This window comes from Ascaphus truei, chromosome 5 (genome assembly GCF_040206685.1).
Source record: "Ascaphus truei isolate aAscTru1 chromosome 5, aAscTru1.hap1, whole genome shotgun sequence".
In the NCBI taxonomy this organism is placed as follows: domain Eukaryota; kingdom Metazoa; phylum Chordata; class Amphibia; order Anura; family Ascaphidae; genus Ascaphus; species Ascaphus truei.
The window spans coordinates 85,495,063-85,567,151 of record NC_134487.1 but is presented as its reverse complement, the minus strand read 5'-3'; positions in this window follow the sequence as shown (position 1 = coordinate 85,567,151).

Here is a 72,089-nt window from a genome sequence, read left to right as displayed (position 1 = left end):
AAAAAATAAAGATGTATTGTAATTTGTTCCTAAATATATTTACTTTGCTTTGTTATTTTTGTTTTATTTCCTTCAATGATACATTACCTTTTAGAACTGTATTTGTTATTCTTTTTAAAGCAAACAGATATTTTGACCTCTCTAACAATCGAGTATTATGAAATATTATAAATGTAAACTAGTCACATAAATGTATATAATTAGTCCTACTGTATCATTCACTAGGAAACAGTAATGGCCATTCCCGCCTTCTTTAAACATGCAAAAATTCATATATACCTACATCAATTTACACAAATGTATACTTAGTTTCGTAAAACATATTTTGCATTATGAAAAATGCATCATTGTTATTTCTCAACATTTGTAATATCTATAGCACTCTTTTGATGTTCTCAACTGCATATATGTCAGTCAAGTCTTCTGTCATATTTGTTACTTGGGTAACCCTTCTTTCTTTAAGCCCCAGACTAGTACCTGTTGCTGAGGTGGGGGCCCAAGTACTTTATGTCTATGTGATAAGCCACACGTGGACTGCAGACAGACAACAGGAATCAAACACAATGCAAGTGTCACTTAAGCAACTTTAAGATAGATACTAAAGAACCTTGTGATCCTTACCAAAGGCACCCCACAGTCATATCAGCACATCAGCATAACACTACACTTAAAAACTGTGCCGGTGTATATCAGTGTCAGTGATGATACAGGTCACCCAATACTTTGAATCTAGGTCTATGTGTTAGTGCCAAAACACTGTTGGAGCTCTTTAATGCCACAAAGGGAAGTAGGCCTATACTTCACAAATTACTTTAGTACCACTTTATCTGCAACCATTGAGGTTCCCCTCTGAAGGCGTTTGTGCAGTTTCCCAGCAATGGTCTGTTTGGCCTTTCTGCACGCGTACTTCTCACTCTTCTGTCAATGTTAGTTCTCTCTTAGCGGGACACAGAATGGCCCTGGGTCACTCTCAATCAAGCCTGAATTCATTCTGGCTCATGTAGATCTGCTATAGCAGCTATCCCCTTTCAGCTCCTGCCAGCCACTCCTCAAGGCCTCATTCTTAGCCCCACCTCTCCAGAGTCAAATATCATTGGCTGAGGCCCTGTCCATCAAAAGTCACATCCTCCTTCCTCAGAAATGGCTCCCTGTTGTAGTACAGCAAGCTGGAGTTTCGTATTGCAGACAAGGGGCAGTGTACAGTACAGTATGTGTGTGGGATACCTGCACTTACAAGGGGGTACACTTTTAAATAGTAATATACTGGAAAAAAATACCTCCACATGAAAATGTATGGCAAGATCTAAGTTTCAGAGGATGTTTGAACTGGGGCGCTCCCTAAAATGGTATGGCTGAAAAGTGCTACAACGCCTTAAATATATTAAGAATAATAAAAATATGAATGTGAGGTTGTGTTCGTGGTGTAAAAGCGTATATAAAAATATATACTGGCCCTTTTGTTGAATTTGTGGTTGCTGCTTGACCTTGAAGAAGGGAACCCCGTGTCCTTCTTAACGTGGCAGTGGTAATGTAAAGATGGTCAGCGCAAATCTCGTGGACCTCAGGATATTGATGGAACCGGATGCCACTGCCGGACGCGCCAGTGAGAGCAACAACGGAGGAGGAGATCGTATAGGATTGTACCAAGCGGCTGATGCTGGGCAACAGAAGTTGCAGTAGAGTGTGAGTGTTCTTTTTGTTTTTGTTTATTCAAATTTGTGTAGTTCATTGTGTCATAAATTGTTTTATATCTTTTATGTTGCACAACATGTATGCAAGTTTTATGCTCATGTCTTCACTGTTTACCTAAATAAAGACCTGTTATATTGTTAACCCTGGTTTGCACACATTCTTTTTGGTCTTCTGGGAAACGGGGAGAGGAGACACTCACACACCACACCTATTGGGGGATATTTGGCTGAGACGACCAGACACCATCCATACAGGACACCACCCTCTGAGGGCAAGAACTCACATTAGGCCGTGTGAGTTTTATGTGTATTGAGACTCCACCATATGAGTCTGCATTAACCCACTTCAGTCTGCGTTGAGGGAGAAATACCACACAAGCCCGTGTGAGTCACTGAATCCATATATTTATGTATTCTTTGATTAGATAGTGGAAAATCACCATCAACCCTTCCAGCGTACCCTCCTTCCACACCCATCCCCCCCCCCCATCCCCCACACATGTGGATGTGATACACTAATACTCTTTTTATTCCTTTTTTATTCCTTTTTATTCATTCGACTGCATCCGGTTCCATCAATATCCTGAGGTCCACGAGGTTTGCGCTGACCATCTTTACACTACCAAGATCTAAGTTTCATAAAGTATATCTGTAGAAGTGAAGTAATAGCACTGGTGAATGTAAAGACAGCAGAAGAGAGAGAGCATAATTAGGAGAAAACTATTTTTCATAAACAGCTAATATTAAATGGGACCTGGTGAACTGTGCACTACATATATATGTATATATAAAGGTGCAGTTCAAGCTGCCGTTTAAAAAAAATCCATTCATTATGAGTATTATAGCAGTTAATGCGATAATTTGTTACAGGATTTTGTTTATGCTTTTCATAATAGTTGTTGACAATGCAAGGTTTTGCGTGCCTGGATCAAATGTATAATTCCAAGAGAAAAATCTAATGGGATTTTTTGTGTGTTTGGATTATTTAAATCATTATAGACCAGTAAAAAGATAAACATTTTAAATTAGTAATGGAAAAGACTGTTATTTTCTGTTTCAATCAATGTGGGGGACAAAATCACTCTTATTCCTATAGATATGTAGCACTTGTTTCCCCCTCCCACAGGAGATCTGGCCACTATGTGGGTGTTTCTCTGGTGCTGTAGCTCACCTGCTTGTTACAGGAAGTCTGAGTTGCTCTCTGGATGTTGTCTGGGAGCAGCAACAAGGCAGACTTTTCCTCCTAGGGTGCTGCGCCTCCATCCCATGAGGATCCTGCTAGAAGCAGGCAATTCTCCTTTCCAATGACCACACATTATTGCTGGTACAATGGCATGTTTATTTGGCATACAGCATGGCATCCTCCAATTCTCCCTGGAGCAAACCCCAGGAGCTTGAGGCCCCAAGAGTCCCTCCTCAGCTCTTTTACCCTCTTGCAGGGAAAAGGGTATGACATCATAACACACCTAACACACAGTTAGCTAGCTCAATTTGGTGGAGTGTCAGCTTTTATACCTGTGGGAAGGGCTGGTAACCCCACCTAATAACAGGGCAGGTACAGGTACTGACAGGCATCACCCCATATACATGTGACCCAGTCAGTGCCTTCCACAGGAATGACACTCCAACTGCCAGTTTAGGCCTGCCCCTGCATATGGCAACATAGTACCCATCCAGGCTGCAACTGCAGGCTAGGCTCTGCACAGGAGATTAACCCCAGCACTGCATGTTCCTATCAGGACTTATAGTGTTGAGGCCAGGGGAAGGCTACAGCCAGGGGCACTAGCATACAGATATATAACTTAAAACAAAAAATACAGATTCTGCAGACTTTTTTCAGTAGATCTAAAACAGCAGTGCGCAAACTGGGGAGCGGGAGAATTTCTAGGGGGGCACGGGTTGTTACAGAGGCCCTGCACTCTGCCCCACAGCATATACATTAAATTCCAAGGGAGACTTGGGCCTCTCTAACTCACTTACCTGCTCTCTGCCGGGTCTTCGGTGACACGTCGCCATGGCAACGCAGTGTCAAATGACGTGACGTCACATGACCGTGACGTCATTCGATGCTGAGTCATTGAAGGGGGGGAGGGGAGGGGCATGAACGCTGTGGCTCCCGGGCAGGGGGGCACAGCTCAAGACGTTTGTGCACCCCTGATCTAACATATTGTAAATGAACATACATAAACAAATAAGCAATATGTCACATATTTTCAAATAAAAAATTATTTTATTTTTATTTTGTAAAACATCATCTATAGATATGTGCATTAACAAATGCCACCTACTGTGCCAAACACCACCATATTAAAGAAAATAATGAGACTGTTAAATAGTCAGTCTAGTGAAAAATTTTCCAGCAATATTGAAGTCTTACGCAATCCAAATGATGTTCCTTTTTACAGTCATCCTACAAGCACTGTTATAGTAATTTTCTACAAGGTGGAGAAAGTTTCCAGATGTTTTATCTACAGCAAACACGTCTTAAAAGAAACATAGTATTATGCTATACCTTGTGCTACCCTTTAAGCCCCTTTCTATTTCATATTATTTACAACTTTGGGTGCTATATTCTGATGAAGAAAATGTTGGGGTAAAAAAAGACATTTGTGGTCATATATACCAAGTTGTGCTAAACCAAAAAACACCCATACACTTGAGGATAAGGTATATTACTGCGCTGGAAAGAGTCTTAGGGCTTTACATTTGTTAATATATCATGCCCAACATTCTATTACATGAACATTTACTCCATTTGAATCTGGTACCTGATATTTTAAAGAACAAGAAGAAATATAAAGAAGTTAGAGTGGGACTAAGTTAAGCACTGCTCTGAGTATATGGTCCTCTATGCTATTTCTAATACTCTTGAGCTGTCCAACCATTTTCCCCACGTGTATGTTTATTTTTAACAGTGAACTGTACAACAATATATATGTAATAGGTACTGGAAAATTTAATTGTACTAAAATCCAATTCATTTTTATCAAAAGGTTTCTGATACATCAGAAGAAAAAAAATCTGCTTACAAATTAAGTTAAAAATAAGAATACATTTAAGATGATACAAACACCTCCTTCAAAGAAAACCTATTGTGCTGTAAATTCCAATACACACATTTATTATTTCAAATAATATTGACTTACATTAAATGTAATTTACTTATTTAGGTGACGTCCTATTATTCTTACCACAGTGTGTCAATAAAATCTATTAACCAAAACATTTTAGCAGGAAATTATTATAATTGCCAATTTTAAAGAATGCACAATAAAGAACAATTGGAATAGATTCAAATGATCATATACATATTTATGATGTACACATTGTTACAATAATTTAAAAAACTTATATATATATATATATATACAGTGTTCGACAATTGTATACATTTACTCGCCCGGGGCGGGTGGATTTAACCCCCGGGCGAGTAACTATTGGCCCAAGCAGCACACGTGTTTTTTTTTTAAATTCCCCCGTTCGCGCTGAAATTTCCCTGCTCGCGCTGAAAAAAAAAAAAAACTCCCCTACCTGACTCCTGATTGGCGCGCGCTCCAGGCTTTGTGGGCGCGCGGCCAGGCTCTATATGAGCCCGCCCCCAACGAGCGGCCATTCTGCCTGGAGCTCTGTTGGAGGGTAAGTACTCTCCATGCTGCGGCCCCTCTGCTCCTTCCCTGCGATCCCCCTGGTCCCCACATGGCTCCCTACTCCCCACCGCGGAAGCTCTCCTGTCCCCTGCTCCTGTCCCCTCCTCCTGCTCCTGTCCCCTCCTCCTGCTCCCTTCCCCTCTTCCTGCTCCTGTACCCTTCCCCTCCTCCTGTCCCCTTCCCCTCCTCCTGTCCCCTTCCCCTCGATCCACCGATCGATGTCAGGGGCGGGAGGTCCCCGCTGCTGCAGCCCGGTTGGCTTGCGGGGGGGGGGGAGGGGCTCGGCCCTCACCACGTGCCTCCCATGCGTCCCCTACCTTCATGATGGCGCAGCCGCCGCATGAGGTGGGGGGATGTCGGCCTGGCCCCCCCCCGCCACGAGCATCATGCCGCCGCGGGCTGGGGGGGAAGAAGCAGCCTGCAGCTTGGCCAGGCACTGTGACATGCCGGCGAGGGGAGCAGGGCAGTGGCGGCCACGGTGGGGCTGACTGTCACCTGGGGCGCCCAGTGGGGGATACCTCGCCACGTGCCTCCCACCCACCCTGCTGATTGGGGGGGGGGATGTCAGCCTGCCCCCCACACGAGCGGGAGATGGGCGCGGGTGGGTGGGGGATTTGCGTGGTGCTGGTCGTGGCCTTTCCTCCCCTGTGTGTGTGGGAGAATGTGTGTGTGTGTGTGTGTGGGAGAATGTGTGTGTGTGTGTGAATGAATGTATGTGTGTATGGGAGTATGTATATGTGTGTGACACCAGAAGTCCCCCCCAGTCAGTAACCCCCCCCAGTCAGTAACCCCCCCAGTCAGTAACCCCCCCCCCCCAGTCAGTCACCCCCCCAGTTAGTAACCCCCCCAGTCAGTAACCTTCCCCCCAGTCAGTCAGTCACCCCCCCCTGTCAGTCACCCCCCAGTCAGTGTCAGTCACCCCCCACCCCCAGTCAGTGTCAGTCACCCCCCCACCCCCAGTCAGTGTCAGTCACCCCCCACCCCCAGTCAGTGTCAGTCACCCCCCACCCCCAGTCAGTGTCAGTCACCCCCCCACCCCCAGTCAGTGTCAGTCACCCCCCCACCCCCAGTCAGTGTCAGTCACCCCCCCACCCCCAGTCAGTGTCAGTCACCCCCCCACCCCCAGTCAGTGTCAGTCACCCCCCCCACCCCGTCAGTGTCAGTCACCCCCCCACCCCCAGTCAGTGTCAGTCACCCCCCCACCCCGTCAGTGTCAGTCACCCCCCCACCCCCAGTCAGTGTCAGTCACCCCCCCAACCCCAGTCAGTGTCAGTCACCCCCCCACCCCCAGTCAGTGTCAGTCACCCCCCCCCACCCCCAGTCAGTGTCAGTCACCCCCAGTCAGTGTCAGTCACCCCCCCACCCCCAGTCAGTGTCAGTCACCCCCCCACCCCCAGTCAGTGTCAGTCACCCCCCCAACCCCAGTCAGTGTCAGTCACCCCCCCACCCCCAGTCAGTGTCAGTCACCCCCCCACCCCCAGTCAGTGTCAGTCACCCCCCCACCCCCAGTCAGTGTCAGTCACTCACCCACCCAGTCACCCCTGCCCCACCCAGCCACTCACCCAGCAAACCACTCAACCAGCCAGTCACTCACCCAGCCTCTCTCTCTGTGTATCACCCACCCTCTGTGTGTGTCACCCACCGTTTCTCTCCTCTGTCTCCCCCACACTCTCTCTCCCCCCCCCCACACTCTCTCTCCCCCCACACTCTCTCTCTCCCCCCCCACACTCTCTCTCTCCCCCCCACACTCTCTCTCTCCCCCCCACACGCTCTCTCTCCCCCCCACATGCTCTCTCCCCCCCCACATGCTCTCTCTCCCCCCCACACTCTCTCTCTCTCTCCCCCACACTCTCTCTCTCTCTCTCCCCCACACTCTCTCTCTCTCTCCCCCACACTCTCTCTCTCTCTCTCCCCCACACTCTCTCCCCCACACTCTCTCTCCCTCTCCCCCACACTCTCTCTCCCTCTCTCCCCCACACTCTCTCTCCCTCTCTCTCCCACACTCTCTCTCCCACACTCTCTCCCCCACACTCTCTCTCCCTCTCCCCCACACTCTCTCTCTCTCCCCCACTCTCTCTCCCCCCCCCACTCTCTCTCTCTCTCCCCCACACTCTCTCTCTCTCCCCCACACTCTCTCTCTCTCTCCCCCACACTCTCTCTCCCTCTCTCCCCCACACTCTCTCTCCCTCTCTCCCCCACACTCTCTCTCCCTCTCTCCCCCACACTCTCTCTCCCTCTCTCCCCCACACTCTCCCTCCCTCTCTCCCCAACACTCTCTCTCCCTCTCCCCAACACTCTCTCTCCCTCTCCCCCACACGCTCTCTCCCTCTTCCCCACACTCTCTCTCTCTCTCTCCCCCACACTCTCTCTCTCCCCCACACTCTCTCTCTCTGTCACTCCCACACTCTCTCTCTCTGTCACTCACACTCTGGATCTCTTATTTACCCTATATATCTTAACTGCCCTATACTACACCGAAATCTTAACTACCCTATACTGCTTTCTTCCAGATCTGGCTCAAGCTTCAAACGGAAGACATCGGAACCCCCCCCTAACCCAGAAGACAGGTAATGAACACCTCCCCAATGTATAACATTGCGGGAATGAGCGTACCTGGACATTGAGGGACTGCGGATCAGGTAAGGTCCCAGGTGGGATTGCTGCTTTAGATATTGTGAAGCGGGGACATCCAGACATTGGTTAAGGGGTTCAGGAAACTAGTCATTCACACCTGGCTTTTATTTCTAGATCCGACATTTACACACACACATGTAACAAGGACTAATTGTAGTATAATGTAATACAATAAATACATTTATGTCAAAAACGAATGTTGTTCTGACTAGGAATTTATTAAATGTATTTTATTTATATATTTTATTTTAAAGCGGGGTTGGGGGCGGGACTAGGGGCGGGGTTGGGGGCGGGACTAGGGGCGGGGTTGGGGGCGGGACTAGGTGGCGAGTAGATTTTTTGGTTGGGCGAGTAGATTTTTGGGTGATTTGTCGAACACTGTATATATATATATACATACATACATACATACATACTGTACATACACACACACACACACACACACACATTGTGGCAGGATGGCCCCGTGGCAGGTTCAGTAAGACACTAAACAAGGTATGAAAGTGTAGTTGTTTATTAGCCACAAACAAACTCCGGGTGCACTGTCCCTATAAGAAAACCAAATAATAAACACCTATTCCCGTTAGGGAAACTGACTAGACTATAGCTTTAGCCCTTGCTAATTGGATGGCCAGCTAATCTGGTTCCCAGGCCAAAACATGCCCTGGCATATGCAACAATGTAAAAAAAGTCTCTGCATACAATAATAAGGGTTTTGCTTATCTTAGTCCTTTTGGAGCAGACGTACCTGCTTCAGCATGGCCTTATCATCCTTTAATTGAATTAAAATCTCTAAACCCGCCTATAAGTAAATGTATTTATTAGTTTGCCTTAACTGCGAATGCTATTATTGATATAAAACATTTGAAACATGGAATGTGAGATTATTTCCACTAGGTACCTTTATGTTTTGAAAACAGACACATGAGATAATGTAATGAGCAAAGCAATATCATAAGGAAATGATTTTGACATGCCAATAGATAAAATTTTGATCTGAGCTCTCCATGGAAAGGCTTAACAGATATTTTACTCTAACAGCATCTTAGTTCTGTTTTGTGAATTCCTATTAAGGTTTGCAAGACCGTTTCTTTATATTTTTTAACTCTGAATTAAAGTCACAAATATTAATTGTCTCCCCAGCAGTGTCAGTTATTTTGTGGATTTGTCTGTAAGAAGAATGAAGAGTGTTTGTAAAAGCTTGTAATACACTCCTACCTTAAAAAAGTTATACATAATTAGTACATTGCATACTGTAGTAACCCCTAATGATTACCCTCACCACTAATTACATTTACATGTATGTATTATATTTTACATTCCACAAAATATATCCTAACAGAAATGTCCATACATTTTCTCAGATTTGTGAAGTTTACATTTGCCCATAATGTTCCTCAATGTACAAATCTGTCATACAGTGTACAGTAAGTGGTTTTGATTGTACTGTATCTGATCCATTTACTGTAAAGCAGATTTCAGAACCAAAGTTTGGAAGATTAAATACTGTTAGGATCTAGTTAGTATTTTATCTTTAACTTTAAAGATTTAACTTTAAAATCCTGTAAACATAGGGTTGCCACATTTAAGTTTTTTAAATACGGGATGCCCAGACGCCAAAATCCAATAGAAAAATGTTATTTAAATCCAGACATTTCCTGTGCTGTATGTTTTCACGACAAACACACACAGTGTTTCTCTCCCCCATCCATTCTCCTCCCCCATCTTTCTCACAGCCTCCCTCTCCCTCTTAGCCCCCCATCTCCTCTAGCTCCTAGCAACCTTCTCCTCCTCCTATCATTCCTCTTCGTCCTTCTCACAGTCCTCCTCCTCACAACCCCCTTCACCCTCAAAGCCCACAGCATAATCCTCACAGCCCCTTCACCCTCTCAACTGCCTCCTCACAGCCCCCCTTCATCCTCTCAGCCCCCTTAATCCGCTCAACATCCTCACAGCCCCCTTCACTCTCTCTGTCTCCTCAGTGCCCCCCTTCACCCTCTCAGCCTCCTCCTCACAGCCCCCTTTTACTTTCAGCCTCCTCTTCACAGCCCCCCTTTACCTCTTAGCCCCATGCCTCCTTGTTACAACCCCCATTCAACCTCTCAACCCCTGGACTCCTACACACAGCCCCCCTTCACCTCTCCGTCTCCCCTTTCCCTGAAAGTGCTCAGCACAGCACTTACCTGTGGAGTCCGTCAGAAGGAGAATGATAGCAATTATGGGCAGAGGAGGATGGCAACGGTGAGGCGGCAGAAAGTATTTGTGAAGGAGAACCATTGTAGCAGAAGCAGAGAGCCATGGCAGAGCTCGCCTCAGATATATGACCCAGAAGTCAATTACAACTTCAGGGTCATACCGCTAGGGTGGGCTCCACCTCTACCCTCTACTGCTATGGTCCTCCTCTGCAACCACCTTCTGCCATTACAATTTTGTCACTGCTGGCATCCTTCTTCTCCCATCGCTGGCAGACGGCCTTCGCCCCTGAATTGTCTGGTTGCATCTGAAATATGGGCAAATATGCATCCAGAAAGACCTTTCAGGGACAATTAATTTAAATAGGGGACAATCCCGTAAATACGGGACATCTGGCAACCCTTTGCAAATTCCTTTCACAGTCTCCTCTCATATTCAAAATGTAGCTAAAACCTGTAGTTTTTTTCTCCACAATATTACAAAGATACGCCTTTTTCTTCTGCTGCCCTACTGCTAAAACTTTGACATGGGCCCTCATTCTCTCCTGTCTCGACTACTGTAACCTCCTGATGTCCGCCTTCCTGCCCTTCACCTGTCTCCTCTACAATCTATCTTAAACGCTGCTGCCAGAATCCCCAGCTGAACTCCATCTCCTGGCTTCCTATCAATTCCCCGGATCACACACTCACTTCACTTTTAAGGCTTTACACTCTTGTGCCCCTCCTTACATCTCAGCTCTAGTTTCTCGCTATATACCATCCCGACTCTTGAGTTCTGCACAAGGACATCTTCTCTCTACCCCCTTTGTATCGAAAGCCCTCTCCCTCCTTAAAGCTTTCTCACGGACTGTTCCACACCTCTAGAATGCCCTTCCCCTCAATATCTAAATAGCACCCTCTCGATCCATCTTTAAGACCTATCTTTAAAACCTACATCTTTAACTAAGCATGAGTAGCTCCGTGGCTGATACTATACACTTCATACTTGACCCCTTGCAGACACACTTACCAGAATACCTTCCTACTGTCTGTACTGTATGATCTTCCTACTTACCAATTAGGTAAGCTCTTCTGGGCAGGATCTCTTTTCCTAAATGTTACTTTTATGTCTGAAGAACTTCTTCCCATTATGTGTTATTTGTATTATTTATTATTTCTATGATTATGTCACATGTGCAGTACTGTATTACTTCTGTGAAGAGCTATGTACATTAATGGAGCTATATAAATAAAGATATACAGTACATACTGTTGTGCCGACGATTATTCTAACACAAACCAAACCAATCGCCAAAAAGACACAGGTACATGCACTCGTTGTCTCGTCTATACATACACACAACATCAACCTAAAAGTTAATCTGTATTTTTCTCTCTGTGTGGGATGATACTATAATTTGTCATTTTTGTTTATAAGCATCAACCCCGTAGCATTTCCAGATATCGGTATGAAAAACTTTTTATAGAAGTAATGTACTGTAAGATGTGACTTTGGTGATAAACAAACTAGAGCATATTATAATTAAGCTGTTTCCAATATTTAAAATAAAGTTATTTATAAAGTAAACTTGGAATGTCAACTATGCAGCCTAGAATGAAAAACACAAATATTATTCAAAATTGCAATGTAAAGCCAAGTTTTAAATAGTGACACATATTATTCGGAAAAAGAAACCGGAAACCTGGCAGCAAGATTAGGCAGATTGCAAGTAAAAGAGTAACGTTAGGGAGCTAATTAGAGATTCATTATAAAATCACATGGGAGAGCTGTTGAAGGTACGCGATCTTGTAATTTGCAGGCATTATATCAAAGTCATGCAGCGAAATCTGCCAAACTGGAAAAACAATATGCTTGAAATGTTGAGAATGAAAAGACTGAATTAAATTAGTTTGTGGCTTCAAATTATATAATTCTATTTTCACCTTTTTCACCAATTACAGTAGCAGCTGAACAGAAGTTAAGGATTTAGAAATCTAGAAGTGAGAATAATAATAATAATAATAATAATATTAATATGTATTGCTATTTTGATTATATGTAAACAGGTTTAATGTGGAAATTTTGAATAAAGATAAAAGGGGCCTATGTACTAAGCGTTGATAAAAAAAAATTGCCAGGTTAATTAAATTGCCGTTTTTACAGCATTGCTATCACGGTATGCAGAAAGCCCCAAATAACTGTGATAGCAACATTTGCAAAATGGTGCAAAGTGGTCCCCGTGGGTGTCTGGGGGCCCTCTGGTGGTCTCCACGTGTGTCTATGGGTCCCCAGGTGGTCCCCACGGGTGTCTGGGGGCCCTCGGTTGGTCCTGGCGGGTGTCTGGGGGCCCTTGGGTTGTCCATACAGGTGTCTGGGGGCCCTCGGGTATGACCCTGAAGCTCATTTGCCCATTATTAAATAAACCATTAGCCAGCCAGCAGAAATAAAGTAAATAAACCTTTCAACTTACCCTTGCCATCATGAATGATGTCCTCATCAGCATACTCCAGGTCCATGTACTCTGTTGCAAGAAAGAATACAAGAAAAAATATAATCGAATGACCCCTAACATCTTAATCACTTTAGCGGTTAAAAACTGCTATAGTAATTAAGGGGTTAACCCACCCTCCCCCACTACCTACCCGGGAGGCCGAACCACCCACCTGAACCACTATACCCACCCTGTACCCATTGCTGGCCTAGTGGTACATCATACCATAAAATATGGGTATGATAAGCCACTATAGCAGTCAATGATCCCCTTAATAAAAATGCATGAAGACACAATAATAAAACATATACACAAGCAGCTAAACGCCACCATTCAATAAATAAAAACACTAGCCAACAAATGTAATAAATACAAGCACTAGCCCACCAATTAAATAAAAGCACTGACCAACAAACCAATTAATTATTGTAACCATTAGCTAACAAATCAATTAATTAATAAAACCAGTAGCAAACACATCAATTAAACCATGAGCCAACAAAATAAATAATTATTTAAAAACTCTAAACAATCGGACAAATAAATAGAAACAAGCCATCAAAATTACAAACAATTTAATCAAAAGAATCAACAGAAATTGAAAAATTACACTCAAAAGAAAACAAACATTGTATGCCAAAAATGCATTGGCTATCACTGTATTAATCTGTACCCTAAAGGGGAACAGATTAATACATTAACAGTCAATGGACAATGAAAAACATTAAACGAAAAAAATACAATAAAAAATCGGACACTTACATACATACTGCACCGACACACTTTATTCGAGCAAATACCCGGTATGTACCTGGCAGATACCTGGAATGCGCCGCTCCTCACCTCTGACAAGCCCCGTTGCATTTGCCTTCCCAGCCTGGGTTCATGCCTGGCTGATGGGCGGCTGATCTGTTAAATGATAATGATTAGGATTTAATAGGCTGCAATGCTTCGCGTGTCTACCAGATGGCATAAATTCATGAATTGTAATGCAGTATATATATATATACTGTGCAGTATTGCAGCTAGCGGGAATAAAATGCTTCAATCCCTGCTTGGAAAATAACTCAATGCACTCGGGCAGAAAACAGTCACAAACCTCAATACACCCGGGTATACCCGAATTTGTGGGACTAGCCAAGCTCGAATAAAGTGTGTCGCCAGTGTACAATATTTATCTTACCTTTAGAAGCGTTGGCCATTCGAATCCAGGGGTATCAGGAAGCTCTCGTACCGCAACGTCATCAAAATCAATCCAACGCCATCCACCTTGAAGATCCGGAGCAGGTAACAAAATTCTTCTTTCTTTGATCTTCTATCACTATCTTCTTTCTTCATCTGTAATTATTTATATATTTTCTATAATCTTCTATCTTCATCTGTCAATCCATGTAGCCCCATGGTAAATCCACAACACGATGTTGTCACGTCGGCTTCTTGAGGTAAAATGAGCCGTCAATGCCTTTTATATGGCCTGTGATGTCAAATTTTCTGGACAGATGGTACAGCTCCAATCTGATTGGATTCTGTATCATGTGCCCGCCTCTTTTTTTTGGTGAAGGATGTGACATCATCTCCAAAGGAAATACATCACATCCTACAAACCACATGGCTATATCACATGGTATTAGAGCCAATGGGATTGAAGGCAATTCCATTGGTTATAGTGAAAAGGAGGATTTCAAGTATTCACATAAACTTTAGTAAAAATAAAGTCTGGTTTTATATATATATAGCAACTGTAAATATTCCTGTATATTCATTTGAATGTCTTAGACAGGTCTGCAACCCTGTCTTTCACCATTATCACCCAGCAAACAGCACTTCCACTGTGATAATGGTGAAAGACAGGGTTGCAGACCTGTCTAAGACATGCAAATGAATATACAGGAATATTTACAGTTGCTTTATGCTTTATTGTGGAGGGTTTTAGTCACTTTTTTTACCCACCATAACCTATAGATATATAGATATATGTTATGTAGCACTTTATATATATATGTGTGTTATGTAGCACTTTATATATATATATATATATATATATATATATATATATATATATATATATATATATATATATATATATATATAAAGTGCTACATAACACATTACAATGTTACATGAAAATTGATACAATGTTACCAGGTTTCCCTCAAAGCGTCATGAACTGATCTTTGTTTTCAATAACAAATTTGGCTGGTTATAGAATAGAATAATGATAGTCAGCGCACTGATGGATCGTAAATCCGGTAGGAAAGACACCCGCTCAAGGTCTGATGTTGCAGATAGTCATGTTCCAAAGTTTAGAAGAAAGGTAAGTCCAACATAGCTCCCACCTCTGATCATCTCGGCAAGCAATTACCCCTAGCATGTCAGTTGAGGATCAACTCCGGTTAGGGAATGCACCCACTCCTGGTCCTCTGCATTCCAGGGATTAATCCGATTGCCAATTCTTGGAGTCGGGAATTTATTTTTCCCCTTATGAGATATCATTGGATGATATGACACTGGGGTTTTTTGTTTGCCTTCCTCTGGATCATTAAGTAAGAATAGATATAGGATAAAGTATTTGTTGTCTAAATTTAGCATAGGTTGAACTTGATGGACGTACGTCTTTTTTCAACCTCATCAACTATTTAACTATGTAGCAATATAAATGAGATACCCCTCTACAGCTTGGTAATGATGATGGTAATTATGTAGGGAACGGTGCTATGGGTGGTTAACAGATGAGTATGTACAAAGAGCAAGAACCCAGTTAAAGCACTCAATTTCCTATTGTGAATGTTAATGAATGATTTAAAATAAATGTTTAATTATTATCAGGTTAAAAAATTGGGGGTTAAAATCCAAAGATTGGACGCACACAATATAATCCAATGTTGAGTGTTTAAAGCACTCTGGATTAAATGAAGATTGAAACAATTGAGTGGAATTAAATCAATGTTTCAGAGGTAGCTAATGTGCAGCTTACCCTTATAAGGTGTTTCTGAGACAGCAGGGATAGGACGAGAAATGATGAGACGTGGACTGCCTGTACAATTGGGGTAGCCACTAGTAGTTGTATGACATAAAGCTACAGATGTGTATAGGTGCCTTAGGAATACCACAATAGTACCCTGTGAGGGCACCACACCGTGTACTGGTAAAAGGCAAATGAGTGTGTGAGTGTACAGAGACTGCCAATGCTTCTATAGCTACCACTAGTACCAGAAGCACTACAGTATAGGTATTAAGAACAGTGGATTAATAGCATACAAGTACCAGCAGAGCAGTGTGGCTAATAAGTATGCCTATGCCCATATTATAGAATGGGCTCTACCACCCGGTACTGTGCATAAGCTAGTATAGCAAGGGAACCTAAGGATAATACGCTGTAGGTGCGTACCTTTAATGGTACACAACCTCTCAAACATATCAGCTGCAGTGCATCGGTGTGGCAATGTGTATGCCCGTGTCCATATAAATGAATGGACTCAACCGTGCAGAGCAGAGGTGCTATCTCAAACAAGCACGTCCTCACCCACTGTATGCCGAGTGAACACTGTTACGCCTGCTCATGTAATCTGTGTGCGAGCGCGGGGTCTGGCAGCTGCTCGCTATGCGAGGCTAGATGCTGCCACGTCAGTACTGACCCTGCGCGTGCACGTGTGGAGAGCCGACGCACGCGTTTCACGTAAGAAACTCTTTCACAAGGCTAAGATGAGAGGGGGAGGTCCCATAGGAACAGTGCGAATATTTATGTGGTGAGACGTGTTTCTATTGGTTAGTTGACTCACATAGATGTGTACTATCAGGACCTATTTTCATGCACTTTGGTTATAAACTGTGTGCATTTTTCTCACAGTTATAACAGTCAACTGCAACAGTGGAATAAATGGTGTAATACACTGCTGCATCGATAAGTGCTTTTTTGAGTATATGTTTTGTAGCCACTTATGATATTCAGTACTAATATACCATGGATGCTCTATGTTTGAATTCACAGAACATCACATACAGTGGCTACTAGAGTGAGTCAACTAACCAATAGAAACACTTCTCACCACATAAATATTCACACTGTTCCTATGTGTTTATCTATGCTCCTTTAGGGCTATAGATAAATACAGTAACAAGCAATGCATTTTTTGGCCAATGCTCTTTTTATTTCATTGATATGTATTTTTGTTGATTGGTTTGTTTTATTCTTGTGGTTTTTTTTTTTGAATGGGGAAAAAAAAGCGCTATTAGCCATCTTTGTTTAATAGCGCTTTTACCCATTCCTGTTGTTGATACAGGGGGTGAGTGAAGGTGTAGTTGCCCAAGGGTGGTGTTTAGACCTTGTGAAGGGTTAACCCCTTCATTACCTTAGCAGTTGTAACTGCTAAGGTAATTAATGGGTTAACTTCTACTGCCACCCTCCCACAAGGCCGAAACACCCATCCTTGGGCACTACAAGCTTCACCTACCCCCTGTACCAAAAACTATGCAGTGCCTGCTATATAACCTTTTCATTACCTTAGTGGTTAGCCGCTATGGTAATGAAACTGGCTGCAATTTTTTTTACTGCACAGGATTGATACCGGAGGCCAGCGAAGGCCCGCGGGAACCCCGCCGGCCTCAGGTATCAATCCTGTGCAGTAAAAATAAAAGAAAATTCTTTGATGCATCTTGCAATATCTTTAGCACCAGCTTTTAGCTGGTGACATAATATTGCAAGATTTTAAAGTTCGATATGCTTATCACTGTTCAGTGAATAGCAGTTACTGGCAAAAAAAGTGATTTGGGGCTTTTTTGGCTTGTCGGACGACTTTTTGTGGTCAGAGTGTTAAAGGTCGTAAAAAGCCGTTATAGAACGATACTGCACTGTTATAACTGTTTAGTGAATAGCAAAGCAGGCAATATCGCGCTATAAGGGCATTTATAGTACTATAAACCAGCGGTGTGCAAACTGGGGGGCGGGAGAATTTCTAGGGGGGCGTGGGTGGTTACAGAGGCCCCACGCTCTTCAGAGGCGTTAGGCCTCTGTAACTCCCTTGCCTGCTCTCTGCCGGGACTTAAGGGACGCGTCACTATGGCAAAGTGCGTCAAATGACTCTGCGGGGTCACGTGACGTGATGTCACATGACCCGCGACGTCATTTTACGCCGAGTCATTGGAGGGGGGGGTGCAAACGCCACGGCTCCCAGGCAGGAGGGCCCAGCTCAAGAAGTTTGCACACCCCTGCTATAAACCACTTATCAGTGTTTAGTGAATGAGCCCCTATAAATATTTTCCCTTGTTATTTCAAAGGCATGCACACGTCATTTAACAAACAACTGTGTACCATTATTCAGCAACAAATGTGAAAATCAGAACTATCTTTTTATCATGTTAAATTACCGTGAGCTTACAATTTGTTTCTTGATTTCTCACTAAACCCTGCTCTCCCTCCCACACTTATCTCAGATATTAAACGGAAAATACATACATAGCTAAGTGCTGTGCCACTCTGATGTATGTTACATTTGTGGCTGCCTGGCTGACCATGCTGTATGAAAGAGAGAGAAAATAAGAACCTCTCATCAAAAAACTGTGAAGCATTTGTGCATACTGTAGGCAAAGCAGGGAACAGGAGCAAGGTTGCTCCGATACAATATTGCAAACAGATTGGTTCCATTATCTCCTGCAACCCGCCCAGCCTCCAGGCCTTTCAGAGAAAGCCAATGCTCTAACTTCCCTCCAAATAAATAAGGGAGAGATGTCTATGCTGAAATGTGAGCACACCTGGGATACTCTGGGAGATATGCTAATGGTTATGCAAAGTATATTTAAATGTGTCACTTCCTAAAAGGATGTCCATAACAACTATACTGAGTTACCAGTCAAAGGCATGTAGTGATTGGAATGGCATACTGGTGTCAAACCCAACAGGATTAGAACTCACAACTTCTCCAACTTTGAGCATCAGCTTTAGCAGTGTGAGCTAAATCATACAATTGAGCTCTTCTTCTCAGTGAGTGCTCATACCTGTACAACATACTTTACCCTCTTCTGGGATAGATAACCATATATAATAAGCAGTATTCTGCCATGGGACACGTTCTCGCATGGGAAGACACCTTACAGTCCATTTATTTGAATAGTAATGTTTTCCAGCACCAAAGGTGCCTTATAACAGAACACGGCATAGTAAATATGGCCCACTGTCTTTATCCTTTAGAAGATTATAAGTTCTAACTCAAGTCACCAGGTCACTTTGTTATATTACTTTCTCTCAGCATCAGCTTTATTTGCTGTGCTTTTACTTGTGTGTGTCACAAAACCTTTGTTTTATTTAATCTCACCTGGCCTAAGTAACTCATAGCCCTTAGTACAGATATTATTTTGTGTTTAAAGTCATTTCAAGATTACAATCCTTATCAAAGTTCAGCATAATAGATATCCCTTGGAGGTATGGTAATAGACAGTGATAATGGTGCTAGCCATCAGCTGGTATACCTCACACTGCAAGAGCTAATGCCCAGAGTAGTAGAGGTTGTGCACTGTTATCCCATTCGGTCTCACACCAGTACACAATTTGAGTCACTAGGTGCCTTAGGTCTGTCAACTCAATATAGTTGTTATGGACATTGGACACAGCCTTTTAGGAAGTGACTCATTTAAATATACTTTGCATATCTCCCAGGGTACCTTAGGGTGCTCATTTGCATGTCATTTCCCAGAATCCCTTGCTGCAGTGGGAGCACTGTATGTGAGGTGATAATGGTTGAAAGGCAGGGTTGCAGACCTGTCTAAGACATGTGAATGTGCTCACAAGTGATATTCTTTATATGTGTGTGTGTGTGTGTGTGTGTGTGTGTGTGTGTGTGTGTGTGTGTGTGTGTGTGTGTGTGTGTGTGTGTGTGTGTGTGTGTGTGTGTGTGTGTGTATATATACATGCATATATATGTATATATATATATATATATATACACACACACACACACAAACACACACACACACACACACATATATATACAGTGTATACACATATATAAGTAGCACTACTAGGGTATTTAAACACCAAGAGGTTGAGACCTGTCCAGTGCTCTTCTCCACAGAATCATCTTCACTAACACGCATGCTTAGTTTGGCATAGATGGATACCCTCTTTAAGCCAATTTGAGTGGTGCCAGTACCTTCTAGTTCTTTCCTTACAACCTTTTCCAGCATGGTGTTGGTGACCTTTTTATCCCCACCTGAGGAGTACGATAATGATATATATTTTTTTTAATTTTGGTAAATCTTCTCTTTCAGTTATATTTCTTATCATACTAGAAATTGGCTGCTGGGGATCTAGTATGATGGTGCTGTTTAAAAAAAAAAAATTACTAGTTATTTTCTTCTGGGTCTTACTCCAATTAATTAATGGCCTTTTCCTTCTGCCACCATGGCCACAATAACCACAACCATGCCACCTTCACAGTCCCCATCCTTTGCCAATATACCTAGTCATAATTTAATTGAGTTTTTATTATGTATATCTACTGGAGATGGAAAAATGTTTCACCAACATTTGAATGCGCACAAAAATACAATTTTCTCGCATTTTCAAATATTGCAAATTCATTCTCAACGTTTAAAATAATGCCACAGGTTTTTTGTTTGTTTTTTATTAATTGAAATGCAAACATTTACTAAAGTTTTATGTTCGCCCTGAGAACTTTTGCTTATAGATGATAGTTTGCTCGTTCACGATAAAGATATGTCAAAAATTTCCCGAAATAAAAAAAAACATACAAGCCAAATTTTTACAGATTTGCCCATCTGTAACATCTAGTACAGATAGCACTCCCAATGCAAACTTGTCTATGTGTTCACACTCCCTCTCCAAATGCACACACACATGGTATGTGTTCCCTATTAAGAGTATTGTCCTTAAGTGAATTTAGTAAAGTTAGCAAATTTCAATAGCAAAATTAATAGAAAAGGCAATACCATTAAATTTTAGCGTTAAGTGAATGCTTGTAAACTTTTTTCTAAATCGAATTTAATGATATTATCAAAGTTATGCGAAATGTTTATACATCTCTACTATGGCAAAAAAGCAGGAACCAGAACAGGCATTTACAGATTTGTAGATACATAACCCAAAATAAAAACATTATTTTGTTAAAAGGAACGACATTTGTTAAAATAAAAAATGTGCCCGAATTAAAGTTCTTTACAAATGCATCTTAAACTATGTTTCTAATTGTAAACTATTTCCTCTACTAATATTCACATTATGATTACTATGACAAAATGTTATTTCTTGTGAACTTTTTTCTTATTCTGGTTTGAAACACTCTTTCCCATATATTTGTTCTGTAAAGCAAATAAGCTTCTTTCTGTACTGAAAACATTTTGAATTTTGTTCCAATACTCTTAATTCTATGTTTATTAATATGGTAACCTGAAACGTAGCATGATCAGAACTCAGAAAAGCAAAATTACATACTTTACACACAATACTGCCACATTCCAGGACCATTCTGAAAAACAATATTTGAAACTTCCACTTGGTGGCAATGTAAAACACTTTTTCTCTCTCTCTCTATCCATATATGGATCAGTGTGCTCCATGTCTTCCGATCTCTCACGGCTTCTTCCTGCTATGTTCAGTCCAGTATCTTTCTTGATAATATCTAGCCAGCGAGTTCTTGGGTGGCCTCTTCCTCTTTTACCACCAGTCATTCCAAGCATGATGTCCTTCTCAAGCAACTTGCTTTGCATGATATGACCAAAGTAGGAGAGCTTTTGCTTTGTTATTTTGGCCTCCAATGAGATTATCGGTTTGGTCCGTTCCAGGACTGCTTGGTTCGTTATTCTGGCTGTCCACGGAATGCGCAGCAGACGTCTCCAGCACCACAATTCAAATGCATCGATCTTTCGCCTATCTGCATTTCCCAGAGTCCAGGTTTAAAAGCCAAACAGTACATTGCTATTGGGAAATCGATTGCCGATTGCACTGACCAATCTGCATTTAGTTGCCAAGCTGATGTCTTTACTCTTCCAGATGTTGTTCATACTGATCCTGTGAAGAAGAAGAATCAGGCACATGGTCTTAATCATCAAATGAAAAGGGGTTTAATGTGCCAAGGAATCCAACATTTCGGCAGTAATACTGCCTTTCTCAAGGTGTAGGCCTGGAAAGTTTATTACTGTATTAATAAAAGGAAAGTGAAAGCAAATAAAAAAATATATATATTTATAGTTTGTTTATGAGTGACAACAATACTTTGAAAAGACAAGAGCAGCAACATAGGAATGGGTTCTTTACAGTAAGGGCAGTTAAAATGTGGAATTCATTACCCATGGAGACTGTGATGGCAGTTACAATAGACTTGTTCAAAAAAAGGTTGGACATCTTTTTAGAAAGGAAAGGTATACATGGATATACCAAATTAGTAAACATGGGAAGGATGTTGATCCAGGGATTAATCCGATTGCCAATTCTTGGAGTCAAGAAGAAATATATTTTTTCCCTTAATGGGGTTTTTTGTTTGCCTTCCTCTGGATCAATAAGTAAGTATAGATACAGGATAAAGTATCTGTTGTCTAAATTTAGCATAGGTTGAACTTGATGGACGTGCGTCTTTTTTCAACCTTATCTACTATGTAACTATGTAAGAGAAGGATGATAATCCTCTATCAGGGAAAGTGGGAAGGGGGACTACTGCCATTCCCTAACCCCCATAAAACCAGTTAATCTACTGCAGAATTAAAATCAGTTAAAACCTTTGCAATTCAATGATGACTCCTCCTGCACTGATTGAGTTAAAAATCTTGTTGAGAAGTAAAAAGCCTGAAAAATGTTATAGATTTTCCTCATTTGTTTATATAGGAATATAAAATAGAAGATTTTTTCCAGCACATTGCAATTTTTAATTACATTTTTGAGCAAACGTCTTGGTTTTCTCATGAGGCTGTTTACTTTCACTGAAATGCAAATAGTCAATATACAAATAGTCAATATCATCCTCATAAGTGATTTATCAAATAACTTGTGTAATATTGCAAATTGTGTTTAAACGTGACCAAAAAAGCTCTACAAATCTACTCCATCAAAAAAAGCTATTTTGGTGAGAAACAGCATTTTAATAATATTATTTGCTTTCCTTAGTAATGTGTACAGATGGGCGGACAGGTCCAAATCACCTTTTTTTCCTGGGCATTTCATTTTAAATTTGTCCATAAGGCTCGGTTTCCTGGATTTGAAATCTGATGTCGGATTCAATTTAAATCTAGTTCACAGACCGTGTTTGTATCAAATCCGATGTCGGATTGTAAAAAGAGAAAAAAAAAAGATGGCGGTTTAATTCATTGGCAAAAATTTGAATTCCTATTAATATTTTGCTTATTAAATAGGAATATACTGCTATATAATGAATGTACTATTACTATTCCGTTTTTCTGATTCGGATTACTAATCCATCAAGTGGATTTTCAGTGATCAGAAAAAAAAATCCGGTGAGTTTGACCATTTGAAACAAATCTGCTGAATTCCGTGCCTGAAAGGACCTGACCAATCGGATTCCAATTCTAAAAGCAAATGAGCCCATCTCTACTGTAGTAATGTGTATCTGTCTCTTTTTTTATGTTGTTACTATACCACAGTTTCTGTTTTTAATTGTATTAATCCCAGCCAGGAAAAAAAAATGGCTGAATCCTGCATGATTAGATAATATTTTATTTCTGAGGATTGATAAAAAACATTCTGAAGGTTTAAAATATTTAAGTTTCTGTTTGTCCAGAAAAGGTTTGTGACAAGAACATCTGTCTCAATTAGCAAAATGAATTGAACATCAATGTAATCCATTCAAGCACTTCTTCCAAACAAAACCCTTTAACCCCCAAGAGCCTGTGAGGTAAAAAGTTCAAAGGAGAAGCGTGGTCGATGGAATTCCTCAACATTTTACTATTGTTTTTTTCTTATAAAACGTTCTATGATTTTTAGTGGTGCAGATTTAAATCTGAAGCCCCTTCAACTGTTGCAGCACTGTAGTGGAAATTCTGAAAAATCTTTAGAGGTTATATTTTTATAAACAGACGACATTAGCAGTGTAGTAAGGGCTTCTGAATGATCTAGATAATCACTCTAAATCTGCATAATTTCCATATTTTGAAAACAGTATGTGATACAGTAGGTTGTCATCTGACCTATACTAAAGAGACAGCTTTAAACAATGCTGTTTTTTTTTTACATTGCTATGAAACCATCAAACACAAACAAACTCAAGTAATCCTGAGCCATTGTCAAGATTATGAGGAACTCTTTATACAAGTCAAGCTTTTAAACCTCTGGCTTTAAAATACAGTTCTGGTTTAAGGTGTTCATTTGGCCTGGAGCCAGACATCAAACTTATACTTTTATGAATATCTATAGGATGGACCTCTTGTAATAATCTATTATTATTTAAAAAAAAAATAGAGATTGCTTCCGAGGTTCACAGCACCTTCACTCAGCCAGTTGTATGAATATAAAAAAGTTTATTAGTAACCAGCAATGTACAACAGCATGAACACTCCTACAAGTTTCGTCCTGTTCTGTTTTCAGGACCTGAAGAAGAGAGGAGAACTCTCGAAAACTTGTCCTATGACATAAATTGTTAGTCCAATAAAAAAGGTATCACCTAATACTGAAGAACTCATTTATTCTGCACTATCGCACCTGGACTAACATGGCTATTTTCTGCTATATATATATATACAGTGGTCGACAAATCACCAAAAAATCTACTCGCCGAACGAAAAAATCTACTCGCCACCTAGTACCACACGTGTGCTGCTTGGGTCAATAGGAGCTCGCCACAATGTTAAATCCACTCGCCCGGGGCGTGCAAATGTATAGGTTTGTCAAACATTGTATATATATATATATATATATATATATATATATATATATATATACAGTGGTTGACAAATCACCAAAAAATCTACTCGCCACACAAAAAAATCTACTCGCCACCTAGTACCAAACGTGTACTGCTTGGGCCAATATTTACTCGCCCGGGGGTTAAATCCACTCGCCCGGGGCGAGCAAATGTATAGGTTTGTCGAACACTGTATATATATATATATATAGATATATATATATATATACATATATATCTATCTATATATATATAATATATATGCAAATATAGCTTTATGCTCATCTGCATGTCTTAGGCAGGTCTGCAACCCCGCCTTTCCCCATTATCACCCAGCATACAGCACTTCCACTGCAGCAAGGGATTCTGGGAAATGACATGCAAATGAGCACACAGTGTCACTTTTTGCCTCAATAACCATTTTTAACCTGGTTCCCTATAGGCTTAAGCTTGCTGCATGGTCACAGCTTTGATATAGATATAGATATATATATATATATATATATATATATATATATATATATATTCATATACACACACACATGCTAGCTTTGAATGGAATTAGAAAAACTTTGGTAATTTGAATATAAAGAAATAAATAAATTTTATGGTGTAGCATTTTAGCCTTAAACACTGTTCTGAATCAGAACATAGAAATTGTATTCAATTGCAGATTATCATTTAAAAATCAGAAAATGCAATCAGCCACAAAATTATATCTACAATTCCAGGGTTAGTCCTTTGTACCACTGGCGAGTCGCTGAAATGTATCAACAACTCAACAGTATATTTTCTTTTATACATTAGAGGGTAATGAACAGTAGGGATTGCAGGAAACTAGTATAATTCAAATGAAAAGACTCATGAGTAGACACATTTGGATAATCAATAGAGACCACAGGACACAATCAAACTTCCTCCAGTCACTATTTAATTGAAACTCTTAGCCTCAGGGGATGATCAAAAAACTTTTTTTTTCTTTTGAACTTCCCTTCCCCCATTTTCATCACCTCTATTTGTTCTTTGCACCTTGCTTCAATAGCAGATAATGGCCTAATTTCAAACTGTCACAGCTGAGGTGACTAGAGAGGACAGATCAACAAAGCCTGTGTCCAAGGGAAGTCAAACAAAAGATTGCTGAGTGCTTGTCAAGGGGATGAAAATCTCAATTCTGCTGGTGTTCTGTTTTCACAGGTGTTGACTGTGAAATTAGCCTTTTTTTTCTCCAACTGCAGTGGAATGAGAAAAGTTTGTAAAAGAAGAGGAGTTGTTTTCCTGTGACTATTTCCTTTCTTGCAATTCTATTATTGTGTTGACAAAGAGGTGGGATTATATTGAAAGGTGCAGGTAGCAAATGTAGAGGAGGTCAAATACTTGGGTGTAGAAAAATAGAAAAATGTCATTTTCACAAAACATGTTTACCTCATTTAAACACTGATGAGTAAATGTCTGACATTTCAAAGTTCTAAGAGAAAACTGTATCTTTTAAGATGTTTATAGAGTATTTTTCTTAGGGTTTTATTGTGTAGTATACTAAAGAAAATGGATTGCTGTGAATATATTGTCAAAGGTATCTGTATGGTATATAAAGGCTTATTAGATTAATTTTAAACCATTACATCCAACTGTAGGAATTATAATTAGTGGGAGTAGTTGTGGGGAATTTATATAACTACTGATATAAAGTTTCTGTTGCAATGTAAACTGAATGCTGGACTGAAGTGAAAACTAAAGTAACCAAAGAGAATAGACACGGATTTGAGCCAAGATTCTGTGATCTGTAGCTGGATAGAGCAGGAAGGTCAGAGATTGACTACTGAGGTGGACCCTGTGGATTAGTCAGAATGATTGGAATAAGAGATAGATGATAACGCTGTTCTAAAGAGGGCTACTCGTGGTTTACTCTGAGTCCGGGACTGAGTTGGAGGACCTGAGAACTGATCAAGAGGCGGTGAATGCTACTATTGCCGCCATGGTCAAGAAACAGAGCAGCTGTGATGAAGTTATTGCTGAATGGAAGCAGAAGTATGAGTAGGCTCAGGCAGAGCTGAAAGTCTCTCGGAAGAAGACTCTCAGTCTCAGTATAGAGCTTGAACTGTCTCAGAAGGGGTTTCACACTCTCATTGAAGGCCTGGGAGTGTCTCAGAAAGAGATTTTCAGTCTCAGTACAGAGCTGAAAATATCTCCGAGAGAGGTTATCACACTCGGCATAGAGCTGGATGTCTCTTTCCAGGATGTCAGCGGTCTTAGCACATGGCTGTGTAACATCTTAAGTGTCACATATAAAGTGCTTATGGAGTTAATTCTAGATTTCTAATCTCTGGATGTTTTCTATATCTTTTAATATCTTTAAACATGGATGCATACTGAATATCTGGACTAACATTCTGATTAATTTCTTCAAACAGGTATGTCTGTCTGAGTAGATTTTTTTCTACCAATTTAACCCCCATTGCAACAGAACTTATCTAATTAACAACTCCTTCGTATGTCTGTCTGAATAGAATAGACAGACCCCTCCCTTAATTATTAAAGTGAATCTGTTTAGAGTATTTAAGTAAGTCTATCTTGGCTGTGCTATATGGCTCTGTAACATCTTACGTGTCACATATAAAGTGCCTGTTTAGTTAATAATGGAGTTAGAATTGGAGGTGAAGACTATGGAAACATCTGGACTCTGCACTACAACAACAACAATAACTGCAACTGTGAGAACTTGACTTTCTTAATGTTTTGATCATGTGTACTCTTCCTAACCTCCAATACCTGGGAAGTCTCTCCTCCTGCATTTCATTATGCCCTCCCTATTGCTTTTTCTGTTCACTGTTTTCTCATTCCTTTGTAAATGTTTATGTTCTCTCCAACTTCCCTACTCCCCTCATTTCCACATTTCTTCATCTCTCCTCCCCTCTAACTATGCCTGTGTCCATACACTACAAAATTATTTATACAACTCTCTCCCAAAAACTTCTTTACCCCTCAATAAAAAGCACCCCCCATAAATCCTCTATTCACACCCTCTATCTCTCTCTCTCTCTCTCTACTCCTTCTTGCTGCTGGGGATATCTCTCCTAATCCTCAAGCCAGCCATAAACACACCTGCTCTCACTCATGCCTCGCTGCCACCTGCTCCCCTGCTAATTGTGTTAACCTACTTAATTTAATACTGACTAATCTTAAAACGCAGACAAGACAGTGACCAAGGTCACATGAGTCCCTTGTTAGCACGCACTCGTGGTGCAATAATAAATTAATTGGGGGGGATAAAGTTATCCACAGACAAGCCTCGCATTCACCACTCACCCACAAATAATGGGGCTAGTATGGTGGTAGGACGTCTAACCTGTTAAAAGTAAAAATAATAAATGTTTAATGATATAATGAAACGCCGAAACAAGTGATTGTATGTATAGGTGGTTTAAAATTAGGATTAAAATGAAACCCCCAGATAGGGAGGTGCTAGGATGAAAAATGGTAGTGGGGATGGTAGTGGCAGCTCAGAGTATAAATATGTAATGAACGCTGCTGCCACACACAAGATATACCCTCTAGTATAACTACCAGGTGGCTGGGTGGTCTATAGTAAGTACACAGTGTGAGCACAGTATATATCACTCACTAACTCCTCGCTTACAGGTAGATATAGTTGTAGTAAATAAACACAATGTGATCTGTGTAAATGATACCTGTGTAAGCAAAAGAGAGAAAAACCACAGCCCAACTCATACAGCAGCTAACAGTGGACAGTATATAGGCTGAGTGTGCAAATATACATCAACCCTATTGTATTGCAGTCCAAACCATAAGATCGTACAGGCTGTAGATACCAGTATCTGGCTGTGAATAACAATCACGCAAAATATACAACCGTGTCTGCTGCTGGGGTGGGAACGATCTACCTACTCCTAGCACCAACCCTCATGCGGACGCCACCGACGTGACATCAGAGCACCCCGATGCACGTTTCGTGTCACGAGACTGTTCTTCAGGGGGGAGGAGCTACCCCCACATTTTGTGGTCATGCCTTGAAGGGGCTCACAGATTTACAATGCTTTGGCCAATGTGTTAAACTAAATTACCCTTTAATTCAAGAGATATATAGGTATTTCACTGTGTATTTTTGCCATTGGATGTAGCACTGGGCTCTGTTTGTGTTTGTTTGTAGAGGAGGTTTCATGTCTGACTGATCAAGTCAGAGAAGGAAAGAAGAAGTTTCATGAAGAAAAAAAGGTGAAGAAACAAATCCAACAAGAAAAGTTGCAAGTGCAGTGAAAGAAGCAGAGGGTGCCTTTCAGCAGGAAAAGAGCAAATCCCTATATCTTCAGCTGGAACTCTCTCAGATCAGAGCCTACTCTGAAATTAAGAAAAAAAGTGTTCTAACACTTCAAAAATACTACAGAGCTCTTATCCAAGGAAGGTCAGAGAGAGAAAATTATTTATTAAATGTATTATTAAAAGATGCTGGCTAATAAAGCCTACGTTTATTTTCCACTGTTTTACCCTCTGTGGAAATCTCCTACAAGCTCACCTTATGGAAAACATCAGCAAAGTTTTCAATCCTAATGTAACTTCCCCACTCAGGGTCGCCCACAGGGGGGAGAATGGAGACAACTGTCAAATATTGGGCCCTCTTTTGCCTGCCATGCTCCAGTTCTCCCCCCTGCAGTGGATCTCTCTCCCCTGCTGCTGCCCAGCCACCTGTGTAGGTGAAAACTTACCACACACATAGAGTATACAGTACATACATGTGTAGTGTTTGTAATATTTATTAAGTATCACATACAGATGCAGAAATGAGTATCCGAACACTTGCCTTGGAAAATCTGGGGCAATCTCCCAGTAATGCTGCAACATTTCTGTGACATTTCTGCAGACAGACTAATGGCCCATCGGATTAACACAACGGGGGTCCCTGGCAGTCCCACTCAAACTGAATCACGACCTTTGGACGAGACCGCACGTGACCACCATCTGTAAGACGTGAGGGGATTTATAGTGGAGGCCCCGCTGTGTGGGACCAGATCTAACACCTTTGCCCAAGTATTCCCTGGTCTGGGATGTTGGCCAGGAAGGTACCACCATGCACCAACACACCACAGGGGGTTGCTCGTGTGGAAAATGGGGCTCTAGGTGCCCAGGACACCCTCAGTACTTTGGGGGAACCACTCATGTTATTGTATTGGTGTACTGTACTGTGTGTGCCTTAAGGTTATATTGTGTACTGTAAAGCAGTTATATTATACTCAGTTGTATAGTGTTTATTGGTTCCTGTGAGGGGTTTTTTTGCCAACGCTGGGATCCCTCAAGGGTGCAGGTGCTGCATGCAAAGGGAAAAAGCACACCCCATGTTCCCAGAGGCAGAGGCTTAGGCCTCCTGTGAGCCACAGGTACAGCAGCACACATAGTGGCCTGCGTAATTCCCTTAGGCATAGGGGAAAGGGGCTACATAAGTGTTTTTACATTCCCTCCCCAGACATTAAATACATGTGGCTGAAATACACCTTACTCAGCCAGCCAGGATACATGGTTTTAGTGGTAGCTAGCTGGTCTTCACCTTTATTTTGTGATAACAGCTACCCCTACGGTCACAATGGGGACCTGAATTTTTTTTTGACCAGGGGCCCGCGCATGTCTAGCTACGCCACTGGACATAAGGAACCCTTTCTACATATGGTCCTACATCAAATGATTGATCTCTTTATATTGCAAATATTGTAACAATTTTTTTTTTTTTACTAAAATCTTTCAAGTATAAAAAAGCGGGAATGTATTGCTATTTTATTCAGTTAAATTGCTTGTTCCTTTGTTATACTGATTTACCAAACATTTTATGGACATAATGCAAGTAATGCTAAATAATTTTGGTAAAACATTGCATTACCTTCATATTTCTGTTAAGGTTTGGTAACATTTAGAAAATGTCTTTTATTTCTGCCATAAATGTGCCTTTTTTGTTGTTAATTTTGTTCACAAACATTAGTCATTTTTCACAACATAAAAAAAAAAAATCCCTAAGGAGAGGTGAATATGTAAAGAAAACATGCCGGCATCTTTTGCTCCCCAGGTCGTTTCTGAATTGGTGAAAAGGTCAAAAAGCAGTTGGTTTAGAGACAAGACGTAAACAAAAAGCAATTCACCTCTAAAAGCATTGCAATTAGAAATGCGGGAAAATACATGCCTGAGTGACACACAAAATGTGTTGGTTATCATTTTATTTTTACAAATAAACTAAAAAAAAAGTACATCAAATGGAACCTTTCATATAATTTAGTAGAGATGGTCAAAACTAGGTGTGTGAAATCAGACCCTTAAATTCCATAAGCAAATGCAAAACAAAAGCCCTTAAGATTTTTAGAAGCAAAACCAGACCACCCAGTCAAGAGTTTATATCTTCTGAAAACTTGGACTTTCTCCCCAGATTTTCGTCTTAACTATTTTGATTTTCAGTAGTATTATTTTAGTTTCCTAAAAGTTTTTATACATGCTTATACATGTTTTCATGCTGTAATGCTATTTTAGCATTGTCCAGCTTATTTAGATTTTTTCCATGATTCGGTCAGAATCCTAAATCAAAACCAAACTAATTGAGTTTTGGCAAAACCCAGAGCTAAAACAAACAATATAAAATGTAGCTGATCAAAAAAATTAAAAACAAACGTGTGTATTTGGCTGCTTTTGAAATAATTCAATCATCGTTGAAGTAACAGTTGCACTTATTTGTATCTTGTCAAAGATAGCAGGCCTTTCCTCTCTCCCACCCCCTCCCCCCTCCAGTCACTCACATCCGCACTGCCTCTGTACTCCCCTTTGTGTGTGTCTGTGGGGAGGGAGTGTGTGTGGGGGAGAGAGTATGTGTGTATGGGCGAGTGTGTGTGTGGGGGAGAGTGTGTGTGTGGGGGGGAGAGTGTGTGTGGAGGGGGGAGAGTGTGTGTGAGTGGGGGGGGAAGTGTGTGTGTGTGGGGGGGGAGTGTTTCTGTTTGGGGGGAGTGTGTCTGTGTGGGGTGGGAAAGTGTGGGTGGGAGAGTGTGTGGGGGGTAGAGTGTGTGTGTGGGGGGGGGAAAGTGTGTGGGGGGAGGGAGAGTGTGTGGGGGGAGAGTATGTGTGTGTGTGGGGGTGGGGGAGAGTATGTGGGGGAGAGAGTGTGTGTGTGTGCGTGTGTGCATGTGTGCGTGTGTGTGTATGGGGGAGAGTGTGTGTGAGTGGGGGGGAAGTGTGTGTGTGTGTGGGGGGGGAGTGTTTCTGTGTGGGGGGAGTGTGACTGTGTGGGGTGGGAGAGTGTGGGTGGGAGAGTGTGTGGGGGGGGTAGAGTGTGTGTGTTGGGGGGGAAAGTGTGTGGGGGGGAGGGAGAGTGTGTGTGGGGGGGAGAGTATGTGTGTGTGGGGGAATGTGTGTGTGGGGGTGGGGGAGAGTATGTGGGGGAGAGAGTGTGTGTTTGCGTGTGTGTGCGTGTGTGTATGGGGGAGAGTGTGTGTGAGTGGGGGGGGGAAGTGTGTGTGTGTGGGGGGGGGAGTGTTTCTGTGTGGTGGGAGTGTGTCTGTGTGAGGTGGGAGAGTGTGGGTGGGAGAGTGTGTGGGGGGGTAGAGTCTGTGTGTGTGGGGGGGGGGAAAGCGTGTGGGGGGGAGAGTGTGTGTGGGGGGAGAGTATGTGTGTGGGGGGCAGTGTGTGTGTGGGGGTGGGGGAGAGGTATGTGGGGGAGAGTGTGTGTGCGTGTGTGTGTGTGTGTGTGTGTGTGTGTGTATGGGGGAGAGTGTGTGTGTGGGGAGGGAGAGTGTGTGTGTGGGGGGGAGTGTGTGTGTGGGGGGGGAGTGTGTGTGAGAGGGGGGAAGTGTCTGTATGGGGGGGAGAGTGTGGGTGGGAGAGTGTGTGAGGGAAGAGTGTGTGGGGGGGAGAGTGTGTGTTAGGGAGAATGTGTGTGGGGGGAGAGTGTGTGTGTGGGGGGGGAGAGTGTGTGTGGGGGGGAGAGTGTGTGTGTGGGGGGAGAGTGTGTGGGGGGAGAGCGTGTGTGGGGGGGGAGAGTGTGTGTGTGGGGGGGAGAGTGTGTGTGTGGGGGGGAGAGTGTGTGTGGGGGGGAGAGTGTGTGTTTGGGGGGGGAGATTGTGTGTGGGGGGGAGTGTGTGTGTGTGGGGGGGAGTGTGTGTGTTTGTGTGTGTGGGGGGGAGAGTGTGTGTGTGGGGGGGAGAGAGTGTGTGTGTGTGTGTGTGTATCAATGGCTGTTTGTGTATCAGTGGCTGTGTGTGGATCAGTGGCTGTGTGTGTGTGTGTGTGTGTGTGTGTATCAGTGGCTGTGTGTGTATTGTCTGTGTATCAGTGGCTGTGTGTCGTGTATCAGTGGCTGTGTGTCGTGTATCAGTGGCTGTGTTGTGTGTATCAATGGCTGTGTGTTTGTGTGTATCAGTGGTTGTGTATCAGTGGCTGTGTGTGTGTGTGTGTGTGTGTGTGTGTGTGTGTGTGTGTGTGTGTGTGTGTGTGTGTGTGTGTGTGTGTGTGTGTGTGTGTGTGTGTGTGTGTGTGTGTGTGTGTGTGTGTGTGTGGTGTGTGTGTGTGTGTGTGTCAGAGGCTGTGTGTGTGTGTGTGTGTGTGTGTGTGTGTGTGTGTGTGTGTGTGTGTGTGTGTGTGTGTGTGTCTCAGTGGCTGTGTATTAGTGGCTGTGTGTGTATGTGTATCAGTGGCTGTGTGTGTATCAGTGACTGTATGGCTGTGTGTGTGTATCAGTGGCTGTGTGTGTGTAACAGTGGCTGTGTGTGTATCAGTGGCTGTGTGTGTATCAGTGGCTGTGTGTGTATCAGTGGCTGTGTGTGTCTTTGCAGGCCAGCAATTACTGTGTGGGTGTCTGTGCATGGTCAGTGTCTGTGTTGGTCTGTCTGTGTGAGTGTCTGTAGGTCAGTGGCTGTGTGCGTCTAAGCAGGTCAGAGAGAGAATGGGGGGGAGAGAGGATGGAGGGGGGAGAGGGAGATGGGTGGGGAGGGAGAGAAGAGAGGATTGAGAGAATGGGGGTGGGGGAGGGAAGGGAGAGAAAATGGGGGATGGCGAGAGAAAATGGGGGGGAAGTAGAGAGAGAATAGAGGGGATTGAAAGTATAGGGGGGAGAGAATGGGGGTGGGGAGGGAAGGGAGAGAGAATAGGGGGAGAGAATGGGGGAGGGTGAGAAAAAATGTGGGGTGTGTATAGAGAGAATGGGGGACAGGGCCGCCAACAGGGGTGTCTTCCGGGGTTGGCGTCCCGGGCCCCAGTGAGTCAGTCACCCCACCCATGTGCCAAGTCAGTCACCCCCCCTCTCACTCCCCCCCCTCTCTCTCTCTCTCTCTCTCTCTCTCTCTCTTTTCCCCTCTCTCTGTCTCCCCCTCCTCTCCACCCTCTCCTCTCCCACCCTCTCTCTCTCTCCACCCTTTCTCTCCAACCCTCTCTCTCGTACCCTCTCTCTCTCCCACCCTCTCTCTCTCCCCACCCCCTCTCTCTCTCTCTCTCTCTCTACCACCCCTCTAACTCACCCACCCCCCTCTCACTCTCCCACCCTCTCACTCTCCCACCCTCTCACTCTCCCCACCCTCCTCACTCTCCCCACCCTTGAAGATACCCTTGAAGAGACTCATTGAGACACCAACGGAGACTGCTGTACTCGTGGAGACACCAACGGATACTGCTGTACTCGATCTTGGGATTCGTGTGTGGAAATTCCCACTGTGGACATACCCTCTCATCGTCCAGAAACAGAGTGAGTGCACTCCACGGATCCAGAGGGCCCTCCTGCCTGGTCTGATGATCGCTGGTCTTCTGTTCCTTCCTCTATATTGGGTGAGAGTGACGATTCCAGCTGTCCCCCTGTGTGGTAACCCCCACTTATCCATTGTCTGATTTTATATACTCTGATGTATGCAGAACTTATTATCTTTTAGTAAAATTAACTTTTTATATTGTACTTAACTATGTGCGTTGTGCGCCTTGTTCTTTTTTTTCCCACTTTTGAAGGACTGCGGATCAGGTAAGATCCCAGGTGGGATTGCTTCTTTAGATATTATGAAGAGGGGGCATCCTGACACTGGTCAATGGGTTCAGAAGTCATTCACATCTGGCTTTTTTTTTGTTTTGTTCCGTTAGTGAGGTGTTCCCCTACCTGTCTTCCGAGGTCTCCCGTGTGAAACTTGAGTCAGATCTGGAAGAAAGCAGAATAGGGTATTTCGGTGAAGGTATAGGGCAGTTATGATAAAACAAAGAGAGTGGGTGAGGGTTACAGACAGAGAGAGGGTGACAGAGAGAGAGAGAGAGAGAGAGAGAGAGAGAGAGAGAGAGAGAGAGTGACAGAGAGACAGAGAGAAAGAGACAGAGAGAAAGAGACAGAGAGAAAGAGACAGAGAGAAAGAGACAGAGAGAAAGAGACAGAGACAGAGAGACAGAGAGACAGAGATACAGAGAGACAGAGAGAGAGACAGAGAGGGTGACAGAGAGGAGAGAGAGAGACAGAGAGGGTGACAGAGAGAGAGAGGATGACACAGAGAGAGAGGGAGGGTGAGAGAGAGGGAGGGTGACACAGTGAGTGAGTGACAGAGTGAGGGTGGGAAAGAGAGGGTGGGAGAGAGAGGGTGGGAGAGAAAGAGGGTGGGAGAGAGAGAGGGTGGAAGAGAGAGAGAGGGTGGAAGAAATAGAGAGGGTGGAAGAGAGAGAGACGGTGGAAGAGAGAGAGAGGGTGGGAGATAGAGAGAGTGGGAGAGGGAGAGAGAGGGTGGGAGAGAGAGGGGGAGAGAGAGAGGGGAAGAGAAAGAGGGGGAGAGAAAGGGTGGTTGACTGACCTCACCGGGCCCAGGACACCAACACCGGCAGACACCCCTGTTCTCACCCTTCCATATTTCCATCCCAATTGGTGTCTCATCACCCTGATGCTGGTCTCAGATACTGTGATCAAGTGGCAGTTCTCTAGAACAGTCTTAACTCTTGCTGCACAGCGCTCATCTAGCCTCACTGATTTCATCCACCAGACACTTTGCCGTCCTACAGTAAAGTTTAAAGGAAAAGAGAACAATTTATTAGGCCCCAAAATAAAACAAATACATGACATACAGTGCGGTATACAGTATTCTAAAATAATTGCAAAGAAAACAAGTAAACAAAAAAATGCATTTTGATATGTAAGATGCTTTTAGAGTAATAAAGGCAACAAGAGAAAAAAAAACATTTTATATTTTCTTCTTTAAAGTAGTACAGTATTTTTCTGGCTCTAAAATAATTGCAAAGAAAACAAGTAAGCAAAAAATGCATTTTGATATGCAAGACACTTATACAAGTAACACAGTAATTACAGAATGAAAACAAAAATACCTTATTCTGTTGTGACTTGGAGACCCAGCTTTACACCTTTTGCCTGACCATGGGCATGATAGCTTACAGTGCTTTGTGCTAAATCGAGGCCCAAATTCAGTAACCAGCATTTGATCTGTAAAATTCTGTGTCCTTTTCTTGTACATGTCCTGTATTCTCATGCTGAGATACGTTGACATAACTTTCTTCAGCATCGGTGCTTTTGAAAATAAATCAAGCACAGAGGAATGTATATTCGATGTATATTTAATGTACATTGAATCAACAGAAGTGATGGTGTATTTATAATGGGCCACAATTGGTAAAGTACTGTATACTCCTACTTTTAACACTACAGCTCGTGTCCATGGCCACCAAAAAATTCAATAGGGACACAGTGCATAAAAGGTGACACAAAATGAATAGACTCCCACACGCTGTTCTCTATATGAACGAGCTCTTGAACAGATACTGTATTGTGCATTCTTCCATCTTCTTCCATGGATCAATGCCGATTCTACGGACGCAAGCCAAAGGTGCCTAGAGAAAAGGTTCCGAAGGCTCTCAAGGCAACAAACCCTGGTCCTTATTATGTGAAGAAGAAAATGGCCAAAATCCACAGGAATCAACTTCTTTAGAGTTGCACCAGAAGTGCCCCTGCACCCACCTAAGCAGAACCAGACATCCCAGACTTTTCCCTTCCACCACCCACCGCCACCGATTCCAAAACATCCGCCCGCTCTGACCCTTTGTCTACCGATGCTTATTGGAAATCCCAGCTCACCTGCTCCAGCACCCATCCACGCTGATGTAAGTCCAGATGCCCCCAGCTCACCTCCTCCAGCACCCAGCCATGCAGATGTTCATCCGGGTGACACCAGCCTTACTCCCGCATGCTGAATGTTTTCACTGACAACTCATAGCAATGCAGGGACCAAATGGAGGCCAAGATGGATCGTCTTTTGGAGACCATGGATAGATGCCTGGGTGTTCGTCTGGATAAGATTGAGAGGAACATCACAGGGCTCTATTCTTTGCTTGAAGTCCCTTCCACTGTATGTCTGACGCAGGAGCAGGAGGGTGGCCTGGAGGCGCCCTATTCTCCTATGGAGGAACCACATACCCCCCCCCCGTACACCCTCTCAATCCCTGGATTTGACCTTCACTGTGCCAACTCCAAGCACACCATGGGTCCCCCCACGCTCACCCCTACCATCTCCAGAATACATGTATGCGCTTCTGTTGGAGAAGATGACAATCCTGGAAAGCGCTAGGCCACGACAGGAGGAAAGCATCCTCCCCGAACATCTACCCCCGCCCGCTGCCAGAAGCACACTCGCTCCAGCACCCAAGATTGTACAGCTCCCAGACAGCTACAAGATCAGATCTGCTGTTCTACCTCAGAAATATGCCCAGTTCATCCTTGAACACCCCGTCAGTTTTGAGCTGTACAGCGAGTGGGCCCAATATGTCAATTATGAAGGTAACAAATACAAAAAGGCTCTTCCAGCAAATTTAAGGAGAACCATTATGGAGGAAGTGAAGTGCAATTTTAAAGCTACCAGTCTTCTTATGAAGACATGAGAGCCAGCATCAATAGCCTTTTGAGCATACAAGGGCTCTTCCCTGGAGGTCCATCGACTTGTTTGATGACTACTAGTTATACATTTATTTACAAATAAAAATGCACAGCTAATCTTTTTAATCTTAAAAAAAAAAACAGTTTAGTGTTGGATAACGCATTCAGGCGTCAAAAAACGGCCCATAGGGTTGCATTGTAAAGCGTTGGATATGCCTTTTGTTGTAAAGTGAAAAGAAAAAAAGGCAGCGCTATCTTCTAAAAACACAAAATGCTGCTAGCTGCCTGTGATATAACTCTGACCCCTGGTCAGACAACTGAACATGGAAAGAATGTTATATCTATGGCGCTCGGCAAAGGTAACAAACTAAAATAAGTAAATAAATGTATTTATACAACCAGTATCAGTGGTGTGGCCCGTCCAGTGAGGTGCTCCACGTGGTGATAAAGTGCATGAAAAGATAATAAAAAGAAAATCATAGCATAATACTGCATACAACAACAAACTAACATATAACAGACATGAGACAAATGCTGAGAACAACAGGTGACAATAAGTAATAAAAAAACATTTAATAAAGACACATTATGGATAAAATACATAAAAAAAGGTCCTGTCTGGACACTCATACTCCGGTGAAAGTACCTGCTTACCGAATGCAAGGAGGTAACAAGCAGTGGATATTTCAAAGAGTATCCCCTCTTAGGATGATCAGCTGGCTTTGGCGTCTGCTCCTGTGCGTAGAGCCCTCCCGAGCATGCGGTGTTCAGATGTCTCCAGTCTGTTGCCTTCGCCTCTGTCTCCAGTCCAAACTGCGCATGTGCAGTAGCAGCTGGGGGATCGTGGCCGCAGATTCGTCATTGTGAAGAAGAAAAAGACAAGATTGTAAATTGTGAAGAATAGGCAACATTGTATTCTTGTATTATTCTTTTTTCCTTTATTATCCTGTACAAATAAAATGTTTAATTCTTTTAATATACTTTTTGTGTGTTTATGTTTTTACTGTTGTATTGTGAAAAAAGTGATAAAAGGCACGAACAACTCTAAAAAAGAAAAAGTGAATATATTAAATTTAAAGTGATATGTGATAAATAAAGATAAGATTCATAACACCCAGCTCAAACCCTCTGGTGGGACCTGTTTCATGGGTTCCAATGTTAAAGCAGTTTCTCAAACAATCCAGGGGGAGCATATAGGGAAAAGAAAAGAAAACAAAAAAATACACATATAAGTGCAGACGTACCAGAAATCAATTAGATGTGAAATTGTGTCTTGGCTCATATAGTTGATCTACTCAAAAGACGTTAGCAAATAAAAGGCAGCTGGCAAATAGGGTTGCCACCCATATAGGTTGTTGTGATCAGGAACCCCCTTCAAACGCTCCGTCAGCAAGGTTTATGTTACATATAGGATAAGAGAGAAAGCTACATAGTGCGATCAAATTGATAAATAAATCTTTATGTAAAACGAAGGTAAAAAATGCGCACTTACAATGTGCCAAAATAAAACAAGGGTGTATCACACAAAATGGTGAACTTAGAGGTTTGCCGAACTGCTCACCGCGTCCCTCAGGTGTTTATCTGGTTTCCACTGCTCGGTGTCTTGAATCAGAGCTCCCCTCTTTGCGCCCATTTATTGATCCATTTAACGCGTTTCGCCCAGCTAGCAAGAACTGTTGTCGGCAACAGTTCTTGCTAGCTGGGCGAAACGCATAGAGTGGATCAATTTTGGACATGGAGGCAACCCGTAGCAAACCAGCCCTGCAGCCGTGACGTCACATATCCTGATGGGCGCAAAGAGGGGAGCTCTGATTCAAGACACCGAGCAGTGGAAGCCAGATAAACACCTGAGGGAGGCGGTGAGCAGTTCGGCAAACCTCTAAGTTCACCATTTTGTGTGATACACGCTTATTTTATATTGGCACATTGTAAGTGTGCATTTTTTACCTTCGTTTTACATAAAGATTTATTTATCAATTTGATCGCACTATTTAGCTTTCTCTCTTATCCTATATGTAACATAAACCTTGCTGACGGAGCGTTTGAAGGGGGTTCCTGATCACAACAACCTATATGGGTGGCAACCCTATTTGCCAGCTGCCTTTTATTTGCTAACGTCTTGTGAGTAGATCAACTATATGAGCCAAGACACAATTTCACATCTAATTGATTTCTGGAACGTCTGCACTTATATGTGTATTTTTTGTTTTGTTTTCTTTTCCCTATATGCTCCCCCTGGATTGTTTGAGAATATGTTTTTACTGTTTACACTTACAGTAGTATTATACATAAACTACTAAAGGCATTTAAATATACTGTATAAATATCTCGTTGACAAACTGTACAGTACTGTATACAGTATAAACATCTTTCAAATAAGATGTATTTACTATTTAGATACACTTACACTTAAAATAGCAATATACTGTACATCAGGCCTGCACAACTCGTAAAGTGAGAAGGGCCAAACTGCTCCAAGGAAAAAAGATTTGGGCCACACGGGTAAAATCATCATCATAATCATCATCCTCTCTCCTCCAGCACCTCTTACATCATCATCCTCATATATCTCCCCCAGCACCCTTCATCATCATCATCATCATCATATCTCCCCCAGAACCCATAACTATCAACCTTTGCGCTACTCCCCATCTATCTCTCATACCCCCATCTCTCCCCCTCCCCCACACACATAATACTCCCCCTCCACATCATACACACAACACCCCCCTGCACACTACACACATCCAAACCCCCTGCACCTCACATCCTTCTCCCCCCTGCACCTCACATCACTCTCTCCCTGCACCTCACATCATTCTCCCCCTGCACCTCACATCATTCTCCCCCCTGCACCTCACATCTCTCCCCCCTTGCATCACACATCTCTCTCCCCTGCACCTCCAATCAACCCCCTGCACCTCCAATCACCCTCCCCTGCACCTCCAATCACCCCCTTCACCTCCAATCATCCCTCCTGCACCTCCAATCACCCCCCTGCACCTCCAATCCCCCAATCACCCTCCCCTGCACCTACAATCACCCTCCCCTGCACCTACAATCACCCCCCTACACCTACAATCACTCTCCCCTGCACCTTCAATCACCCCGCTGCACCTCCAATCACCCTCCCCTACACCTCCAATCACCCCCCCTGCACCTCCATTGACCCCCCTGCACCTCCAATGACCCCCCCCCTCTACCTCGGTTTGCTGCGGAGGTGGCGGCAGAGAAGGTAGACTGCACGCATGCGCGCGTTCTAGCAGGCAGCATGCACAGAAGTCCCTCAATGCTAGAGCGCGCTGCTGCCCTGCCGTTCTCTGAGCGGGATCGTCGGGGAGGGGAGAGAGCGGGCTCGTTGGGGAGGGGGGAGAGTGGGCTCATCGGGGAGGGGGGAGAGCGGGCTCATCAGGGAGGGGGGAGAGCGGGCTCATCGGGGAGGGGGGAGAGTGGGCTCATCGGGGAGGTGGGAGAGCGGGCTCATCGGGAAGGGGGGTCTCATGGGGGGAACAGGAGAGGGGTCTCGTGGGGGAACGGGAGAGGGGTCTCGTGGGGGAAGAGGAGAGGGGTCTCTTGGGGGAAACGGAGAGGGGTCTCGTGGGGGAACGGGTGAGGGGTCCCGTGGGGGAACCGGGAATTGTTACTTGTATAACAATATATATATAATATAACGCACACCCGACGGTCATAATAGAATAAAAATCATATTGAAGTCAATGGTTCAGTATTATTACTACACTTTCGTCAGGTCACATTTTGTCCTCCCCTGATATGTTTAATATGTATGTATTTGTATGTATTTTTTATGGGCTATATTTTCTGGGGAAAATTTCCTATTACCCATGTTGAGGACTGAGAGGTTTGTACCAGGGGTGCCAGATAACAGATTATCCACCTCAAGGGGGGAGGGATTAACCTTTTGCTTACTTTGTGGGTTAGCAATACCTTACTTGTCTGTTTGGCATGCAAGATGGGTAGGTACTCTAGTGTAAGGCCCTTAGTTGTCAGGTAACCAGGGTTTGCCCATAACTGGACAACTAATGGGCTAATATGTTATGAAATATTAAGAAAATACATTTGTATCACCTATTCCAGGTTATCTGGCCTATATGAGAGGTGTGCCGACGAGTATTCTAAAACTTGCCTTGAAAAATCTGGGGCTATCACCAACAACATCTAGGTACATGCTGGGTACATGCTGCAACATTTCAATTACATTTCTGCAGAGACTAATGGCCCATCAGATTAACACAGCAGGGGTCCCTGGCAGTCCCATTCAGTTTGAATGGCACTGCCAGGGACCCCCTGCTGTTAATTCGATGGGCCATTAGTCTGTCTGCAGAAATGTCACTGGAATGTTGCAGCATGTACCCAGCATGTATCCAGCATGTACCCAGCATGTACCTGGGTCTTGTTGGTGATTGCCCCAGATTTGTTTTTAGAATACTCGTCGGCACTACTGTGAACATTTTATAAATAGTCATAATAGGCCTAAAGCAAGCTTGAGGTAGGTTATAACTTTTTGGCAGTAGCCCTATACTGCCAGATAATGGAGTTTGGTGAGAAACATTACTAATTTTGATACTCAGTGCTGATATATTAAATTCACTCTTTAAAATGTGCTTTATTCTATGTAGTAGCATAATGATGAGTTACCTGTTCAAAATAATGCATATTATTTTGGGAAAATTCCAATTATTCACATTAGTTCAGTTTTATGAATTTAGGCCACAGTGTCATCTTGTTCTACCATCATCATAGATTTTACAACAGGTAGAGAAATAAGGGATAGAGAGAGACAAAGAGAAACAGTGCAGTTTTCATACTCTCCGATATTACAGCATGTTGATAGTATTCCTCTTAGACACCACCTTAATACAGCTTTCATACGTTGAAACAATATAACCACTGTATTGGATTAATGTAAACAATGTGATATTTAAGGAGGTGCTGTATTTGAACATTATATATCCTTATATTGTATTGAATTGTTGAATTATCCAGCATACCGTGCAAAAAAGGGAAAGAATATGCGAGGAAGAGTGCTTTAAGGCACTGGTGTGCACAAACTGAGGGGTGCAGCGCTTACAGAGGCCCTGCGCTCTTCCGCAAAGCATTTCAATTAAATGCCGGGGGACCACGCAAAGCCTCTGTAAGGTCCCTTACCTTTGTCTCTGAAGGCTTTGCGCGATGCATTGCAATGGCAACGCAGCGTCATTTGAGGCCAGAGACAAGGTAGGCAGGGAGATGCAGGGGGAAAAGTTTGCACACCCCTGCTTTAAGGCATGACAAGGAAGAGAATGTCATGGTTTTCCTTCATTATATGCAAAAGTATACTTTTTTCCAAGGTAGTTTCTAAACTTGATGTTACCATACAGTGTACAGTATACTAACTTTTTAGATGGAAAGGTAACCCAGCATTAGCTTTTAAAGATAGAAACAAGGCTAGTCAGAACACATCTTTTAAGTTGTTACGTTTTATGGAATGGTATTCTGTGCTATGTATACTTTCTTTGAAAGAAATAGAAAAAGTTATGCTTGAATCTACATATGACATGTAAAGGATATGTCTGAACCTATATGTGTTTGATGATGGTGGCTGTTTCTAAAGAATGAAATACAACCCAGGTAACATTCCAAGTGAAGGAAAAAAAAGAACAGCCATTTACAAAGGCCACATATTCTAAGCCACATTAGACAATTCTGTATTGTTGGGATACACATTCCACTGATGTCTATTAAGCTAGCGGGAATTACAAAATACTCATGGGAATAATTGTCTAGAATTATGTGAGGTCAAATTCTAAATGACATTTCTGATACTGCTTTTTTTGTGACTGACATGATAATTTCCATATGGTCTTCTTGGGAAGTACAAACCATAGTGGTTAAATGTGCATTCTAAAGTTATATAATCTTAGCAGTTTTTAGTGTTGTTATCTGGTTAATAGTCATTGGGAAGTAATGTAACGCGATGTGTGTGTGTGTGTATATATGTATGTTTTTATATATAAGAAAAAGAAGCACAAGCTCCATAGCGTAATACTGTATGAGTTAAATTTAATATTACAAAAATAAAAAAGGTTCTCTTGGACATGCACTGACTGGAGCTCTTTGTTTCACCGGCGATTGGGACTGCTGTTTACTTCTACATTGACGTCACTACCACTGAGATTTATGCTGTTTTATTCAAGTCCTCTTGTGAGTGCATGTCCAAGAGAACCTTTTTTATTTTTGTAATATTAAAATTAACTCATACACTATTACGCTATGGAGCTTGCGCTTCTTTTTTTCTTTGAGGTATTCTGGTGTGGCAACATAATTTCTGAAGCTGCAGTTGGCACCATTCCGGATTCGCTATCAAATCTCTGGAATTGGACTTTATCCTTTTGAATACTTTATTGCATTTTTATTTTTATTTCATTGGTTTGAATATTTTATGCCTTTTTTACTTATTATTGTTATGGTTGTTATAGTAATTGGCTTTCCCAGTAGCTATATATAATTTGTGTTTTATAATCACATCTTTATACCGGGTCTTATACATATAGATATATAGCCATTACGCCCTATTCATACACACTAGGTGCAGGTTGCAGGGCTATTTTATTGTCTATATATCTATATCTATATATATATATATATATATATATATATATACACGAAAAAAGAGAGCGCCTGATCCTAGTGCAATATGTAAAATAATATAATTTAATATACAAAAAAAAGTCCAACAATTTAAAACTCACAAACAACATGAATAAAAGAGCATTTTATGAGTAATACTGATGGACCAAACACAGGAACTCTGCTGCTCTGCTCACACGCCTCTCCACTGCACACGATCAGGACACGATCAAAACCTCTCTGAGCCACCGTCCAGCAGGAACTCAGGTATCGTGTCACTTCTCCTAGTGTCCTCCGGAAACAATCCGCATGTGCAATGGGTGCCAGACCGGGTAAACCAAAACTGGAATCGTTAGGAGTAAGCTGTCAGCATCAATGTCTTTGAGTCCCAAATGTAGAGGTATGGTGTTTGCTTGCTCTCACTAGCAATTCATATATATATATATTTGCAAAGCCAGTACAACAAACCTCACACTGATGAGACCCAAAAGCGCAAAACATTCTGTGAGTTGGTTCACTGGCTTTGCATCTCATCACAAGCTATGTTTAAAAGCTGTGTTTAAAACAGCAAGCATTGCCTTAAGGGTGTCATGTAATAACGGCTTTAAGACAAAAGGTGTGTTTGTGTGCTCATTTACATGTCATTGCATGTCATTTTCCAGACTCCCTCGCTGCAGTGGAAGCACTTTATGCTTGGTGATAATGGTGAAAAGCAGGGTTGCAAACCTGTCTAAGACGTGAAAGTGCTCACAAGTTATATTTAATATGATAGATATATGATAGATATTCATAAATACGAAAATTGGGAGCCACGCTTGTACCGCGTTATAAGCGGATTCGCGTTGTGACGGATCGCGTTATAATGGGGTTGATATATATATATATATATATATATATATATATATATATATATATATACACACACATCAAATAAATAAATATTGGAAAACCCTAAAACATCTAGATTATAAAATTAAGTTAAACAGAGAGAAAAACACTCCATATATTTCACTGAAAACCATTTTTTTGTAGTAATGAAAATGGTATTTAAAATGGAATATATGTCAATATATACAAAGGTCAGAGTCTGCACTCCCAAGATAAATAGCGAAGTGTAGCAAAGTTGTAGGGAGGAAAAAAAGGGGTAGTGTAGTGGCCTCTAAATCAACTATACTAAACTACCACAGCCAGGTGCTCAAAATGATAGGAAAAAAAATAAATATATATATATATATATATATATATATATATATATATATATATATATATATATATATATATATATATATATATATATATGTAACTAGGACCATGAAAAATGCAGCAGATTTATAAAGATGGCTCAAAACATCCAAAAGTGCAAATTTAAAGAAAAAGATACCAGCGCAAAAAACATGTTCCAAAATAGAAAAATATTTTAAGTAGAAATAAAAGAAACCCAAATGAGTGCTATGAAAAAGCACTAGATTAATTAATCAAATATAAAATTGAAATGATACAAAGTTACCAGAGACTTCTTATGCATTGTGAATGCAGCTGTTGGCAAAGGCAACAAAAGTAGCAGTCCTGTGGTTAAGGCAATGCTGATAAGGAACACACCCGCTCTCAGCTCGTCGACAAAGCCCCACAGGGGTCAAACGCGTCAGAGTTTAGCAGGGGGTTCATCCCTTTTTTGTTCATGACTTAATAAATAGATTTTTTTTAATTTTTTTTGCTAATTTACCATTTGTTCCCTCCTTGCACCTGTGTCCAGTTATACATGCTCATTATATTAAGCTGAAGCGAGAGTGCTGTCCCCTTCTCTTCCCTTCACCTACATATATTTAGAAAAAGACTGAACAAGTATGGTTTGTTTTTGAATGGGTTGCCAGGAGAATGCTTCTTCTCTCTAAAAAAAAAACATGGCAGCACGGCTTATGTTTGAACAAACCACAAGACTTCTGGAACAATGTCCTTTGGACAGACGAGACCAAAGTGGAGATGTTTGGCCATAATGCACAGCGCTACATTTGGCAAAAACCAAACACAGCATTTCAGCACAAACACCTCATACCAACTGTCAAGCACAGGGGTGGAGGGGTGATGATTTGGGCTTGTTTTGTAGCCACAGGACCTGGGAACCTTACAGCCATTGAGTCGACCATGAACTCCTCTGTATACCAAAATATTCTAGAGTAAAATGTGAGGCCATCTGTCCGACAGCTAAAGCTTGGCCGACATTGGGTTATACAACAGGACAATGATCTCAAGCACACCAGCAAATCTACAACAGAATGGCTGAAAAAGAAAAGAATCAAGGTGTTGCAATGGCCCAGACAAAGTCCAGACTTCAACCCGATTGAAATGCTGTGGCTGGACCTTAAGAGAGCTGTGCATAAACAAACGCCCACAAACCTCAATGAACTGAAGCAACGTTGTAAAGAAGAGTGGGCCAAAATTCCTCGGAAGCGATGTCAGAGACTGATAAAGTCATACAGAAAACGATTACTTCGAGTTATTGCTGCTAAAGGTGGATCTTCAAGCTATTGAATCATAAGGTATACTTAGTTTTTCACACATGGCTTCTCCATTTTGGCTTTATTTTTGTTAAATAAATCATGACAGTGTAATATGTCATGTGTTGTTCATCTGAGGTTGTATTTACCAAATTTTAAGACCTGCAAAGGAACAGATGATTGTTATTATGTCCTGATATGTAAAACCATACAATTCAAAGAGGGTGTACTTTCTTTTTCACACCACTCTATGTAGATAGATAGATAGATAGATAGATAGATAGATAGATAGATAGATAGATAGATAGATAGATATTTTTTTTAATAGAAATGATTATTTTTTATCTTTTTTTTAAATTATACATTTTCATTTTGTGATAGTATTTGTAATTTTATTAAAACAATTGCGCATAGTTGGAAAGTTTTCCAATACATTTGTAGATCGGCACATTCTATTTGAGAAATGGGAAACATTTGTTTAAATCGTTAACCTATACAGTATTGACTCACATGTATCAAGTGTTCCAATTATTATTTTAGTAGTGATTTGGTTACCTAGGGTATATAAAGGCTGGCTGAAGGGACCAAGGTCATTAACCCCTGAGGAAGCAGAGACATCTGTGAAACACGTAGGGTTATCAGCTGCAAGCAGACTAACAAGTAGAGTGAGGAGTGGTGCCATCAGACGCCAAGGACCGGAGAGAGCTCACAGATCAGATGACCGGGATACGAACTGAAAGAAGAAAGAGATCTCCCTACACCCACAAAGCTTTATACCATCTGTGAAAGTGGGAGTGCAATTACCCACACTTTCTGTATAGTTTAATACAGTTTTTATTTACTACACTATCAGTTATTTTAAACTAATTATAATCTTAAACTATTCTAACACATAAATTAAAGACTGACAAAGTCAATCTGCCATTCACAGAAAGTACATTAGTGGTGCACACCACACTAATTTTTAATTATTTTATAGTGAATATATTCTAGTGAAACACACAGTGAAAAAGTGAAAAATATATAAAAAAAACTCATTCAAATCTAACACGTGGTGCCTAGATCAATAATAGTTGCTGCCTTAAGGTAGTCGCCATTAACAATGACAATAATGAACACAGTTAAGCATTGTTTATCCATTGCATATTAGTGTAATCATGTACTCCTAGAGTTCATACCAGCAGTATGGAATCATGCAATACACATTAAATTAATTTGACTTCCAGTTAATCGTGAATTCACATGGAATAGTGTTGCTGTTCTATGGATTGGTGTCAAACAACTATATGATGATTATGTTATTATCATACAGAAATATGTCAGTTGCCCAAAAGATCATACTAATGTCTGGTTGTTATAGTACCCCAAGCAACAAAATATGACAAAACAGCATTATTGATTAGCAGTTCTTGCAATATCAAGTTATCCACAGTGAATGCCACATAACAGGATTGCAGGTTAATAACAGTTGTGGAGTCCCTCATCTAGCTAAACTCAAATATAAGAAAGCTGCTTACTGGGGGCAGCACAGTTCCAACATCACTACCAAGATTTACTTTGGACTCACTTACTGTAGTGACTGCCCCGGACGAAGCTCCGCCTGGAGAGAAATGTGTAGGGCGTTGTGACGTGGTGACGTCACATCACGTGGTGCCGCCGATCTGTTGACTGGCGTCGCCATTGTGCTCGAAGTTCCGTATGTGGATTAAGAATGCCACAATACAGCTAAGTACTTTAAATCAGTGCCAAATACACTTTATGGTTATTTGTAAGCCATCAATGCGCTACCACCGCTGTCACTAGAGTCAATGAGTCCAAAGTAAATCTTGGCAGTGATGTTGGAACTGCGCTGCCACTAGATAAGGGATTCCAACACACTGTTATTTGCTTGTAAATTTTGTGATGTAGCATGTATTGTGGGGTGACATGTGTATACAGATATCCAGGTACAGCATATCAATTGATAGTACCATATACTGGTTATTTTGCAGGTTATAAGGGATTTAACATCATTGTCACTAGAGTAAGTGAGTCCAAAGTAAATCTTGGCAGTGATGTTGGAACTGCGCTGCCCCCAGTAAGCAGCTTTCTCATATTTGAGTTTAGCTAGATGAGGGACTCCACAACTGTTATTAACCTGCAATCCTGTGATGTGGCATTCACTGTAGATAACTTGATATTGCAAGAATTGCTAATCAATAATGCTGTTTTGTCATATTTTGTTGCTTGGGGTACTATAACAACCAGACATTAGTATGATCTTTTGGGCAACTGACTGATTTCTGTATGATAATAACATAATCATCATATGGTTGTTTGACACCAATCCACAGAACAGCAACACTATTCCATGTGATTTCACGATTAACTGGAAGTCAAATTAATTTAATGTGTATTGCATGATTCCATACTGCTGGTATGAACTCTAGGAGTACATGATTACACTAATATGCAATGGATAAACAATGCTTAACTGTGTTCATTATTGTCATTGTTAATGGCGACTAACTTAATGGCAGCAACTATTATTGATCCAGGCACCATGTGTTAGATTTTAATGAGTTTTTTTATATATTTTTTAGATATTCATGGTTTGTTTCACTAGAATATATTCACTATAAAATAATTAAAAATTAGAGTGGTGTGCACCACAAATGTACTTTCTGTGAATGGCAGATTGATTTTGTCAGTCTTTAATTTATGTGTTAGAATCTATTAACCTGAGTACATAGGTAGCACCCATTTGTGTAAAAAATGATTACATATCCATAACAATTAATTGATTGAGCGGTGTGTGCTCTGTCTTGTGTTTGTAAGCTAAAACTATGAAGCAATCATTAAAGAATTTACATAACTAGGTACTTTAAATTGATTGTAATGCTAATATTTTCTGCATTGTGGCACTACACTTTATAAGAGGTGATGGGAGGATTAAGACATTTGCTGGTGCTTCTCCTTACTTTAAGCAACAACATATTTTGTAATGATTAAAAAACATATATCACTGCATTACATTGGACTTCTGGATTTTGTTGGGTTCCACTGAGCTGGTTTTGGCTTCTGCTGTGAATTTTCACAATCAATCTCTTGTCTCTGAGTTTAGAGGTGTGGAACAAAAATATAATCCACAATGTTGTTCTTTCATGTAAAAAACATATCTTTAAAACAAATAAAACAATTCTAAATGATTAAATTGTTATTCAGTACAATGTTTATCTGCCTTTAATTTAGCTCTAGTTAATTTTTAACGCCACTGTGATTATGATCTTAATCATCTAGTATTTTTTACTTTTGAGCGTTAAAAAAACTGACTTGGAGATATTGCCTCATTAAGCTAACCGTTTTTAGGCTTGACAAAGTAATGCCATCAAATCTTCAACATTCACTGTACATGATGGATGTTTCATGAGTCTCCAACACTCCACAGTTATAATAAGAAGCTAAAGCATGACCTTCAAAAGTAGTCCTTCTTTTATATGAAAAGTAAGAGATTGTTATTTAATGTACAAGGCTGTAGAGAGATATTCAAAAGTAATCTAACTGTCATCTGTCAGAATATAATTGGTTGCACATAAAGTTGAATCCACTACATGGTAATTTTTTCCTCCCCTTAAAATGTGTTTATTGGTTTTCAGTCAATTTATAACATTAACAGAAAAAAGGTAATTCAAAATACATTTATACAAATCCATTCAATATGTAAGGTAGGTAGAATACTTTTTATATAATCATTCCTGAAACACCTTTCAAGAAGAAGAAAACAAAAACAAAGAGAAACATTTTAATATTCCTGAGGGATTAAAGTGTGATCAATCAAAAGAGACTGTGAAGTGACATTATTTATATGGGGAGTTATATGTGCTCATGAAAAGGCATCCATGGAGTCCAAATTAAGAGGAAGCCATTGGTGGAATCTTTAATGGAATTTGGGAGTTTATCCATTTTCATCAGGTTCAAGATGCACTAACGGAGAATGTTCAAGGAACGGGCAATTGTTTTTTCTTTTAAAAAAAAACCCTGCCAGTGGACATCTGTCAGCTGTTGGAAAATGTATAAGAAGCCTAAAGCGGTTAGAAGTGGTAATCTCCTGTAGGAGTTTGCCTTGTATGAAAAGGCAGGGATCTTAAGGAACATGAGTCCCCAACACATCTAAAAAACGTTTTTAAACTTTAGTCCAGTATTTAATAATGATGGGCATAACAACCAGATGTGCATCATGGTACGAGAATGCCCACAATCCCTCCAGCAAAGACCTCAGTCTAGAGGGGGTTAAATACCATCTCATTAGAATTGTATATGTGTTCTCTTGTATAAGTGTACATATGGAGATTTGTATAGCTTGCTACCATATCTGTGCCCACTCATTCATTGTTAATTTCATCCCCGAATATCTGTCCCAATTGGTGGCATAATGAAATATAGAAGAGTTCAGACACTGCTCAAACCATAATGTCAAATAATATAGAATACGCCTGGTGCACAGGGAAAAATAACAATAATGAACGAGACAAAGGTGACAGAGATCACAGCAGACCCTTATTAGTTGCACTCTAGCAGAATGAAGGGATACCTACCTTATTTGAAGGAAACACATGGGGGGTAATGTGTTATAGTAGAGCTAAACCTTAAAAGTGTCATGTTAAAGACATCAATTTAACTAGTCCTATCAAATGTGTGCATTCCAGAATCTAGTTAAATTGATTCTTTAATGTGACACTTTTAAGGTTTAGCTCTACTATAACACATTACCCCCCATGTGTTTCCTTCAAATACGTTAGGTATCCCTTCATTCTGCTAGAGTGCAACTAATAAGGGACTGCTGTGACCTCTGTCACTTTTTTCTCGTCCAATTGGTGGCATAACCTGGTTTGATGGAGTCATGAGTTGACAATAGGAGTGTAACAGGTGCTCGCCACAAACAAGATGGGACCGCAGGGGCGAGGTGGGGATAAAGAAACACCGACCTGAGCCGCGAAGCTGCATCTGGAATGCAGGTTTGTAGTCATGGGTATCTGGGTCAGGGTAGGATAAGTAAGAAACTTATATAAGCTCGCCATGGTCGGAGGTAGGAGAAGATATGGATTGTTGGGGTCACTAGCCGAAGTTGAGAGTTAGAGAGAGATGGTTGATAGTAGACAATAGCAAAGGTCCAGGTAAGAAACTGCAAGACAAGACATAGCAAAGCAAGGCAGGACAAAGCAAAACAGAGTGTTTGCGACCAGCACGCCATAACAAGTAAAAGACTATTATGCTCAGCCGAATTGCAGAGGCAAATCTGTGAGTCTATAAAAGAGGAACAGCCAATAGATGAATGGCTGCACAGCAGAAGCTGATTCTAGAATCAGGCCACTGGTATGTTGCTGGGCGGGGTCTGCATAGCAGGCACTGATGAAGCACCAGCTGTACTGATGTCTGAATCAACTTGAGGGCGGATCGTGCTCCTGATCCTGACATCTCGGGCTGTGCCCGATCCTCACAAGGAGCCTGTAGATCAATGATACCACATGATCCAGTCCAGCGTAATTCAAATAAAAGGTCTTGATTGGAGTCTTTCCATTAGATCCCGCCCCTCGGATATAAATGATTCTGTGAAGTGTCTAAAATGTCAAATATTTCCATTGTTCTTACTTAACCAGTTTGCATTTACCTTGGAGATCTTAGAAGTAGAGGACAGAGCCCCCCGAAACAAAGTAAATCACTCTATGCACATTATGAGTTTTCCATATTAGGAAGGAATTGGCTTGAAGTCCTGGAGGTAATAGAATATTGCTAAACAATGGGATCAATAAAGAGCGGTTTGTAGTAAGACCTTTAGTAGTAGACAATTTGTCCCATATATGCAAAAAAATATTTATTGTTCAGCAGCTTATATTATCAATGTGGTATCTATGTTTCCTAGGGAGCCAGGGAAATAAGTATAGGTCAAGGGGGAACGTCCCCCAGACTCCATCCGAACCCAGTGCTTCAGCTACGCACCTGCCACTCACACATCACTTTCAAACATTTCGCCTGGTAGTAATCCTGAACTGATTGTAGGCCCACACCCCCTGCTTCCATTCTACATTAACTTGTAGATGTCTTAGTTATATTTTTTTTGTTCCCACACATATTTATTAATAATCTTTTGTGTCCTTTATAGAAAAATAAGTCGTAAATTAATTGGGTGGTTTTGGATTTAGTATAGCATTCTCAGAAGGATATCCATTTTAATTGAGTTGATTCTTCCGAGCCATGAGATAGTGTTTATACCTATAACGTGAAGCTCACCACAGAGGAGGCGCGACTGCAGGGCTCAGGTAGGGATTGGTATAATACACTGACCACAACCGCGAGGGCGCGACTAGAGTGTAGGGTAGTATTGCAGGCCGGATCAGGGTAATAGAAGACAGCGTAAACGTGATACTTGCCGGGTCTAGGAGTGTAGAGTAGTGGATCGTTGGGGTACGTAGCCGGAGTCGGGATCTGTCACGGTAACTTTATGACAAGCTATAATATACACCAAAATACCTGGGTTGAACTGAACGTGACTAGATATGATAAAATATAATTTATTCCTTGAAAAAGGTGAACACACAAGATATACAAATAACAGACAAAATAGGCACTTACTTAGAGTTGGAATGATGAAATAATCAGGAATCTAGATTAGCAGTTCATACAGCAATCTCAGAATGACACAAAGACAATGGGCCTAGGCTGAGCATTGTTTATATACAATCTCAGTCCTATTCCCTAACCTTGGGGCGCCTGGCTGGCTAGCAAAATTCCTTTGAAGTAGAATTCCCCTTATCTGCAAGTGTGAACTATGACACTTACAGGCCACTCAGCCCCTTTTGTTCCTCCGCCCTAGTGTATACAATCAGGACGGTCACCCTTTGAGGGCTTATGCTAGACAACTTGTCTGCCCTCCTGACCTATTAACATAGCAGATGGGCTCTGCGTTTTCATACCAGACCCAAAATACCATTCACAGTTTAATATCTTCACATATTAAAATAAGTGGTTCTGTTGGGCCCAGTGGGCTGATATTTGTCAGCTTTTCTTGCCGGAAAAGTATCTTCATTGTGGCCAACTTTCAGCCCTCTGCGACCCCCAGAACCAGAGATACACAAATGCAGGTTAAAACACTTTTAAAATACAGGATTCTTCCCTTTAAAAAATGAATCTCTGCCTTTCACTCTTTCCCCATTGAAATCAACGGTTTCCGCCACCATAGGCTTTTAATGGCGCGGCTCCGCCGTTGAAGTCAATGGGTTTCCCCGCCATAGACTTTCAATGGGGAAACGCCGCCATTGAAGTCTATGGAAAAAACAAAAATCTTTACATTTGCCCACACTCTGTCTGGTTGTTCGGAGAGGGCTGGAAATAGACATGCATTCAAGCCAGAACCGTGGCTGCATGCGACCCAACTCCCAGCCCTCTGGTCCCTCCAGAACCGGAGATATGGGCTACACTTTTTACCATTTCGGACTTAGCCGTTTTAACGCCACGCGGATTTTCCCCATTGGAATCAATGGGCGCCGCCATAGACAATGCATGGGCGAGCGCCGCCATTGGATTCAATGGGACCTCCGCTCCGCCATTAAAGTCAATGGCGCGACCCTCTTTCTCCGCTCGACCCTTTACGGGGGTCCCTCAATCCCGGACCCAATGGGGGTCGTGTGGGGGGGCTCCTAGGGGCTAGGGGCAAAAATAATTTTATTCCAAGGTGCCCTAGAACCTAAGATTCCCATGCCACTTGTCGTTGAACTTGAACTAACAGTGATCAAAGCTCTCTTTTAGAAGATGTTTCCGCTCTTGCGGTCTGCGGTTTGGATGGCTGCCAACCTGTTCCTGGAGGCCGGCGTCGAGGAATCCCCATTGAAGTCAATGGCCCCATTGACTTACAATGGGAAACCGCCGCTCCTCCTCTCGGACGCCACCTGCTGATCGTCGCTGGAAAACAGGTCCAAAACCGCTACTTCTGCCATTGGAATGCATGGAGCTTCAATGGCGACCTATGGAAGGCTGCAAACTGGAGCCTGAAAAGGCGGGAAAAGGGAACAAAGGGCTATAATCCCTGGATTAACATTAACCCCTTCTCTCCTGCATCAACCCTAGTGTATGTGTTGGGGCAAACACTGGGATGAGACAATACATTTTTACAGGGGAATAAACAGTTGTATTCTGAAGCAAGGTAAAAACACATTACTGGACCACAGTCCAGTTAACCCCTTGCTTCGCAAGTGAGAGCATGGGGTGGCCAAATGGGGTGTAACCCCTTTAATCCCGGGCCAATCCCCCTCTCCCATGACACCTCCCCTGCTCAATGGGTGCCTTGTGACCCAGCTGCCCACCCTGGCACTGGGACACCACTGGCATCCTTGAAGCACTCAATAAGTCCTGGGGGGTTGGCCTGGCAAAATTGTCCTCCGGCATTGTCCAGTACATTGTCCTGGCCACATTGGATAGTGAAGTCCAGATCCTGCTGAGCAGGGCTCCAACGTGGCCACCGGGCATTCTCCTTTGCCACCCTCTGCCCCCCACCCAGTGCCTGGTGAACCAAGCCCACTGTGAAGGGGCACCTCTGCCGACCAGGCTGCATACTGCCCAGAGACTGGCATGTCTCTGCACCAGTGAGAGACCAGCTATCAAGCACAGACCATCGCTTTCCTGTCAACCAAGTCTGGGAAAGAGCTATGTCACTATCCTGTAGGGACCCTACCTGCCCTGGCCCTGTGCCCACCTGTCGCTGCTCTGCTATACCCTTGCCTCTCCTCCCTGGCCCTAGGGCAGTCCCCACCCCGAGTGGAATCACTTCTGGATTCCAGAAACCACCTGGGGTGCTGACTCCTACCCCTCCTGTGCCTCCTGGGGCAAGGCAATCCCCCAGTATCCTGTGCTGGGGTCCCTGGTACCCAGATGCTTCTCTCCTGCCTTCTCAAAACTGAAGGCCAGGAAACAAACACCTGCTACCATCACTGCTGCTAGGGCCAGCATCACTCATCTCCACTCCACTGTGATGCCCTTCCTCCCTGGAGCTACCATTGGCTGCCTTGGGGACAGAACCCTCTGCTGTATCCCCCTAGCCCTGGCTACTGCTCCTGGCTGCCTACCTCCCCGCAGCCCTACCTCTGGAACCCCTGGGGAATCTGTCATGGGGGTTGCTCCTGGTAAGTCAGAACAAGGGACCTCCTGCCTACCTCGCCCATCCCTAGTTTCTGCCAGCTGCCTGACACCCCACTGACCTCCTTTTTTCCCCTGCTCCACAGTGTCTCCCTGCCTAGCCTCCCCTATGCCCAGCACCTCAGCCCCTGCTGATGACTCCTGCTGCTTACCTCCCTGCAGCCCACCTGCACTCCGCTCCCCCCTAGGCAATCCTAACCCCGACACTGGAACTACCTGAGTGCATCTACTTCCCTGACCTTGTCTCCCCCTTACCAGGGATGAGCTCAGGGGCATCTGTCCAGATGCACCTGCCTTAGCTCTTGGCTGGCAGGTATCCCTGGGGTGGCACAAGCTTGCCACTGCCCATGATACCCCCAGCCCATAGCCAGGCTGCAACAGGGGGTTGCTGATCTAAGAGACCCCCTGAGGCTCTGCCAGGGTAATGGGGAACTCTAGCTGCCATAACTGCTGCTTTCCCTCCCCAGCTACCACTAGCCCTTCTTCTCCTACTGAGACCTGGTGATGGCTACCTACCTGCAGCCCTCTCTCACTTCGCTTCCCCCTAGCTAATCCTAACCTGGACCCTAAGGACACCTGAGTGAGGCCATCTCCCTGACACTGCCTCCCCATTACCGGAGAGGATCCCAGGGGCACTGGTGCAGAAGCACCTGCCTTGGCTCCTGGCTGGCAGGTAATTTGGGGGTGGTCTAACTGTGCCACCGCCCCTGATACCTCCAGCCCATAGCCAGGCAACAACAGGGGGGCTCTAAACCGAGAGACCCCCTGAGGCTCTGCCAGGGTAATGGGGAAATTAAATTCAGGATTGCTCACTTGCTGCCCTCCCTCCCCGGTTCCCACTGGCCCACCCAACCCTCTCCCAGGCAATCCTACCCTAGAGCTGGGTGCTAACGGGGCTAGCCCCTCTCCCTGAAGCTGTGCCCCCATTACCGGAGGTGAGCTCAGTGTTGCTGGTGCGGATGCACCCACCTTAGCTCCTGGCTGGTAGGTAACCCTGGGGTGGTCTGACTGTGCCACAACCCCTGATACCTCCAGCCCATAGCAAGACTGCAACAGTGGGGCTCTTAACTGAGAGCCCCCTTGATGCTCCACCAGGGTAATATGGAAATCTAGCTGCCCTACAAACTGCCCTTCCTTCCCCTCCCCTGGTGCCCATATCTCCTGCCACCCACCAGTCACTCCTAGAGGGGAATAACAGGGTACAGTCGTGGGAAAAAATAAGTCAGGGTCAGTCTGCGACTGGGTCTGGCTTACCTCGCTGGTCCCCGCAGAGTCCGCCGCCTTCGTTGGTCCCGATTGCAGGGGGACTGGAGTGGCCGCCGCCGGCATCAGCTTGGCCGGGACGCAATGGGCAACTGCCGCAACATCTCCCGGGTTTGGTGCAGGACAAGGGTCCCAGGTCCTCGTGGAGAAACACGGCTCCATTCAAATCCGGTAAAATATCCCCCTCCCGCAATCCCTGTCCCTCCCCCCACTCAGAAGGGGTCCGGACCTTTGTCGGAATCGTGGCTCTTCCGCCGCCGCCGCCACGGGACAGCCCCGGGTAGCTGCCGCAACAGCACCCGGCTTTGGTACAGGGTCGCTGGCGTAGATCGTGGGGCTACGGTCATCGCTGGGGATCATCGACTCCGCCAAACAATGTGAAACACCCACCTCCCGCACACCCCAACCCTCCACCCAAATAAAATTGCCTCCGGCATGATACCGGAATGGCGGCTTCTCTTCCGCCGCCGCCACCGGTTCTCCGCCGGGATCCGATGGATGGCCGCCGCTCTCCGCCGCTGTTGCCGGTGCAGCCCGGCCAGGTTCTCCAGGGGACGTCCCACGAAGGGTTGTCACCCCGGCTGGGTGGGAGCAAAAAGAGGATGCCGCTAACTGGGTCATCTTTTCCACAGCTCGTGAGCGCTGGCCCTGAGGGGCTTCTTCGCCCGACCGCGCACGGTCCGGGCACCGGGCATTATTGTGGCCAGCTTTTTGGCAGTGATGGCGCCGTGGCGCCTGCCGGAGCTTCTCTGCCGCCGGTGGAATACCCCCCGCAAGAGGCTGCTGAGTCCAGAGCATAGGTGCTCGATCGCCGGGCTCATGCCGGAGCTTCTCCACCGCTGGTGCACTACCCCCTGCAAGAGGCTGCTGAGTCCAGAGCGGAGTTGCTCGAGCGCCGGGTTCTGGGAGGGGGTATGCGGGTCAGTGCAGCACCAATGCCATGAACTGGGTCCACTTCGCCGGGAACCATGTCTCGCCCAACGCACACACCAATGCTAGTTCTTTCATGGAAAATGGACGGGCCGATACCTCTCCTGCTGCAAGAATTCCGTGGTCTCCGAGACCACCCGCTCCCTCCTCAAGTCTCTGCCGTCCCAGAGCTGGGTCCTGTCCCTGCTCTCCAGGCGGTTTGATGGTTACGGCGGCTGCAGCGGTGGTTCTTTGCTCAGCCGGCCGGGTTTCATGCTCACCGATCGCCGCCTCTCTCTCAGCCTTGCCGGCTGCAGGTTCCCACACTGACTTGATGCACTCCTCCGGTCTCGGTGCCCGGCTCCAGTCACACGGATGGTCGGCACTTTGGTTCTGGAGGCAATGCTTCTCACAAGTAGGGGAACAGTGAGATGGTGCCATATCTTGTGTTATATGTTGTACACTGTGTGTCCAATATCTATTGTCTTAGAAACTCGCAATTCACCTCGAGTTCCAACTGTATTACAGAGTCCCGCAGTAAACTGTAATACAGGTTCAGTTCATTCCCGCCGCTGCCACCAGTTTATTATAGCTTGTCACGGTAACTTTATGACAAGCTATAATATACACCAAAATACCTGGGTTGAACTGAACACGACTAGATATGATAAAATATAATTTATTCCTTGAAAAGGGTGAACACACAAGATATACAAATAACAGACAAAATAGGCACTTACTTAGAGTTGGAATGATGAAATAATCAGGAATCTTGATTAGCAGTTCATACAGCAATCTCAGAATGACACAAAGACAATGGGCCTAGGCTGAGCCTTGTTTATATACAATCTCAGTCCTATTCCCTATCCTTGGGGCGCCTGGCTGGCTAGCAAATTCCTTTGAAGTAAAATTCCCCTTATCTGCAAGTGTGAACTATGACACTTACAGGCCACTCAGCCCCTTTTGTTCCTCCGCCCTAGTATATACAATCAGTGCGGTCTCCCTTTGATCAGAAGGCTTATGCTAGACAACTTGTATCTTCATTGTGGCTAAGTTTCAGCCCTCTGCGACCCCCAGAACCGGACATACACAAATGCAGGTTAAAACACTTTTAAAATACAGAATTCTTCCCTTTAAAAAATAAATCTCTGCCTTTCACTCTTTCCCCATTGAAATCAATGGGTTCCGCCACCATAGGCTTTTAATGGCGTGGCTCCGCCGTTGAAGTCAATGGGTTTCCCCACCATAGATTTTCAATGGGGAAACGCCGCCATTGATGTCTATGGAAAAACCAAAAATCTTTACATTTGCCCACACTCCGTCTGGTTGTTCGGAGAGGGCTGGAAATGGACATGCATTCAAGCCGGAACCGTGGCTCCATGCGACCCAACTCCCAGCCCTCTGGTCCCTCCAGAACCGGAGATATGAGCTACACTTTTTACCATTTCGGACTTAGCCGTTTTAACGCCACGCAGCTTTTTCCCATTGGAATCAATGGCCGGCGCCGCCATAGACAATGCATGGGCGAGCGCCGCCATTGGATTCAATGGGACCTCCGCTGCGCCATTAAAGTCAATGGCGCGACCCTCTTTCTCCGCTCGACTCTTTACGGGGGTCTATCATTCCCGGACCCAATGGGGGTCGTGTGGGGGGGCTCCTAGGGGCTATGGGCAAAAATAATTTTATTCCAAGGTGCCCTAGAACCTAATATTCCCATGCCACTTGTCGTTGAACTTGAACTAACAGTGATCAAAGCTCTCTTTTAGAAGATGTTTCCGCTCTTGCGGTCTGCGGTTTGGATGGCTGCCAACCTGTTCCTGGAGGCCGGCGTCGAGGAATCCCCATTGAAGTCAATGGCCCCATTGACGTACAATGGGAAACCGCCGCTCCTCCTCTCGGACTCCACCTGCTGGTCGTCGCTGGAAAACAGGTCTAAAACTGCTATTTCTGCCATTGGAATGCATGGAGCCTCAATGGCGACCTATGGAAGGCTGCAAACTGGAGCCTGAAAAGGCGGGAAAAGGGAACAAAGGGCTATAATCCCTGGATTAACATTAACCCCTTCCCTCCCGCATCAACCCTAGTGTATGTGTTGGGGCAAACACTGGGATGAGACAATACATTTTTACAAGGGAATAAACAGTTGGATTCTGAAGCAAGGTAAAAACACATTACTGGACCACAGTCCAGTAAACCCCTTGCTTCCCAAGTGAAAGCAGGGGGTGGCCAAATGGGGTGTAACCCCTTTAATCCCGGGCCAAACCCCCTCTCCCATGACAGGGTTCGGAGACAGTAGAGTAGTCATAGAGCCAAAGCCAGGGTCAGAGTAGGAGAGAGCAGCATCATCATAATCAAAAGCCAGAGTCAGAGCAGGAGAATATCACAATGTACAAATTCCAGGCAGGGTCAGGCAGCAGGATAAGGCAGACAGGCTATAGGAGGTGAGGTTCAGCGTCACACAAACTGGAGATATGCTCGGCAAGGTAAGGGAGCTTAGAGAGTATATTTAAAGGACATACCACCAATGGGAGGCCACCAGGAAGTGGAGCTGCGCTTCCTGATAGGCTGCTGGATCGTGCAGTTGCGTCCTATTGGGCTGCATCAGAGTGTGCGCCCGCGCCGTGCGCAACCCGCGCATCATGCAGCCGAACCGGTCGCGCGCCCTCACGCGCGCCGTGCGCAACCCGCGCATCATGCAGCCTACCCGGTCGCGCGCCCTCACGCGCGCCATGACACCCGTGCCTGTAAGGGGGCGGAGACCAGAGGCAGGGCCCGCGGGAACAGAAGAGGAGCGCGGAGCATAACCGCGCCATGTAGTCCTGACGTCAGGGCGGGGGCGGGAACAAGAGGGCGGAGACTGCAGACCGATTGGGAGACCGCGCACCGAGCACGCATCTCCATTCAGGGCCGGAGGACCGGGAGCGTGCCCTGCGCCCAGAGACAGATGAGACCGACAGGACCCGCGCAGTACCCGCGCGCTGCGCGTAAGTACCATAGTTAGGTTGCCTCTCTTGAGTGCCACAGGGATCAGATGGGAGAGTAAGGGTTAAGGGGCAGAAGGCACCAGAACGGCGAATCTTCACAATACCCCTCTTTTCTAGGTCTTTGTGTATAGAAGTGAGGAGGGGGATAGTTTGCCTGAAATAAGTCATTCATTATCGGGTTATCTTAATCTCCAAATACGTAATATGAAAATGAACACATTTGAAGGGAAAATTCAATTGCAGTAACTCAAGGGTTTTCTGGGATTGTGATATTCAGTACTTACTACTCCAGTAACTTGGAAAAGTTTACCCTAAAGTTAGAAAATTCCCTGAATAATTCAGTTTCCTTTATAATGTTTGGAATAGAGACAATGGGATTATTAATCATCAAAAGGACATAAAGAGTTAATTTATGATGTGTATCTCCACATGTTATACCCGCTATATCTGGAATGTTCCTAATTCTGTTTGCCAATGGTTCCATTATGAGAGCAAAAATGAAGGGTGAGAGGAGGCAACACTGTTGCTTATCATTTGGGATTAGAAAATAATCTGAGAGTGTCCCATTTATTCTAACTCTTGCTAAGGGATATATGTAAAGTGCCTATTAAAAAGTTAGGGCCTAAACCGGAATTTATTAAGACAGAATGCATACATTTCCAGTTTTATTCAGTCAAATTCTTTCCCAGCATGGATGGGACCGTCTTCATGTTACATTTGGGAATGAGATTAATGACTCTTTTATATTTCCACTAGTTTGTCACCCTGGAATGAAGCCAATTTGAACTATATTAATTAATGAAGTTGTTCGATTAATCTATTTGCTAAAAGAATTAGAATGTTTTGAAGTCTGAATTGAGTAGACTGTTTTGTAACTCATGTAGTTACGGGTGACTTTACCTTTATTTTTATAGTACAGTGGCGACCAACTTTATTCTTACTTGGCTAGCTCCGCGAATTTCGGAATATCCCGGTGATGTGCGGTTTTGTGTCGTTTTCTCCCGGGGTGTATAGTGTTATTTTCGCGGCTGTCATTTAAGCATTTTATTCCCGCTGGCTGCAATACTGCATGCCGTGTAAAAACGCATGGGGGCGTTTGCGAGCTGTTGTTTTTGAAGCCGAGAAATTCATGAATTGTAATGCAGTGTATTCTGTATATATACAGTATATACTGTATAACAACAACCCCTATAACCCCTAACATACACATACAGTACTGTCCCCTGGCGAGATGTATTTGCAGCAGAGAGAGAACCGCTGCTCTCTCTGCGCAAACATCGGCACATTAAAAATTATTTAAAATACATTTTTATTCATAGTGTAGATGTGCAGGGGGTCTCTGGAGCTGAACCGCGTTGGTTAAAGGTTCGGGAACCCCCTACTTCCCGAGATACAGGCCCATTTATGAGGTGCCGGTATCCCTCTGCATTTAAAGGTCCCGATCACGTGACCGCAGCCTGTAAACCAAGCAGAGGGATACCGGCACCCCCTAAAGGGGCCTGTATCTCGGGAAGCAGGGGGTCCCCGGACCTAAAACCAAAACGTTTCTGCTTCGGAGAACCTCTGCACATGTACAGTATGAATAAAACACACACATCAATAAAGAATCGTTCTTTACCTTTGCGGCTATGTGCTATGGTAATGAAGCAGCATTTCTGTTTTTTTAATAATATTGTACAGTGAGCAGGGGGTTCCCTGAGCCAGAAATTAATGCTCAGGGGACCCCCTGCTCCTGCACAATATTATTAAAAATACAGAAATGCTGCTTCATTACCATAGCTGATAGCCGCTAAGGCAATGAAGGGTTAAGGCAGAATAAACAATAAATACATTAAATACATATTTTTTAATGTGTATGTTAAACCTCGCTGCCTTGACTGTAATCTGTGTAAGACCCCCTCCCCCTATTGTGTTTGTTAAACTTCCCTGCCTTGACTAATCTATGTAAAACTCCCTCCCCCTATTGTATGTGTTAAACTTCCCTGCCTTGACTGTAATCTATGTAAAAAAAACTCCCCCTATAGTGTCTGCAAAAATTCCCTGCTTTGACTAATATGTGTAAGCCCCCCTCCCCCTATTGTGCCGGTTAAATCTCCCTGCCTGTGTTTCTGTGAGTGCAGTGTACTGTATGTAAATGTGGGGAGGGGGAGGGGGATCCCGTGTAAATAACCACACCCACACCCACAACCCACTACCCACCTGCACATGGCCCCTCCGCTGCTGCAAAACAGAGACAAAAATTAAAACATACAAAGTAATGTCCCCTAACCCCTTAATCAGCATAGCGGTTATTAACCGCTACAGTCATTAAGGGGTTAACCCACCCTCACCCACCTCTCGGGATGCCTACATACCCTCCCACACTAACCCCCCCTGTGAGGCCTAACCACCCTCACCCAGTACCCACAAGGGAGGCCTACCCACATACCGTTGGGGAAACACCCCCCACCCCCCACCCCCAGTACCCACAATAAAAACAATAGTGACCCACAATAAACATCATTCTATTTATTAATTACATTACCCACCCCCTGTGCCCCCGCATAAATACATGATTTTTTCTTTTACATACAGGGTTTATAACGCAGCCCCACGCGAGTCCCCGGTGGGCTGGTGGGGCACCTGGACAGACCTACAGGGTACCAGCAGCCCTTTTTACACAGGTTCTGGAGGCCTGCTGGTGGGTCCCGCCAGCACCATGGCCCACAGGTGGTCTCCTTGGGTCACCGTGGGCCACAATTGGGACCCCACGGTAGGCCCAAGGATGTCTGGGAGCCCCGGGTCAGACCCACAGGTGTCTGCGGGGCCTCGGGTGGTTCCCACGGGGGTCTGGGGAACTCACGAGTGCTCACTACGGGTCTGCGGTGCCCCCACAGAAGTGGGACCACACATCATCATCCCCGCACCTACGGGTCGGCGGTGCCCCCACAGAAGTGGGACCACACAGCTTCATCCCCGCAGACTACGGGTCGGCGGTGCCCCCACAGATGTGAGGCCACTGCTTCATCCCTGCATGTGTCACCCGTGGAACCACCAGCCTGATACCCGTGGGATACCCGAGGAAACAACAGGTGGTCTCCAGAGGTCCCACACGGAACCACGGAACAAACCCTGAATGTAAAAAAATAAACCTGGCCTATACATTCAATACATACACCCCCCCCCCAACACCTAAAGTACAATAATGTGCAAAATAACTATCATCCAGATATGGATAATAGATTAATTGCCCATTATTAAAAACATTAACTAGCATATTAAAATAAATAAAGTACTACTGACCTCATCAATTCGAAGTGTCCGTCGCCAGCAACATCCTTGTGGCCTACCGTGGGGACACAATTGTGGCCCACGGTGACCCAAGGAGACCACCTGGGGGCCATGGTGCTGGCGGGACCCACCAGCAGGCCTCCAGAACCTGTTTAAAAAGGGCTGCTGGTACCCTGTAGGTCTGCCCAGGTGCCCCGCCAGCCCACCGGGGACTCGCGTGGGGCTGCGTTATGAACCCTGTATGTAAAAGAATAAATCATGTATTTATGGGGGGGCACAGGGGGTGGGTAATGTATTTAATAAATAGAATGATGTTTATTGTGGGTCACTATTGTTTTTATTGTGGGTACTGGGGGTGGGGGGGAGTGTTTCCCCAACGGTATGTGGGTAGGCCTCCCTTGTGGGTACTGGGTGAGGGTGGTTAGGCCTCATGGGGGGGGGGGGTAGTGTGGGAGGGTATGTAGGCATCTCGAGTGGTGGGTGAGGGTGGGTTAACCCCTTAATGACTGTAGCGGTTAATAACCACTATGGTGATTAAGGGGTTAGGGGACATTACTTTGTATGTTTTAATTTTTGTCTCTGTTTTGCGGCAGTGGAGGGGCCATGTGCAGGTGGGTAGTGGGTAGTGGGTGTGGGTGTGGTTATTTACACGGGATCCCCCTCCCCCTCTCCACATTTACATAAAGTACACTGCACTCACAGAAACACAGGCAGGGAGATTTTACCGACACAATAGGGGGAGGGGGGCTTACACAGATTAGTCAAAGCAGGGAAGTTTAGCATACACAATAGGGGGAGGGTTTTTTACATAGATTACAGTCAAGGCAGGGAAGTTTAACACACACAATAGGGGGAGGGTTTTTTGCATAGATTAGTCAAGGCAGGGAAGTTTAACAAAGACAATAGGTGGAGGGGGTCTTACACAGATTACAGTCAAGGCAGGGAGGTTTAACACATACATTAAAAATATGTATTTAATGTATTTATTGTTTATTCTGCCTTAACCCTTCATTGCCTTAGCGCTATCAGCTATGGTAATGAAGCAGCATTTCTGTATTTTTAATAATATTGTGCAGGAGCAGGGGGTCCCCTGAGCATTAATTTCTGGCTCAGGGAACCCCCTGCTCACTGTATAATATTATTAAAAATACAGAAAAGCTGCTTCATTACCATAGCACATAGTCGCAAAGGTAAAGAACGATTCTTTATTGATGTGTGTGTTTTATTCATACTGTACATGTGCAGAGGGTCTCCGGAGCAGAAACGTTTTGGTTTTAGGTCCGGGGACCCCCTGCTCCCCGAGATACAGGCCCCTTTAAGGGGTGCCGGTATCCCTCTGCTTGGTTTACAGGCCGCGGTCACGTGATCGGGACCTTAAATGCAGAGGGATACCGGCACCTCATAAAGGGGCCTGTATCTCGGGGAGCAGGGGGTCCCCGCACGTGAAACCAACGCGGTTCAGCTCCAGAGACCCCCTGCACATCTACACTATGAATAAAAATGTATTTTAAATGTATTTCTTTATATTCATTTTTTTATTTATTTATTTATATATATATTTTTTTTTTTGGGCGGCTGCTATGTGTGAATTTTTTTTATTGTGGGTAGCGGGGGTAGGTGAAGGGGGTATTAGCCCCAACGATGGTTGTTTAGGGCTTGCGGGGGGGTAGCGGGAGGGGTTAACCCCTTCATGACCGTAGCGGTATTAACTGCTACGGCTGTGAAGGGGTTAAGTGCACCCGCAACCCCCCCGCATGTCCTAAACTCACACCAAGGGCCAAATACCCCCTTCACCCACCTCCGCTACCCACAATAAAGCGGGCACGGTGGGTTAACCCCTTCATTGCCTTAGCGGCTATCAGCTATGGTAACGAAGCAGCATTTCTGTATTTTAATAATATTTTGCAGGAGCAGGGGGTCCCCTGAGCATTAATTTCTGGCTCAGGGAACCCCCTGCTCACTGTACAATATTATTAAAATACAGAAATGCTGCTTCGTTACCATAGCACATAGCCGCTAAGGTAAGGAACGAGTGTTTATTTATATATGTGTTTTATTTATACTGTACATGTGCAGAGGGTCTCCGGAGCTGAAACGTTTTGGTTTTAGGTCCGGGGAACCCCTGCTTCCCGAGATACAGGCCCTTTTAGGGGGTGCCGGTATCCCTCTGCTTGGTTTACATGTCGCGGTCACGTGATCGGGACCTTTAATGCAGAGGGATACCGGCACCTCATAAAGGGGCCTGTATCTCGGGATGTAGGGGGTTCCCGGACCTGAAACCAACGCGGTTCAGCTCCGGAGACCCCCTGCACATCTACACTATGAATAAAAATGTATTTTAAATAATTTTTAATGTGCCGATGTTTGTGCAGAGAGAGCAGCGGTTCTCTCTCTGCTGCAAACACATCTCGCCCCCGCCGGCCTATAGTATCATTGATGGGCATACAGTATACAGTACTGTATGTGTACAGTACTGTACACTGGCGACACACTTTATTCGAGCTCGGCTAGTCCCACGAATTCGGGTATACCCGGGTGTATTGAGGTTTGTGACTGTTTTCTGCCCGAGTGCATTGAGTTATTTTCCGGCAGGGATTGAAGCATTTTATTCCCGTTGGCTGCAATACTGCACAGTATATATATATATACTGCATTACAATTCAGGAATTTATGCCATCTGGTAGACACGCGAAGCATTGCAGCCTATTAAATCCTAATCATTATCATTTAACAGATCAGCCGCCCATCAGCCAGGCATGAACCCAGGCTGAGAAGGCAAATGCAACGGGGCTTGTCAGAGGTGAGGAGCGGCGCATTCCAGGTATCTGCCAGGTACATACCGGGTATTTGCTCGAATAAAGTGTGTCGGTGCAGTATGTTAGGGGTTATAGGGGTTGTTGTTATACAGTATATATATATATACTGCATTACAATTCATGAATTTCTGCCATCTGGCGGATACGCGAAGCATTGCAGCCTATTTAAATCCGAACCATTATCAATTACCACATCAACCGCGCGTCAGCCGGGCATGAACCCTGGCTGGGAAGGCAAAAGGAGCGCGACATGCTCCAGGTGAACAGCGTGGCATTCCAGGAACAAGCCAGGTAAAAGCCGGTGATTTGTAAGAATAAAAGCTGCAGCAACAGTATACTGATAAAAGCTTCAACCATTGTTTTAGGAGTAGCTTGTCCCGTTCTGATAAATTTAAATAGTTTAGTTAAGTATGGCACTGGGATTTAATTAGATTGTTTATAATAGAGTTGGTCCAGGTGTTTTATATTCTTTCAATTGTTTGATTCCTGTAATTATTTTGTTTTCTGTGATGGATGATTCCAGTGGATGTGCAATGTTAGGTAAAGGGGATTTTTTGTAAATACATGAGAGTTTATCCTCCCAACCAGGAATCCCATCTCTCTTGTTTCTTATATTGTATAGAGAGGAGTTGGCCTCCTTTTCATAGGCCGTTTCTATGTTTTGTAATTTCTTAGATCGGGAGTTTTTTTATGCTTGTCTCTGTTTCCTCTGGTGGAGGCAAGACTGATGAACTCTCCTCTAATCTAGCAGTGCGCAAAGTGGGCGGCACATCCCCCAGGGGGTGCACAAGTATAGCTGCGGGTGGTGCGGGGTGGACACGCTACCAATCCACACCCGGGCACGCCCTCACTGCTGTGGGTGCGTGGTCTACTCACTTCCCACCTCAGTATTGGGGACTGGTCTGGTCTGCGGGCAGCACAGCGTGACACTTAGCCCTGGTATATGATAGGTGGTTTATCAGACTAAATTTCTCCGGTGCCTTCTTGGGTACTACCCTTAGTGGTGAGATGATAAGGTTATGTATGGGTGGGGTCGGAAAAGGCCCGGCCATGCGTTCCAACTTAACCTCCTTCTAATTTTTTTCCTTGACTCTGCGTGTGTGCATGAGGGCTGACTTTAAATTGCGGCTTGTGCCGGTAGCTTGCTAAACCCCTTGAACTGGTATGTCGCAACCTTCTGTAAAACTCATTCTCAGATTAAAATGTTTCTTTTGGTAGCGAAATGCTTGGAGCCATGTCAGCATATTTTGTATGTTAATTGGTTTCTCTACCCTTTTATAATAATTCTGTGTGCGTGCTGGCTGGCAGCCCCTGTCTTTTTAAAGGGACTCCCTCTGCAATTTGAACATGTGTGGCAATACTTAGAATCCCCTCCCATTGTACATCATTTTCAGTTAAAGTCCCAGCATTCCTTGTTAATTTTACTTAAGGGAGATAATTTTCTGGCATGACCATGCAAAGCCACAGATGAATATCCTTAGTCCCAAAGTTTAAAATGGGATTTCCATGCAAACTGCGCCTGAACTCCTCATCATATCAATACCATGCCGACCCCCCATACGTTTTGTAAGTGTCATGTATTAGCTCAATGTATTTCAAAATGTTTAAACTTTGATTGGGTTGCTTCTCTAAGATGCAGCTAGCAAACACAACAAAACCTCTCAACCTGAATCACCTCCCCCTGGTGTATTTTTCTTATCCAGCAACCTCTCACTAAACAATTCATAATGGTCTATTAATTTCACTTTCAATAGCGCTTTCTTAACCTTGAGCGACACGTGGCTGCACGGTGAGCTAATGGCACAGGCATATGTGACGCTCCCTATGCTGGCTGTGCTCATTTCGCTTTCTCTGGCAGGCTTTACAGCCGCTGCAGGATTCTGCGCGCCCTTACCCTGCATGTCCTTATTATTTCAGCTAATTCTTTTGTATTAGTTTATATAGTGGCATGTTTTGTAACTCTGCTAAGCTCTCTGGCTCAGACAAATTGCTGTCGCTGTGTGCATTACTCCTATCACTACTAACTGCTGTCATGTCCAGTTTGCGGTGAGCACGTGTTACAGGGGGGCTGCTGGGGGCTATGATTGTGGAGAGAGCTTCTGCCCAGAGCAACTTCTGGAGATCATCCCTACAGTCGGGGCAGGGGGGAGGAAGCTAGGGTGGGAGAGGGGAAGTGCAGGGGAGCATGGTAGCAGTCTCGGAATGCATTCTCTTACCCTGGAGTGAGATGGAAACGGTGACAGCATTTGTCACCGTGAGCCAGTCACCCAGAGTGCCATGAGTTGCGCTGCCATCTGTGCTGACTTCTGGGGGACACGGGGGAACATCCAGATTGGCAGCAGTGGCTGGCTCGGTGGTAAGGGGCATGCCGTTGGATTCCATAATGATCTGTTATAAAAAAGGTCAGAAAACATATCGCACAGCAGATGCTAATGCCAATTATTGACTATGGAGACATAGTATATGGCTCGGCACCTCAAGCAGGCTTGGCCTTAGCAAACTTGACACCCTCTACAACTCAATTTGTCGTTTTGTTCTCCAATGCAACTATAACACACATCACTGCGAAATGCTCAAAGAACTAGATTGGTCATCACTCGAGTCTAGGCGCAAAGATCACCTTTCCTGTCTTGCCTTCAAATTCTTTATGGGCAAGCTAACCAGCTACCTGAACAAGCTCCTCACCCCTACCACATGCAGCACCTATCACCTGAGATCAGACTCCAAAATGGTCCCAAGGCTCAACAAAGTATCCGGCCGCTCCTCCTTCTCCTACCGTGCACCCCAAAACTGGAACAACCTACCGGAGACTCTTACATCCACCACCAGTCTAAGTTCTTTCACATCTAAGGCTGTCACACATTTTAATGTGGTCTGTAATTGTTTCATACGCCCGTTATACAAATTATCTTTAACTGTGCATGCTATGTCTTGTATATAATGTATACCCTGCTCATTATGTAACTGTATTTGTAAACATGTATTGTTTGTCTTAACTCTGTGCCCAGGACATTCTTGAAAACGAGAGGTAACTCTCAATGTATTACTTCCTGGTAAAATATTTTATAAATAAATAAATATAAAAAGCTCTGACCTCCTCTACCTTTTAAAACCTCTAAAAACCATTCTCCTTGCCCCTGGACTAATGGAGACAGGGGAGGAGGGGGAGCTAGCCGCTAAAATAATGAAGGGATTAAACCAGAGTACCTGGTTTATTGAGGGTACAGGGGGTGAGTGAAGGCGGTAGTTGCCCCAGGGTTGGTGGTTAGGCCTACCGGGAAGATAGCAGGAGGGGTTAACCCCTTCATTACTTTAGCAATAATAACCGCTATGGTAATGAAGGAGTTAACCTCTCCCACTACCCACCTGAGAGACCTAACCACCCACCCCGGGGGACCCCCTGCCTCCTGAGTTATAGGCTTTGGTATGGGGTGCCGGTATCTCCCTGCATTGTTTAAATGTCCCAGTCACGTGGGCCGTGACACAGGAGAATTTAAACATGGCAGAGATAGCGGAACCCCATAACAGGGCCTGTAACTCGGGAAGCAGGGGGTCCACAAGGCTGAAATTAATGCGTTTAAGCTCTGGAGACCCCCTGCTTCAATACTGTTATTAAAATAAAAGCAGCGCTATCGCCTCTTCTAGGTGCACAGGGAGAGTGACTGATTATGTCTACTCTCAATGTGCATCTCTTATAGGCTGAAGCAGCCCTGTAGGATTCACACAATGGATGTCCCATTCAGAAGCAGGGAAGCCAGCTGCATTAATACTGATGGGCCATTTCCCCCTGCCAAACACTGTGCCATGAACGCACGACTCTTGGTCCGCGCTTCACCAGCAGACATGTCCTGTGGCTGCTGATAGATATTCTATCTATCTGCATTTTACTTCTAAAAAGAATGCAAAAGAATCTGGTAACTTATCAATAACACATAAACACTTGAATACACAAGGGAACGTAGGATTTTGTACAATATGATTCTACTTTTTTAACTTTGCTAGTTTCGTTCCCAATATATGTAAGTCTCCTATTATAGACAAGCTCACACCTGCATTCATACAATTTTTAAATAAACGAAGACTCCTTGTCCCATCACAACTATGCGTTTGCCCCCCTGTCGCCTCACCCTTTGCTTTTGGCCTCCTGTCTCACACCTCTCCTTACACCTGTTGATCCTCACACTCTCAAAGTGATCACTTTACAAGGACAGTCTCTGCTAAGCCTGCTTTTTCAGCAATCCTTTGTTTCCCATGTATATGGCTTAGTATATTCTTTCCTTTAGAGTGAGCAAATATAAATGTTTTGATGCATTCTTATTCTGATCTATTTCTTGAAACAGGAATGAACACTGCTCAAGTATTTGCTTTTTTGTAAATACTGTACATGTTTAAGATTAAATAAGAATTGAAAGACTCCTCTTATACTATCATTAATCCATGACAACATGTTTAAATGACTATCAACAAATACTTCTCAATGAACCATGTTTTTTTTTTAAGTACTAATCCGCAAAATAGCTACATGTCTGCTAATGCTTACCAAACTAAGGCACACAAATTACAAGTTTGCTACTTTATCAATCATATGTTATCATTATGAGATCTTAATTCTCCATAATATTAATTTGTCAAATATGCATAAAAACAGATGCTACCAGATTTTTTTTTTAGGCTGACATTTCAAAACGTAATCACACATTAAATAAGTTATGGTGGGTACAAAAGTGACAAACTCTCCACCATACAGCAAATAAAAATATCACTTGTGAGCAAATACACATTTCTCAGACAGGTCTGCAGCCCGGCTTTTCACCATTATTTTCTAACATAAAATACAACCACTGCAGCTAGGGATTGTTGGAAATGACATGCAAATGAGCACACAGTATCACCTTTTGCTTTAAATCCATTTTAACATTGATCCCTATAAGCTTATGCCTGCCGCATTACACAGCTTTACAGCATAGCCTGGGTTAAAGAAGTGCCTAGCCAGTAACCCTACTCACAGACAACTGTCTCGACCGTGTAAAAAAAAAAGGCGATCACTATGAATGGCTGTATCAAGCATGTCTCCCTAGTGTTGATAAAATAGTTTTTGCTTCAAGTGTTTCCAACTAATGTTAAAGCGAATGACTTCCATAATGCTGTGAGATTCAAAATTAAAAACTGATGTGACCTACATGTGAGAAATGCTCAGAT